Genomic DNA, 72,089 nt, shown 5'->3' on the forward strand with positions numbered 1-72,089 from the left:
GTGGTGCAGTTATATAAACATATAAGAGCAAAATAAGATAACCCAGAGAAAACCAACATGACAGGGAAAAAAAAGGGAGAGGAGCATCCTAGCCAGGAAAACATGGGAACCCAATCCTTGAGGTCAGCTAAAGACAAGGAGAAGGAGAAAGGCCCACACCTTACTGTGGCAGGAGCAACAGCTGCGGTGGTGGCAGCCTCCGCTAAACTAGAGAAACTGGTCCTAGCAGCAGAACATACCCCAAATAAAGGAGGACAACAAGCGTCGATTAAATCAGTAACAGAGAGAAAAAGTCAGGGCCATGCGGGACAGTCCGTAGGTAACCCCAGTACAAAGAGTCTATCTACAAAGGGCTCAGGAACCGTCGGTAGGGAAGTGGAGACACCAGCCGCCCCAACTCCCATAATGGAAGGAGAACCCTCCCTAAAGGATATCTTTCTGGCAATAAGCGCATGCAACCATTCCCTGGGATCATTGGGAGAGCAAATGAAGGGTATTAAAGAGGAGTTGACACTAGTACGTCAGGATCTTAAGATGATAACTGAAAGGGTGACAGAAGTGGAAAAGAGAATAAGTTTAATAGAGGATGACCTACTCCCCATGAAACAAGAAGCAAAGATCTGGAGGGAAAAAATTGAAAAACTCACAGGGAAAGTCGATGAAATGGAAAATAGACTCCGCAGGGACAATGTTAGAGTGGTGGGATTCCCTGAGGGGAGTGAAGGACTGGACCCTATTGTATTTTTGGAAAACTGGGTGTTGGGGGTATTTGGAGGTGAAACATTTACGCAGCAGTTTTCTATAGAAAGGGCACATAGAGTTCCGTTCAGGCCCCCCGCACCGGGAACCCCCCCAAGACCGTTTTTAGTTAAATTTCTGAACTACAAGGATAAAATAAAACTCCTACGTAAAGCTCGTGAAATGGGGAAAATCTTGTATAAAGATATAAGGATATCAATATTTCCCGATTTTTCGCCGGACCTTCAGAGACGCAGAGCTGAGTTTCTGGGGGTGAAGCGTAACCTCCAGAGATATAATGTCTCATACGCCCTTCTTTATCCAGCTAAATTGCGGATAAATGCACTAGGGGGTAGCCAGTTTTTTGAGTCCCCTGCGAAAGCGTTAGCATGGCTGGAGGATAAAAAAGATCAATTACCTAAGAAATAGGAGAGATACACTGCGAAAAATTAACGTTTATTAAGTAGGTATAATTAGGATTAGTTATATTAATATTTTCATATTTGGAGCGGGGATGGTTTAGGGACACGGTAAATGGAAGTAGGTTTGAGATGGAGAGTGTTTATGGTTGATGGTGGGGGGGGAGGGAGGGAGTGGGCATGGGGGAGGGAGGGGGGGGGAGGGGGGAGGTATGGAGAGGTTGGGGGGTATGGGTCGGTCATTAAAAAAGCCCGGAGGGGTAACCTAGAGTGGTGTGGGGAGGTGGGGAGGGAGGGAGGACATGGGAAGATCTCAAGGGGGGGACAAGGGAGGGATGGGTTGGAAGGGACGGGGGAGGGGGGAGGGGGTAAAGAGCACAGGAAAATTAATATGCAATATAAGGTACCAAACAACACATTAAGTATAAGGTATATTACACTATATAAAGATATAAAGGATATGGATAATGGAAATGGTATAGTTGATATTATAACTAAGCACTAAGGTAGATTTCATAGGGGAAAAGCTGTTTTTTTTTTTTTTTTTTTTTTTTTTTTTTTTTTTTTTTTTCTCTCTATAACTCACGGAATAAGGAGAATATACTCCCATACCTGGTCACTGAGGGTTTTTTTTTTTTTTTTTTTTTTTTTTTTTTTTTTTTTTTTTTTTTTTTTCTCGCAGTGATAATCTTATTTGTAAATAGCTAATGGGAATAAAGATTGGCTCATGGAACGTTAGGGGATTAGGTACTCCCCTAAAAAGAACACAGGTATTTGATCTATTAGATATACTTAGAGTAGATATTGCATGCCTACAGGAAACACATCTGACTAGAGAGACAAAAGTAACTATTAAGAACAAGAATTTTCACAACCAGTATCATGCGGTATACTCCTCTTATTCGAGGGGGGTGGGAGTGCTGATCAGGAAAGGGATTGTGTTTTCCTGTAGGCAGAGCAATATAGATGAAGGTGGCCGATATGTTTTTCTACACTGCACGATAGGGAATCAGGAATGCATAATAGCTAATATTTATAATCCACCACCTTTTAAATTAGAAATTTTATATAGCCTGTTGAAGTTTGTTATAGATAAACCGAGGACCCCTGTCATTGTAGTAGGGGATTTTAACGTAGTGATAAATAAAGAATTAGATAAATTTCCCCCAGGAAAACCGGGACAGAGCCCATGTGGGATCCGAATGGGACAGTTCCTGGAAGAGGCTGGACTGATGGACCTGTGGAGAGTGAGAAACCCTGGAATACAACAGTTTTCGTGTCACTCTAGTACCCATTCCTCCTTGTCGAGAATAGATTTAGTTTTGGGAAATGATATGGCCGCTTTACTGATCAGGGATATAACCTACCATCCAAGAGGAATCTCGGACCACACACCGGTTACAGCTATGATGGATATCGGGATAAGGAAACAGTGGGGTACCTGGAAACTGAACCCAGTGTGGCTCGAGATTCTCGAGGACCCAGAGGAAACCATGACAAAAATGAGGGAATTTATAATGTTAAATGAGGGCTCAGTGGCAAAAGGGGTGATGTGGGATGCATTGAAGGCATATATGAGGGGAATATTGATCCAGCAGATATCAAGAGTAAAGAGAGCATCAAGGGCTGTGGAAGAGAAGGCTAGGGACGAGATCCTGGTAGCAGAAAGGGAGCTAGTGGAAAATCCATCCCCGGAAAAATATCAAAGGTGGGAAAATAAGCAATCAGTATATAAGGAGATAATGTCCAGGAAAGCCGAAAACAAAAGAACATTCCAAAAACATATAATGTTTGGAGAGGGGGAAAGAATAGGGAAGATACTAGCCCATATTGCTAAAGTGGATGCCCCCCCCCCAATAATCCCTGCCATTAATAATAGGGAGGGTAAAATTATATATCAACCAGATAGAATAAATGAAGTATTTAAGAATTACTATGAAGAACTATATAAATCCCAGGGGCCAGTGGCAGGAGAGATAATGGAAAGATTTTTTAGGAAAATAGAAATGCCCTCCCTGTCTGAGCTGGAGGCTGAGGCCCTAGAGGCCCCAATCTCACTAGAAGAGGTTAAAACTGCCGTAAAACAAATGACTAACCAGAAATCTCCAGGTCCGGATGGCCTTCCGGCAGAGATATACAAAAAATATGGGGAAATACTGATACCGGAACTCCTCAAAGTGTTTGAGGGGGCGTACCAGGAAGGAAGGCTGCCCGATTCAATGACGGAGGCCACAATTGTAATGATACCAAAGGAAGGGAAGGATCCCCTGGAGCCTGGATCATATAGGCCTATTTCCCTGTTGTGCTCAGATGTAAAAATCTTGGCAAAAATTTTGGCCACTAGGCTCCAGGGGATAATTCATAGCTTGGTTCAATCGGATCAAACAGGTTTTATTCCTCAAAGGTCAACAAGCGAGAATATAAGGAGGCTATTTTTGAACTTGCAGATCCCAACAGAGAATACTGGCTCTAGAGCTATTATGATGTTGGATGTAGGGAAAGCCTTTGATAGCCTGGAATGGGGATTTATCTGGCAGGTACTGAGGGTGTACGGTTTCGGACCCTCATTTAGGAAGTGGGTGGAAATCCTATATAGCCACCCCATGGCTAGGGTTAAAACTAACAATATAGAATCTAACAAGTTCCAGCTGGAGAGAGGGACAAGGCAGGGGTGCCCCCTCTCACCCCTGATCTTTGCCCTAGCTATGGAACCAGTGGCGGCTGCTATAAGACAAAACAGGATGGTAGAGGGGTTCCAGAGAAGGACCAGGGAGGAGAAGATCGCGTTATACGCGGACGATGTCCTTATTTTCCTGGGGAACACGGAAGGGTCACTAAGACAGGTGATGAGTGTCTTTGCAGACTTCGGGGAGGTCTCGGGCCTCATTATAAATTGGGAAAAATCGGCTCTACTGCCAATAGACCCCATCAAACAGGGCACCTTCCTGGAAAAAACCCCATTAAAAATAGTGGAGAAAACCAAATATTTAGGAATCCAGGTAACAAGGGATCCAGATCATTTTTTAAATAATAACATGGCCCCATTATTGGAGAAACTTAAAAAAAAGGTGGATATATGGAAAGGCCTTTCTCTGTCGGTAGCTGGAAGATGCAATCTGGTCAAAATGCTGTGGATGCCCCAACTCCTGTACATCTTGCAGAATTCACCAGTTTGGATAGGTGGCAGATGGTTCAAAAAAATAGATATGTTGTTCAGAGGGCTTGTGTGGAGGGGGGGGCATTCAAGGATAAGCCTACAGACCCTACAGCTTGCAATAGGTGAGGGGGGCATGGCGATCCCGCATCCACGCTGCTATTTTTTGGCTGCCCAATTGCAACACCTAAAGACAGGAGGTAGATCTATGAGCAATAATAATTCTGATATAATGACTGCAGGTGCACCACATAGATGTGTGCTGGAGGTATTGGAGGCAGATTCGTTTGCATATAAGACCCCCACAATCAAATTAATGCTAAAAGTTTGGAAAAGCATTAAAAGCCTGAAAGGTATGGAGGGAATTGCAAGAGATGTGCCTCTTTGGGATAACAAACGTCTGCAAGAATTAACAAAGATAGGAAAAATTAAGTCATGGGAGGCAAGAGGGATAACCAAATTAGAACAATTATATAATGGCAATATTTTGAAATCCTTTGCCTCCTTAGAAGAGGAGTTTGTTGTCCCAAAGCAGTCATATTTTGGGTATATCCAAATTAGGCACGCGCTGAAGGCCCAGTACGGGGAACAAGGTCCGAAATGGAGCCAATCACCCATCCCCCGGATGATAGAGAGTTTTGAGGGATCAAGAGGATTAATAGCAGAACTCTACCAGTATATCTTCAGAAATAGCAGAGAAGGACCAAATAACCTTAGGAGTAGGAGGAAGTGGGAAAGAGATCTGGGGACAATATCAGATGCCCAATGGAGGGAAATGTTGAAGGGGAGTCAACAGGTCTCAAGCTCGCCAGCTCAGAAATTTTCACACCTAATGTTATTGCATAGGGCATACTATACCCCCCAAAAACTGTTTAAATGGGGGAGAAGAGCAGATCCCAAATGCCCGAGATGCCAAATGAATGGAGATTTGCTACACATGATATGGAAGTGCCCTAAACTAGCCCGTTATTGGGTAGAGGTGGTTGAGGATATAAATAGGTTTCTCAAGCTGAGTCTTAAATTAGACCCAAAGCTATGTATTCTGGGGGTGGGTGAGGACCTGGGCGATGGGAGAGATAAAATAAAAGCAGTGCGGAGATGCTTATACCAGGCAAGAAAGGGAATAACTAAAAGATGGCAAGCTGAGAAACCCCCTTCGGTTGCTGACTGGCGTAGAGAAATCTCGGAAACAATAGGGAAAGAAAGTACAGTCTTCACAAGGGCAGGAAATTTAAAAGAATTTAAAAAAATATGGAATCCCTGGCTGATGAGTGTAGTCAACCCGACAGGCTAGCAGTGTAAGAAGAAAATGGAGAGGATATTGTTTTTAAGACTGGAGTAGTAGTAATATGCCGGATGTCCTATACAAGGAAATGAGTTTGGTATAAGGAACATAAGGGAGGGGGGGGTATAAGGGTGTAAGGGAGGGGGGGGTGAAAAATAAAACTGTATTCTCTTTTTTTTTACTAATGGTGTGAATTTTTATGCTACATCGGGTATTGGAAGATTTTTACTACTATCCGATAATATGTATATTGTATATTGTGATGTATGGTATTTAATTATGAATAAAAATTATCAAATTTAAAAAAAGAGATGCATATCTGCATGTGCCCATTTTTCCTGCTCATCAGAAGTTTCTGCGCTTCGAGGTAGGAGGGCGCCATTTCCAGTTTGTGGCTCTGCCTTTCGGGATAGCCACTGCACCTCGAGTGTTCACAAAGATCTTGGCTCCTCCTCTGGCCAGATTAAGGGCTCAGGGTGTAGCTGTCATAGCATACCTAGACCACCTGCTCTTGATAGACCGGTCGATAGCCTCTTTGAATGGAAACTTGAGGACCACAGTCGGGTATCTAGAACACCTGGGTTGGATCCTCAACTTGGAAAAGTCTTTCCTAAAACCAGTAAGAAGACTGGAGTATTTAGGTCTGATTATAGATACAAGCCAGGAGAAAATATTTCTACCCCAGGCAAAGATCACTGCTTTGAGAGAGCTGATTCTGACAGTAAGGACCAAGAAGCGTCCCTCAGTCCGCCTTTGTATGAGGCTACTAGGGAAGATGGTGTCTTCATTCGAAGCAGTTCCCTATGCTCAGTTTCACTCAAGAATGCTGCAACACAGTATTCTGTCGACCTGGAACAAGAAGGTTCAGGCATTAGACTTTCCGATGCACCTGTCGCATGCGGTGCGTCAGAGCCTCAATTGGTGGCTCATCCCCGAAAACCTGCAGAAGGGGAAATCCTTTCTACCGGTTACCTGGACGGTGGTAACAACAGATGCCAGTCTGTCAGGTTGGGGAGCAGTTCTGGAACAGGCTGCGGTCCAGGGGGTATGGTCCAAGACAGAGAGGACCTTACCCATCAACATTCTGGAGATCCGGGCGATATATCTAGCTCTAAAGGCCTGGACTATCAGGCTACAGGGTTGTCCGGTCAGGATCCAGTCCGACAATGCCACAGCAGTGGCTTATGTCAATCATCAGGGAGGCACCCGGAGCCGAGCTGCTCAAAAAGAGGTGAACTAGATCTTAGTCTGGGCAGAGATGCATGTGCCATGCATATCGGCAGTTTTCATCCCGGGAATAGAAAATTGGCAGGCGGACTATCTAAGTCGCCAGCAGTTACTTCCAGGGGAATGGTCTCTGCATCCCGACGTCTTTTGGGCCATATGCCAAAGATGGGGGGTTCCAGATGTAGATCTCTTTGCATCCCGATTCAACAAAAAGATAGACAGATTTGTGGCAAGGACAAAAGATCCTCTTGCATGCGGGACGGATGCGTTGGTGATTCCGTGGCATCGGTTCTCACTGATTTACGCATTCCCGCCTATTCTGCTACTACCACGACTCCTTCGCAGGATCAGGCAGGAAAGGAAGTTGGTACTTCTGGTGGCCCCCGCTTGGCCCAGAAGGACTTGGTATGCAGAAATAGTAAGGATGACGGTGGGTTCCCCGTGGACCCTACCGGTACGCCCAGACCTGTTATCTCAAGGTCCAGTGTTCCATCCTGCCTTACAAACGCTAAATTTGACGGTTTGGCTATTGAGACCCACGTTCTGAAGAGTCGTGGGCTCTCAGGTCCTGTCATATCTACCTTGATTAATACAAGGAAGCCAGCTTCCAGGATGATTTATCATAGAGTCTGGAAGGCTTATATAACCTGGTGTGAATCCAGAGGTTGGCATCCCAGGAAATATGTCATAGGTAGAATCCTTGATTTTCTACAGATGGGATTAGAGATGAAGCTGGCCTTGAGTACCATCAAGGGCCAGGTTTCTGCTTTATCAGTATTATTTCAGCGGCCACTTGCTTCGCATTCTTTGGTCCGAAACTTTATGCAGGGGGTGATGCGTCTTAATCCTCCGGTTAAAGCGCCCCTAAACCCCTGGGACTTAAATTTGGTCCTGGCTTACAGAAACAGCCTTTTGAACCAATAAGTCAGATTCCTTTGGTCTTGTTGACAAGGAAATTAATTTTTCTGGTGGCCATCTCTTCTGCTAGAAGAGTATCAGAATTGGCAGCTCTTTCCTGTAAGGAGCCTTATTCGATTATACACAAGGATAGAGTGGTACTACGCCCTCATCCTAGTTTTTTACCGAAGGTGGTTTCTGATTTTCATTTAAACCAAGACATTGTTCTACCTTCCTTTTTTCCAGATCCCTGTTCTCCGGAAGAGAGATCTCTACATTCGTTGGATGTAGTAAGAGCAGTTAAGGCCTATCTAGGGGCAACTACTCAGATCCGCAAGACGGATGTTTTGTTTGTGCTGCCAGAGGGTCCCAATAGAGGACAGGCAGCGTCAAAAGCTACCATTTCTAAATGGATTCGACAGTTGATCATTCAAGCTTACGGTTTGAAACAGAAGATTCTTCCGTTTCAGATCAGGGCACATTCCACAAGGGCTATTGGTGCTTCTTGGGCAGTGCATCACCGGGCCTCTATGGCTCAAATCTGCAAGGCCGCAACCTGGTCTTCAGTTCATACATTCACCAGATTCTATCAGGTGGATGTGAGAAGGCATGAGGATATCGCCTTTGGGTGTAGTGTGCTGCAGGCAGCGGTACAGGGTCCTCAGGTCTGATTGCACCCTACTTGGTCGTGGTTCCCCCCCCTCAGGTAGCATTGCTCTGGGACATCCCATCAGTAATTACTGTGGCTCTGTGTCCCGTGATGTTCGAGAAAGAAAATAGGATTTTTTAAAACAGCTTACCTGTAAAATCCTTTTCTTTCGAAGGACATCACGGGACACAGAGGTCCCGCCCCTCTTCTAATACACTATATTGCTTGGCTACAAAACTGAGGTATCCCTGCAAGGGGGAGGGATTATATAGGGGGTTGAACTTCCTGATAGGGTGTGCCAGTGTCCAATCACCAGTGATACCTATATAACCCATCAGTAATTACTGTGGCTCTGTGTCCCGTGATGTCCTTCGAAAGAAAAGGATTTTACAGGTAAGCTGTTTTAAAAAATCCTATTTTTTTGAAGCCTAATCAGGTGCTTCAAAAAAACACCCCCCCCCCGCTGGAATTCAGGCTACCGGAGTCCAAAAAGGGGCCGGATGCCTGTGAATGGCTGTGAATTGAATGGGAAGTGACATCACTCATAGACTTACTATGGGGCTTCCGTTGTCGGCTGTGTCCTCTGCACCCGCTTCCATAGCGAAGCTGCGGCTGACAGCTCAGCGTGGGATTGGGTCAGATCAGCTTCAAAAAAGGTATGTATACTGATTTCTAACTAGATAGGGCTAGACAGGTTAGTGTTAGATCGTGGATGTCTGTAGATGTAGAGATTTTAGTGTTAAGGTGGACTTATCCTTTAAGTAGCAATTGATAAGGAGCTTCCCACAGTAGCTAGGTCTTCCGAAGAATCTACATGCCATTAGGCTCTGGACCGGGATCTCCCATGAGTCAATGCTGCCAACCATCAAATCCCTTGAGCTCCTTGCAGCACAGTGTCCTAAATTGCTTTCTGTTTCTAGCCAAGAACCTGACTACACATCAGTGTTAATTTTGACGTCAAACTTCGATTTTGTTTTAGTCATACTCTTCTGACTAAAATGCCATTTTAGTTTTAGTCGTATGTTAGTCAACTGAATTGTTTTAGTTTTAGTTGACTAACATCGAATGGGTTTAGTTAAATTGTAATGCATTGTTTAAAGTGCTTGTAAAGGCACAAGGTATTTTCATTCTATGCATGAAGGTAAAGAACCTTCTGTGTGCAGCAGCCTCCCGGCTCCCGAATCCCCCCCCCCCAATACTTACCTGAGCCCCCTCTTGATCCAGTGATGTCTACGAGAGCCTTGCCTCTTCGGGGGCTTGCACTCCTGATTGGCTTATGGCAGCAGTGGGAGCCACTGGCCAATCAGCCAACGAGCCAATCAGGAGACAGAGGGGTCGGGGCCGAGCTGCGGTTCCGTGTGTAAATGGACACACAGAGCTGCGGCTCGGGAGCTGCTTGCTGTGGGGGTTAGGAGGGAGGGGCCAGGAGCCCCAGTGTGGGACCCGAGAAGAGGAGGATCTGGGCTGCTCTGTGCAAAACCACTACACAGAGCAGGTAAGTATAACATGTTTGTTATTTAAAAAAAAAACTTTTATATCGCTTGAGCATTTCTCTAGAATTGCCAAACTCATTATATACTCTAAAACTCTAATAACATGTTATTATTTATGGTATTAAGGTTTGAACAAGTGTTAATTTTGTCAATGAAAATATTTTCAATGATAAAATAAACACTATTTTAATAGACTAAAATACGACTAAAACTAAAACAATTCAGATGACTAAAATATGACTAAAATACGACTAAAACTAAAATGGCATTTTAGTTAAAAGTCTATGACTAAAACTAAATAGAAATTTGAGGTCCAATAGAGTTTACAGTTTTTTATTTTTTTTATTTTTAAGTTGTACTTTTGTTTGTCAAAAAGCAATATATTTGTTTATTTATGAAACTTGGTTTTATTTATAAATACGTTATATAGCACAACGACTAATTTAATCTCTGTCTGTAGTGCATGTTCAAACATGTATGTGTGTGTGTGTTACTCCTGACCCCTTGCACTCTCTATATTACATAATCCTGACCCTTGCATTCTCTATATTATATACTCCTGACCCCCACACTCTCTATATTACATACTCCTGACCCCTTGCATTCTCTATATTACATACTCCTGACCCTTGCACTCTCTATATTACATACTCCTGACCCTTGCACTCTCTATATTACATACACCCCTGCACTCTGTATATTACATACTCCGGACCTCTGCACTTTCTCTATTACCTACTCCCGACCCCTGCACATTCTATATTACATGCTCCTAACCCTGGTTCTCTCTATAGTACCTTCTCCTGACCCCTGCACTCTCTATATTACATACTCCTGACACTCTCTATATTACATACTTCTGACACTCACTATATTACATACTCCTGACCCTGACACTCTCTATATTACATACTCCTGACCCTGACACTCTCTATATTACCTACTCCTGACTCTGACACTCTCTATATTACCTACTCCTGACTCTGACACTCTCTATATTACCTACTCCTGACCCTGCACTCTCTATATTACCTACTCCTGACCCCTGCACTTTCTATATTACATACTCCTAACCCTGGTTCTCTCTATAGTACCTACCCCTGACCCTGGTAGTCTCTATATTACCCACTCCTGACCCCTGCACTTTCTATATTACATACTCCTGACCCTCACACTCTCTATATTACATACTCCTGACCCTGACACTCTCTATATTAACTACTCCTGACCCTGCACTCTCTATATTACCTACTCCTGACCCCTGCACTTTCTATATTACATACTCCTAACCCTGGTTCTCTCTATAGTACCTACCCCTGACCCTGGTAGTCTTTATATTACCCACTCCTGACCCCTGCACTTTCTATATTACTGACACTCTCTATAGTACCTACCCCTGACCCTGGTTCTCTCTATAGTACCTACCCCTGACCCTGTTAGTCTCTATATTACCTACTCCTGACCCTCTCTATATTACATACTCCTGACCCCTGCACTTTGTAATTTATCCAGCCCTGACCTTTTCACTTCATACATAGGTATGATGATCAGTTATCGGATGTGGGTAAGATGATTGGTTGTGTGTAACACAAAGGGGAGGGGGGAGCAGTATTGTATGTTTGCCCTGGGCATTGGGTGACTTTGTCCCAGCACCGCTTATATTACAGACTTGCAGTATGGAGGTAACACTGCTGAGAAACATATCATCATGAAAGAAAGGGAGAGCCAATCTCCCCAGGAGGTCACACCGGCCCCCACAGAATTGTTCTGCTATCCATGAGAGGACGGACTCAGTGCAATCTCAAAAAGCTGCTAAGAAGAAAAGTGCCAAAACCCAATCAAGGTCTAACCAGCTAAAAAGAACGCATGTGAGAGGGAAAATTCACAGCACACAAAACCAATTTCCCTAACATTCAGTTATATTAGGGAAAGGAGGGAAAGGGACCCGATATAAAACCTGCTTCTAAAAAGACACAATCCCCATTCACAGGGGTCCCATGCTCTGCCTGGAGAGTGAAATATATCTACATACATCTGCCTAGCAACTGAGCCAGCACTCATTTGCAACTGTGCTTCTCAACATCCCAGCTGTTCAGGGGGCTTTTATTCAGTGTGCACACATTTCTGCTGGTGTGCCATTCACAATGCCGGCAGCAGTATGAAAAATATGCATTCTTCCTCTATGGGCAATTGGACAAGAATCCAGCTGTCACGTCCCAAGGGGATAATATATATTTTTTTGGGGGGCAGCTACGTGGGGATGGGGTCTAACATTTGTCTAAGTGGTTTCTTTACTTGAATCTTTTCCCTGTGCCCACTTTTTAGCAAAATGCCCTTTCTCAAAGCTGTGCCGAAAAGGCCAGTAAATCCAATTTACACTTTAAAATACACAAAATAATTATAAATCCTAATAGAATTCCATTCCTTTTGCTAAAGCACAATAATAAACAAGTAACATTTTTTCTGGTACAATAATTTATGGTATTAGTCTGCTAGTGGGTTACAAGGTGCCATAACTGGCTATGTGAAGTGTGGGAAAAGCGTAAGAAAGCCAAGTTTCCCATATTTTTTAGGAATTTAGTCACGTAAAAGGCTGGACATCTTTTCAATGATTATAATAGTGGTCAAACAGTCCTTCACAGCTGCAAAGAAGACCATGGATTTCTTCCAGGCCCCTAAAACATCTACCACTATAATGAAGGATTTCCATGTGCTATATGGGCTGGAACACAGTACCATCTTAGTAAAACTTTATATGCTGCCTCCAGGGTCATAGTATATAATGCGCATTTTGCAATAGTAGACCAGGCTTTGCTCCATTCCTTGGGGTCAATAGGGGTTGCCTAATCATGCTCCCAAAGAGACGTGCGGGAGGGGGATAATCGAGGGCTCTCAAGGAAGAATAAATTGCTGAGATAGTACCTGAGGCCACCAGATAGTGCAAACCAATGTGCTGAGGACTGTTTTTTGGAATGGGAAGGTAGAGGTGCTCCTTAGAGGGGTCAGCCAGTGGCAGAGCTTAAGGTAGTGAAATAATTCTGAGGCCGGTGCTTAGTAGGTTTCTTAAATGGAGAGCCAAGAAGGAAAGGAAAAATATGTCTGGAAGTGGTGTACCTGTGTAAAACCATGCAAAGTCCACCAGGAATACGCCTCCAGTCGTTAAAGGCCTGGGGGAAGGAGGGGATTGTTCAGAAGTGGAAGTAAACGTAGGAAAGGGGGACATGAGATTGCCTGAGCAGCACAGAGTCCCAGAGTTGCAGGCTATGTGACACTAGTGGGCTCAAGGGGGATGGGCAGGATGTATGTGGGAGCAATAACAAGGCTGATACTGGATTAGGTGTACAGTTAGGAAGTTCGTGCAGCACCCAAAGTGGGATTTCATGTGTTGCATGGAGCAGGTATGTCGCCTATCCAGGACAGTGTAGGGAACAACTATGATTGCATAAGGGCTGTTACGGTGCTAAGCAAGGGATGATAATTGGCCTTATAAAGAGAAGCATAGAAGGAGGTCAGCTTAACGCCCAAGTAGTCTGAGGATGTTGTCCAGTGGTATGGGAAATAAGATTGAAGTTGTGATGCAGCAGATGGGGAAAGTGTGATGTTCATGAAGGTCATCTTGTGGGGATTGATCTGAAGATCAGATATATTGGAGAATTGTGTAAGGAGATGTTGCAAGTTAGGCAATGTGATGAGGGTTTGTCAGGGTCAGGAGTGCGTCATCCGCAAACAGAGATAGTTTGTGGTCCATACCGGTGTATTGGACCCCCTGAGATGTTGGCATTGTCCCTAAGTGCTATAGCTAGGGGTTCTAGGGTGAGGATGAAGAGAGCCGGCGATAGAGGGCACCCCTGCCTGACAAGTAACATTTTGTAACCCCTTCCTGCTATATAGTACAGCTGTGTCTTCTTTCTTTATTGTATGTTTAGATAACCCATAGTGCTCTAGGAATCTTTTGTTATGTTTTAATCTAGCCATACATGGATCGAAATTTTGCTGGTTCATTGCCTGCATTAAGATATAAAATGTCCCAGCATCTGTATTGCGCTCCCCCTGCCCCCCATACTTACCTGAGTGCTCACTCGATCAGCACTCTGCCTGTCTGTAGCGGCTTTCTCCTTTCTCCCTGCATTCGCAGGACACAGAGACAGCATTTGGAGTCATTGGCTCCTGTTGCTGACAATCAGATCCTGTAAAGGAGGGAGCGTGTGATGATTTTGAGTCATGCTGCGTTTGCCTATAAATGCACACAGCCTGGTTTGAGAGCGAGCCCACACATGCACCCATAGCAAGCGGAATGCTATGGTGGCACACACAAAGTCACCATCAGGGGACCCCAGAAGAGGAGGTTCGGGCCGCTCTGTGCAATACCATTTCACAGAGCCAGTAATATAATGTTTATTTAATATACAGTGCCTTGAAAAAGTATTTATACCCCTTGCAATTTTCCACATTTTGTCATGTTACAACCAAAATCGTAAATGTATTTTATTGGGATTTTATGTGATAGACCAACACAAAGTGGCACATAATTGTGAAGTGGAAGGAAAATGATAAATGGTTTTCAAATTTTTTTTACAAATAAATATGTGAAAAGTGTGGCATACATTTGTATCGAGCCCCCCTACTTTGTAGAACCCCCTTTCACTGCAATTACAGCTGCAAGTCTTTTTGAGGATGTCTCTACCAGCTTTGCATATCTAGAGAGTGAAATGTTTGCCCATTCTTCTTTGCAAAATATCTCAAGCTCTGTCAGATTGGATGGAGAGCGTCTGTGAACAGCAATTTTCAAGTCCTGCCACAGATTCTCAATTGGATTTAGGTCTGGAGTTTGACTGGGCCATTCTAACACATGAATATGCTTTGATCTAAACCATTCCATTGTAGCTCTGGCTGTATGTTTAGGGCCATTGTCCTGCTGGAAGGTGAACCTCCACCTCAGTCTCAAGTTTTTTCAGACTCTTATGCCACGTACACACGACCAGTTTTGCCATCGGAATAAACTCTGAAGGTTTCTCCGACGGAACTCCAACGGAATTCCGCTCAAGCGGTCTTGCATACACACGGTCACACCAAATCCGACCGTCCAGAACGCGGCGACGTACAACACGTACGATGGGACTAGAAAACGGAAGTTCAGTAGCCAATAGCTTCCGTCTCGTACTTGCTTCAGAGCATGCTTCGTTTTTGGTCCATTGGAATAGCATACAGACGAGCGGTTTTCCCGAAAGAAATTGGTTCCGTCAGAAATATTTAGAACATGTTCCATTTCTAGGTCCGTCAGAATTTTCAAAAACAAAAGTCTGATGAGGCCTACACATGATTGGAATAGATGATGAAAAGCATCCGTCTGACTTTTTCTTTTGGACATTTCGCTCGTGTGTACAGGGCATAACAGGTTTTCTTCTAAGATTTCCCTGTATTTGGCTCCATCCATCTTCCCATTAACTCTGACCAGCTTCCCTTTCCCTGTTGAAGAAAAGCATCCCCACAACATGATGCTGCCACCAGGTTTAACGGTGTGAATGGTGTGTCCAGGGTGATTGGCAGTGTTAGTTTTCTGCCACCCATAGCTTTTTACTTTTAGGGCCAAAAAGTTAAATTTTGGTCTTATCTGACCAGAGCACCTTCTTCCACGTTTGCTGTGTCCCCAACATGGCTTCTCGCAAACTGCAAACGGGACTTCTTATGGCTTTCTTTCAACAATGGCTTTCTTCTTGCCACTCTTCCATGAAGGCCAGATTTGGGAGTGCATGATAATAGTTGTCCTGTGGACAGATTCTCCCACCTGAGCTGTGGATCTCTGCAGCTCCTCCAGTTACCATGGGCCTCTTGTCTGCTTTTCTGATTAATGCTCTCCTTGCCCGGCCTGTCAGTTTAGGTGGACGGCCATGTCTTTGTAGGTTTGCAGTTGTGCCATACTCTTTCCATTTTTGGATGATGGATTGAACAGAGCTCCGTGAGATGTTCAAAGCTTGGGATATTTTTTATAACCTAACCCTGCTTTAAACTTCTCTACAACTTTATCCCTGACCTGTCTGGTGTGTTCCTTGGCCTTCATGATGCATTTACGTTTTTGGTTGTAACATGACAAATTGTGGAAAATTTCAAGGGGTATGAATACTTTTTCAAGGCCCTGTAATAAATATATATATATATTTTAGCTTTTACAACAGTTTTAGGAAACAGAGCTAGGTCAACACCCCACCCCTAACTGATGAGCTCTGCCCTCCTGTCAGTGGGGTTGATTTTCTAAAGGCAAATTGGCTGCTTACTTTTCAAGGGAATTTTCCCCAGAGCATTTCACTTTCCAAACAATACTGAGGATGGGACGGGGGACAAAATTTCATTCACTTTTAACTTTTCCTTGCAACGTGAATATTCTATTTGTCTTTGGTAGATCAGCCTCAGTATATACTTTGTCAACAAATGTGGAAATGCAGGACACCTTTTGGTCCCATGTACTTCCACTTCCTCTCTGTTTGGTGTGGCTGCACAGGGTATTAGAATAAGTCAAGCCCAAGTACTTAAACTAGTTTATTTTACAATACATTTAGGAAGGACTCACTGGAAATAAATGTGCTCATAACATTTTTTACTGACATTTACCCTGTGTGATGTGAGCTGGGCCAGAATCCAAGGGATCCCCAAAATCCAAAGGAATTCTAGTGAGAGTAAAGTGACTCCAAAGATCAATTCAGCAGGGAGGGAACAACCACCTCATCAGGGGTGTCAGAGCCCAGTGCCTAATCTTTCCTCATAGCTGAGCTCCTCCATGCCCCTCATCAGTTTGGTTGCCCTTCTCTGCACTTTCCCCAGTTCCTCGATATCCTTTGTGAGAACTGGTGCCCAAAACTGAACTGCATATTCCAGATGAGGTCTTACTAATGATTTGTACAGCGGCATAAGGATACCTCTCTTAATACAAGAAAGGACTTTACTCGCTTTGGAAGCGCAGCTTGGCATTGCATGCTATTATTAAGCTTATGATCTACCAAAACACCCAGATCCTTCATATCCTTTTCCACTACGGATTCCCCCAATTGTACTCGGGTATGTATGATGCATGCATATTCCTTGCCCCCAAGTGTATAACTTTACATTTATCAACATTAAACCTCATTTGCCACATAGATGCTCAATTAGACAGTGCATTGAAGTCGGCCGTTATTCCACTGCATAGCTTGGTGTCATCTGCAAAGACTGAAACAGTACTTTTAATCCCAGACCCTATATCATTTAAGGATATTAAAAAGTAAGGGTCCCAGCACTGAACCTTGGGGTACACCACTGATAACCTTAGACCATTCAGAGTAAGAATCATTAACCACTACTCTCTGAATTCTGTCTTTTAGCCAGTTTTCTATCCATTTACAAACTGATCTTTCCCAGCCTGTAGACGGCCTTACCTCCTGCCCTAGGGTGAGATTGCTCACTCAGCGTAACCGTAATTATGAAAGAGAAGTGATGTCACCTTCTCAGACAGTCTCTAGCATTCATAAAGACCGGCACAGGCAGAGTTTGTAAATGTGTCTCCCGTGTGTTCAAAAAGTGCACCCATCTAGAACTTGTACTTGAATTTGGTACATGCTGAGCAACTTTTAAAATGCATGCAAGACGCTCACTAAATCTGTCTCTGTACACCAAAAGAAATTGGGTCTTAAGTAGCTCCACTTTCGGAAGATACCAACGGTCTGCATTTTAATTTGGCACAGGTGTTGCGCCACAATGCGTAAATGGAGCATATTAGAACTACCTGAAATTGGAGAACAAGCTGCTGTCAAAACCAAAATTGTTGCAGATATATATATATATTTTTTTTTAATTAGTCACATCACATTAACATGGGCAATTAATGCCAGAAAAGTGTTCAGCAGCTTTATTAAAATTCCCCCTGGTATCTTTTCCCACATATCAGACAAATAACAGAACACTTTCAATGGTGTATTGAACAGACCAAAAAGGAAGCTTATAGGCTCACCATTCGTTTTTTTTTTTTTTTTATTCATAGCAGCATTTGATTAAAGGCACAAAACATGCTCCTACCGCCTCTCTCCCTGCAGCCGTTGCTCTTCCTTTCTTCACTTGAGTGTTGGCTACAATACAATGGGTTCTGCACTGACAGGGAGGTGTCCTTGTTGTTAGGTAGCTACCTGCTCCTCATCCTTCCCCTCCGACTGGCTGCAGCGCTCTACTTGACAATCACAAGCTCAAGGCTCTGGACTTGTGATAGTGTTCCAACTCCCTGGCTCTGGTACCTGTGCCTTGCTCTGTAATACTACTGATACTTGTGCCCTTGGCATGATTCAGATTAGTCCTCTGCTGCCTGACATGACCTTACCTAGAAGCAGATTACTCTTTTGAACTGCATCTGCCTTGACCCTTGCCTGGATAATGGATATTCTACTGTCTGCCATCCACACTGACCCTTGCCTGGATAATGGATGCGATACTGCTTGCCACCTGCTCTGACCCATGTCTGGATAATGGATGAGCTGCTGCTTGCCAACTGCCATGACCCTTGCATAAAAGGTTTCACTTCTAATCGACACCTGCCCAGACCCGCTGCTTGGATAGGCTGACAGTCTCTTTCCTGCTGCAAGCCAGCCTTGACCACTGCACTCTTGGCATCTAGACAGCATCTAATCCTGGTCACTCCCGGATACTGCACCTGCCTTGAACCACCTCTGCATCTGAAGCCATCAGACTTGGTATATGAACCCTCTTTCCGGGTTGCTGGCAAGCACCCCAGTTCTGAAAATATAGTGCCACACCTTAAGTCTAGGGGACAAGTAGGGGAAGAGATGCTAGCCTTATTTAGCCTGTGTCTACTGCCCTTATTAGCTGGTTCAATAGAAATCAGCAGATATTCAGCCCGTGTGTACGGCAGACGGGCTGGCTTCTGTTGAAGGAGCATGACCGAAAAAGGTCTGCCGATCGGCACCCAACGGCTAAGAGCACTGACCAGTGTGCTCTGGTGGGAGGGCCGTGTCCCCCTGTCAGAACACAATAGCACAGCGGGGTAGATCGCTGTACTATCAGCGGCTACTCCTTCTGAGCTCTTTCATTTTTTTTTCGTTCAGGCTGCTGGGTTGAAAGAAAAGAAAACTACTAGTGTGTACGAGTCTTTAGGGGGAAAAGTGGCTACTATAGATTAAGGTGCGCATAAGCCTCACCACTTCACAGAACAGTATATAAGGTCTGGTCATTTACACATTAAAGCAAAAACAAAAAGAAGGCAAGAGAAGGGCTTTTAAAACGCAATTTATTTCTAGATTTTAATTCGCATTATATTTTCCATACGACTCATAGTTGGAGAGTAATGTGTTACATGCAGGTCTGGCGGTGACAATGTGCGTTTCAGACCAGCCATCATGGACAAGAAAAAAAAAAAAAAAAAAAATGCACAAAGATGAATGACATTTGAGAACTGTAGACAAAAAAAAAAAAAAAAAAACCCATGACATTACTCTTATTACATGAATCGACTTTAGGCTTTGGCCTTTTTAGGAGTTACAACGTTTAACAATGTTTTTTGTGCTTCCCAATTAACCACACAACAGAACTGGGAGCCACCAAAAGTTATCACATTTTGGTCCAGGAAAAGAACTGGTATGGATGACATGGACAGAAGAGTTTGAGGTAAACAGTGAAAAATATTAGAAAGAAACAGAAGTTCCTGGATTTTGGACAAGATGCGTCAAGTACTCTTGGACCCAGACAGTAAAAAGTTTGAAGTGAATCCATAAAATCTATGGATTTTTTTTTTTCCCCCCCGTTTATTTTACTACTCACAAAATTTGGATTTGGTTTAGCAGCGTGCAGAATCCAGCTAATCCATTCTTCTGAATAAACAGCATTAGCCAGTTTTGCTATGTATTCTATCTATGCCATTTAAAAAAAAAACAAAAAATACTTTGAGTGCAGTTTTAGCACCAAGCACCTCCCGGTTTTGCAGCAAAAGGTATTCTGCTTTGCAGCCTCTCCGAAACTGGGAGCTAATAAGTAACGTGCCAATTTCCAAACAACGAACCTCAGCCAAAAGGTCCTATCAAGTGGTGTAGCCTTTTGTTTTTCAAAATAAAAAAAAAAAATAAAAAAAGAAGTACATTTAACATTCTATGAACAAACTAACATTTTATTTTTTTCCCAACAGAGGTGGCTATGAAGGCCATTCCAGCAGATTTCGAATTCCATCATTGACATCAAACGTTTGTTAGCCCAGATAGTAGATAAACATTTTAAACTTCACATGCCCGTTGAGTTTATTGGCTGCTCTTGGGCTATTCAATCCAACCAATCACAGAACGTCCCTCAGAATCAAAAGGTTCTTTGAAAACATAAAAATTCTACCCAATTTGCCAGACACATTCAGAAAAGTCAACTTCTCCAAATCGGCAAGGCACAGTTACTAATGTTGTTCTTTTATACCTGAACAGGCCGAGGTCTTGAGGCAGCAGATTCGATTTGTTGCTCTAGAAAAGGTCATCTTTGAAAAAAAAAAAAAAAAAAAAAAAAAAAAAAAAAACACCACAACACGTACCTCTAGGCAGTGGGCAAGAAGCAACATTTTTACACCTTTTGTGGAGACCAATGGACCCTTCAAAAAGGCCTGTACATGCATAAAACAGGACAGAAGCAAAAAGTTTCCATTTATAAAGTTTGTGATCTTACCACCCTCTCGTACGATACTAACTGTCTGAATGGAGAAGTTATGGATTTATGCTAAGGTTTTTTTTAAGACTGAGAACCATGTAAAAGGGTTAAAGCACAAGCCCGTCACACTTCTCCCAACAAATAATTAACATCAAAAAGCAGTAAAACCAACTTTGCATACACATTCCAATGCAAATTAGATCTAATCATTCGAAAAGGTCTACAATTTGTTTTTTCCTTCCAATATATACTTAAGAAAAAAAAAAAAAAAAAACCCTAACTTCTGGGCACCCAACACAACTTGCAGGTCTAAGAACGACTGGGACACTTTAGACCTGGCCTGAATGCAACAATGTGACATGAGGTATTGTGAAATAGGAACCTTTTTTGTTTTTGGAATAGAGCAGTAATCACATTTAAGTAAAAATTGACCACATACAAAAATCTAAAAAAAGAAAAAAAAAAAAAAAAAAACAAAAAAACATGGAAGTCAACATTATAATTTTCTATGAGAAAATTAAATTCTAGAAAATGGCAGTATATATCATAACAAAAAACAAAAAAGACTACAACATTATAGCAGCAAAATAAAACAATGACAAAGATACAGAAAAGCACTGTATGTTTTTTTTTTTTTCAGGCTCCGTTCACATATGCTGCGGCCGCGGCTCACAGCATGGGGTCCATTTGCGTCCCTGTACACCGAATCAGGTCCGAATCGGACCAAAAGACGCACAGGACCTTTTCCAAATGCGGACTGTGAGCACCACAGAGCTGTGTGAACCGGGCCTTACTTTTTTTTTTTTTTTTTTTAAACCTTGCTGGGAACTTAAATCCATAGCAGCTTTAATAAATGATGAGACTAGTCTCCATTTACATTTTTTTTTTCCTTTTTTGTTTTTTTTTTTTTAAATCAAAACCATAAGGGCACCTTACATACTCAGTACATTTCCCCTCTGTGAAGTCTGTCCTTTCCCTTCAATCTAAAATTTTATTATATATAATAATAGAAAAAGTTTTGAGAGGTTCAATGTGCAAATTTCATATTTTTCTATTTTTTTTTTTTTTTTTTGTGTGTTTTAGCCAAGAACAAAATAAAAGTGGGTGGAAACAAGTCAAGACAACCAATTTCAAGTACGCCGTGTCCACAATGAATTTACAGTGCTTTGCGCAACGACAACGTAAAGCCATTGTCAAGGGAACCCCTAATTCATTTGTTTATTTTTTTTCCCCCCTCTCTCCCGCAATAGAATGGGACCCACAAAAAAGAAACATTTAAAGTGGAAATTGCATTTTTTCATGTTAAAAGGTGATACTGGCCTTGTGAGGATCTCTTGCAATAAATATTTATTTAGCCTTAGCCATAAATTATATAGTTTAGTGTTAAAAAAAAAAAAAAAAAAAATTCCATTTAACATTAACTTTAGATAAAGCCTTAAAACTAAACCTGCCCTTATGTGACGTTATAAAGTTGCACACAGCAGGACTCCCGGAACATTGGTAGGCTTCCTTATATTTTACAAGAAGCGCGCAAAAAAGGGAATCCATGTACTGTGCCAAACCAAAATAGGTCTAACCACACTTCTAATACCTGGCTAGGTAGCCTGCGGCTTTCTGGCTAAAAAAGAAGTGCCCTTGTCAACTATGCAATGGGTAAGGGAACCATTTTTTCGCAAGTTGGTCCCCGCAAACGTCGCCATTTCCTAGTGAATCGATAGGCTGCATCTTCGCAAGACAAACAGCCTGTAGCGTGACTGCTTCAGAGGCGCCTATTAACTCCTAGAATATTTAAAGCCACAGATTGCCTAAGCCAAGTTGAGCTTAATAGTAGTTATAACTTGCCATGCCATTCAAGACGCGAATACCAAAAGAAAAGAAAAAAAAAATCTATCAACGTAGTTCCAAACCATTCCATTTTTTTTCTTTTCGTTGATTCCCCACATACAAAATCCTATCACTAAAACTTAAAGGACCCAAAGTGCTTTGAAATGGAATGGTTTTAGAATCTAAAAAACACAAAAAACTAGAACTGTGGATTGAACCCAATAGTTTCAGGCTTGTATCCTTTAGGGTAATAACCAGTTTTTTTTTTTTTTTGGTTTTTTTTTGTAAGAAAAACAGAGGCAGCTACAAAAATACAAAGATTATAAAAATATAATATATTATGTTCACTATGTCCGTATCTCTTTAGAGTAAAATATGGGCAGTAAACTTGAGCCTTGAGACAATGCAAGGGGAATAAAAAAAGAAAGAAAAAAAAAAAAAAAACTGGGAGCACCCAACAAGCCTCAGGTACAGACAATCCACATTGATACATAAAATGATTAACATAGTAATGCACTATACTAAGATATACTATTGTATGGATTACAATAACCATTTATAAAGTGAAGAGGAAACAAAACTAAGGAGAAAAAAAAAAAAAAAAAAAATTGTAAAGAGGGAATATAAAGTGACTACATGCAATAGCAAGCAGAATACAGAAACGCATAGACTGCGCAAAAGCGATAGGCATTAAGAAAATATAGAAATGTTTGTTATTCATCTACCTAGAAGCCTCTTCTACATTAAAAATGGCCGTATACACGTAAAGGACACCAAAATTTTAGTACCTCCCCTGGAGACATTTGTCTTGTGTTAATGCCTATTTTTACAACATACAGACATAAAACACCTTTAATATAAAACTAGCTCATTAATGTCTTATAAAAATCCTTTTTTTCTAGCACAACACCGCTGAAGGCTTATGCAAATACTATTTTCTCTTTTTGTGTTTTTTTGTACGAGTTTTCTGGGGTATTATTTTAGGTCACAGGTATATAGGAGAAACAGTGAGTTTTTACCCTCGCTTGGTATGAGCGTCCATAGGTTTGGCTTTTTTTTTTTCTCATAATGGGGGGGGGGGGGGGGGGGGGGGGGGTTCGTGGGAGATATTCACACTGCAGAACTTTTTCCACACCCCAGGCTCCATAGAAAAAAGGAAAAGCCATCTAGTGAGTGTCTCTATTGGATCAACTTAATCCACCATCAGATGTTCACATCTCGGACGTCGGTTGGGGTGCAGGAAAGATCTGTTTCTTCCACCCCGGACTTTGTGTCTGAGGCGATATTGATCTGTTGGGATGCTTGACGCAAACTTGACTCGAGGAGTAGCTCGATCTGTTCCTGGCAGGCCCGCAAACAGTCCTAGGATGAGAAAAAGAGAAAAGAAAAGAAAAAAAGAAACCCGTTAGTAGAGTTTTAATATTGGTTGCAAAGTTATGTCACCTGCCTAGTTCAACCCCTAACTCTGGATACAACATCTGTCCAATGTTCTACCATACCCAAGAAGCCACAGTAAAGCCCTGCCATAGACAGTTCAGATCGCAGCCGGTTCAGCAGGGACCAGCCAAGATTCAAACCATTGGGCAGGCTGAATATACCCAAACTGAACAGTTAACCAGCCTGTTGGATTTTACATGCAATTATTGCTAGCAGCTATTATGGCTGGCTTAACTGAGGGCATCTTGCAACATCAACAAGATGTTATCTCTCCAGCTGTCTCTTGAAGCAGCCTTAATACAGTAGATAACCTTTTCTCTAGTACAGGTGACCATAATCCTCGGTCAGTTCTATGACGGACCATCTCAGCAGTCAATGGTCTATTTATTGTGTCATCTATTTTTTAGTGGTTTGATCTTTTGTATATATGTATAATTATTTAATAAAATTAGTATTTTTGTATTTCTGCATATTTGTTGCCGTTAAAGTCCCAGTCCCTTGGGGGGGTGGTATTCCTTTTCTATACTGATCTCAGCAGTCAAAAACAAAATTGTCCATAAACTGCACAATTCAAACTGTGATCCAGTTTTCCCACCTACACTATATTGTCAAAAGTATTGGGACGTCTGCCTTTACACACATGAACTTTAATGGCATCCCCAGTCTAATATCCGTCCAATATTGAGTTGGCCCACCCTTTGCAGCTATAACAGCTTCAACTCTTCTGGAAAGGGTGTCCACAAGGTTTAAGAGGGAGAAAGCCTCCGATCTTGTGCGCAACACTGGATCAAGGTCGACCCCAGGTAAGTAAAAGGGGGGCTTGAGGGGTTGCACTCAGAAGTTTTTTTTACCTTAATGCAGAGAATGCATCAAGGTCAAAAAACAAAAAAACAAAAAAAAAAAAAAAAAAACACCCTTCAGCCTTTAGAACCACTTTAATTTTAACAAAAAACTACTTATAGCAAGTACTCTATAAATGGCTCTAAATGATATTTACCAAAGAGAGTTAATGAGAAGGAATGGATACGTGCCTAATGTGGAAAAACTATGGGAGTTCTCAGAAAGAACTTACCGATCAGAAATTGTCCATAGGTGTTAATGAAAAATTTGTTTTTTTTCTGTTTGGCTGACTCACCGGTCAAGAAACATCTGCTAGTTTATTTTGCTGAGTAGGAGTAATGTAGGATTAATAATTCCTTTGAAATAACTAGCACTCCTGAGAATTTGGAAGAATGCTTGCGAGATGAGATTTTTAGCTTGTTGGGGGGGGGGGGGGGGGGGGTGGATGTGAACTGACTAGATTGCACCCCCTCAAAAGGCATCATTAGCAGTCATGTGGGTTCTACATACAACAATGGTGGGATGGATCATAGTTTGCCGTGTTACAATAGGCAGCTCCTTTCAGTGAAAGATCTGGGCAAATTTACACAACCTTAAAGTATATAGGACTGTACTACAACAATGTAGGATGCCACGTGATTATTGATGCAATAAAGGTTTCTGTAGTTCTTTAATGTACGCCAATCACAAATGATGCATTAAGCGGATATAACATCTACATACCGGGTCACATGTGATGATTTGTGATAAGAAGACTGTAAGGCACTGAGAGGAGAAGTTGCTATCTGTGTTCCCCAAATTGAGACCCTGTATGGCGGCTGCTACGCTTCCAGCTGCGATCATAGAAGGGGGGTGCGATATGAACTTTACATCTGCAAAAAAAAAAAAAAAAATGCAAAAGTTTAGAATACTGCAGACGACACCGACAGTCCAATCCCAGCTCAACTTTTGGGCAAAGGTGGAACAATGGATACAAGGATAGTTACTTCTCCAACTAAAGCTAATGATCTAACCAAACACCCACTGATTGGGTCAATGATTATATTTAGGCAAGTCTGGTCTGGATCATCAGCACCCAGTAAACAATGCGTTTATTGAAACCTGAACTGAAAATATGTAGGCCGCCAAGGCCTCTTCTTCCATGAACACTATCTGATTGATCATAATGGTGGGTCAGTGGTACTTGAATCACTGACCCAGAACAAGGCAACTATACAGATCAAGAGTTTGGTCTTCACCTAGCAATGGCAGCCCCCATATCTTGCACCATAGAAGCTCTTAAAAATATTAATAAAAAAAAAATTTTTTAAAAGTGTACCGATGGGCTTTGCCTGATTGGTTGAGACTCATGTCAAGCATTGAGCGCTCTGACCAATTTTTGTAGAAGGAATTACAAGGACCGTCCAGGTTTATTTATTTATTAAAGGATTGTCCAGGTTAACCATTTTTTTCAGTTGTTCACCATTTTCACAAGAGAAAGTCAGGGTCACAAAATAATGAGAAAAAAAACAAAAAACAAACACACACAAAAATGGGGTGCCCATATCGCCTTCAACAATCTGCCCTTTAGGCTGGGTTCACACTTATGCGATCACAGATATCGCATGTGTTTTTCACCACATTACTGTGCAGATCACATGCGATGTGAATTTAGCGATACAAACTGTATGGCTGAAATCGCATTCGCACCAAAATGGTGCGGGACCCTTTTTTTTTTGGGGGGGGGGGGGGGTCCGCACTGGAATTGGATTGCATGGGTGTTTATACCTATGCGATCCGATTCCTGCACCATTTGACAGTTTACACTGCGATCTGCAAATCGATCTGGGGGTGTCATTAACTTTACATTGACACCTCCAGTGGTTCGCAGATGTCAGTGTGCGATTCAGGTGCGATGCTGGAACCAGCACTGAAAAAGGAAGCGATGGCGCAAGGAGCAACCAAGTAAGGCCTCTGATAAAAAAGTCCAATGGATAAAGAACTATATATCTCAGAAAGGGGAAAGTGGAATATAGTCAATATAGTTATATAGTCAATATGGGTATACACTGTTGGCAGCAACCTTGAGTGTGGAAGCAAAACTCTGAAATACAAGAAAAGAACAAAAAACAAGGTGCGCCAGACTCACTGTAGTACTTAGGAATTCAATTTATTGAGACAAAACAAGACAGCCAAAAGGCTACTCACAAAAAGATGGTGATATCAGGCATATGGGTAATATAGGGTCCGGAGTCCCTGTGCAGTCTGTGATGTAAGGAGCTGTCTCCACATGATGGAAATAACAAGCCGCTATGCGATGGAACAGCGGTGCAGCTTCTACGGAGGTCCAGAGACTAGCTGGCCTGCACGGCGTTGTTCTCCTGGGAATCCAATCAGATTGGTCGCCACGTCACTTCCAGAGCTTGCGTTCCACGCTGCAACGCACTTCTGGTTCCCGTTTTCCGGACACCGGATTCCCAGGAGAACAACAGCGTGCAGGCCAGCTAGTCTCTGGACCTCCGTAGAAGCTGCACCGCTGTTCCATCGCATAGCGGCTTGTTATTTCCATCATGTGGACACAGCTCCTTACATCACGGACTGCACAGGGACTCCGGACCCTCAATTACCCATATGCCCGATATCACCATGCTTTTGTGAGTAGCCATTTGGCTGTCTTGTTTTGACTCAATAAATTGAATTCCTAAAAACTACACTGAGTGTGGCGCACCTTGTTTTTGTTCTTTTCTTGGAACCAGCACTGAATTGCAGGGTTTCCCCTTATCGCACTAGTGTGAACCGGGAATTAAAGTTGATTGGGAATAATTGGATCTTGAGGATATCAAAAGTCTGATATTGCCTGAAGGATAATAAAAAGTTGCCGAAAAAAAAAAAAAAATACAACCCACAATTGCAACTGCAGCATAAGTCAATATGACCGCATTCTAATGTGATGAAGCAATTCTGACAGCAGAAAGACCTAGCTGCAACCTAGTTTACATGGCAATGGTTTGGTCGTTAGAACAGTATGCCATTTACTTATTTAGAGGGAGTAGTCCTTATATTTGATTATTAAAACAGTAGTAAAAATAAAAAATAAAATAAAAAAAACCCACCCACCTGTAAGGCAACTGCATAATGTGCCAGTATGCATCGCATACTAGCATATTATGAAATACTCACCTTGGAACGAAGCCTTTCAGCGGAGCCCGGTCACCGCTGAGAGGGCCGACATCTTCCTCCGGTCTTTCTACTGGGTTCTCGCGCTCCGGCTAGGAGTTGGCCAGAGCTGCGATGGTTTCAGCACGAAGCTCTGAAGGTAGGGCAAGGTATGCCAGACCTTTAGGCTCCATTCACATTTAGGTGTATGTGGGGTGGGAGACAAATCGTAGAAAAACCGCGGGATGCCAGTCGCCCAAAAGAAGCTCATGTACTTTTGGGCGACAGGCGACCCGCAATTCTGTTCATGCGATTGTCGCCCGACTAATCGCAGAAAAATCACACCGCGTTGCTATTGAAAGCGACGGGCAACGCACCTTTGTACCGCAATTTGCAGCTATTGCAAATCGCAGCGATTCGGAATGTAGACATGTGAACGCAGCCTCCAAAACGCAATTGCTCCTGTGATGTCACCAGCTGCATACAGGGTGAATATCCCCTAAACAGTGCACGTTTAAAAGATATTCATTTTACCTACAGGTAAGCCTTATTATAGGCTTGCCTGTAGATATAAATATACAAATAAAATAAAATTAAATCACCAAGCGGGCTTTACTAACGCTTTAATTTGCTGGCTGAAAGAGGCTATTCCTTTATTTAAAAACAAAATGTGCAGCTTACACTGGTATCTTCAGGTCATACTTGTGGGGTTTGCATGTTCTCCCTGTGCTTGTTTAATTTTCATTTGGGTTCTCTGCGCACACTCTACAGACCTGCTGGTAAATTATTTGGCCCCTGTCCAACATTGACCCTAGTATGATATTCTACTGAGCCAGCCCAAGATGGCTGCCATCTGCCCCAACACCAGTCAAAAAATGCTTTGAGACCCCAGGAAGAAAAGTGCTCTAGAAATATAAATTCAATGGATTTAAAATTGCATTAAAAAAAAAAATAAAAAACACGCAAGTGTCCGATTTAAAACAATTTTACAAAACAAAATTTGTATTTTTATTGCTAGCAAAAATTGGAGTTTGTTGCATGTATGCTGGACAGCATTCATAGCTGTTCAATCTACAATTTCAAGGCTACTGAAAAATCCCTCATTTCTTCTTTAGGAAACAGGGATGTGGCACCAATTTACCATATTGATGTCGCAGGAATGCAGCTAGATAAAGCACCATATGCAGAAGTCACGAGGATCTATAGTCTGGTAGCATCCAGACAACTGGAAAGCACCCACCCTTCCCTTTGCCCCCCTGCACTGGGCACAGTAAAAGTCAGAACACTTTCATGTAACACAATCAAGTCACTTTGGCTTCTTTGCACAAAAGAATTTGCTCTGTTCAGCTTTTCAAAGTGACCTGCCAATGCTCTTTCGCCGCTCCCAGGCATATTACAGCCGCGGCTTCCAGGATTAAGGGGCTCGATTGTCTCCGGGGGGGGGGGGGTTCCCGAAGTGACAGCAAGCAGTTCGTAATAAATATCCTTAGGCTTTCACAATCCGGCGCTCGCCTATTCTAACCGAGATCACACCTACGAGATCCTTTGTAAAGTGTCGAGCTGCCAGTCACTGGCGCCCATCCATCACGACAACAGAGGCTCAATGAAATGCGCCAGAGTCAGGCGGCACTCGGCTACATTCTGATGTGACACAATGGTGCCAGGACACCGGGACCCCGTCCAAGATGCATTGCTGTAGGTCTATACAAAACCGGTCTCGTGTTTCTTGGAGAGGATGGACTGCCCATTCAACAGCCGCGTCATTCTCTCAAGAATAATCCACTTTTTTTTTGTTTTTTAAATCCCTTTTTCCCCCCTCTTTCCTCTTCAGACACACAAAAATACCTTCCCACTTGGTTTTAGGAACTGCAGCTCGCTAGTGAAAAAAATAAATAAATAAAAACCACACCAACACCACCCCTGACATTCTGTTAGGCTGATCTGAAACGATGCAGAAAACCAGGTCAGAACTACACATCTGCACACTTGTTCCTCGTCAGCGACTCAAAGTTCACCATAAGACCCCTTTCACACAGATGGACCCCGTCTGCCAGCCATTCATTGACGGATGAAATTAAAAAAATGGACCGCAATGCATGTCAATGGACAAATGGATCATCATCAGTTTACATTCTAACACCCACGCATTTTTGGGAGACACCAGTAATGGCAGCCTACATATTTCTCTCACCCCAGGTTTCCCAACTACAATCCCAGCATGCCTTGGAGAACTTGGAAGTTGGCCACAGCCGCTGTCAATTAAATACATCCTCTATTCACAGCCATCATGTAAATCACAAGCGAGCAGAACATCACCTACCCTCCACTTATCTCACCACCCCTAGGTCCTACCACCATCTTTGTCCTTTTTCTTGACCGTCAATGCTGCACATAAGGTAAGGAGGTCCACTCAGTTTTCTAGAATCCCTCAGCAATTTTCCAAAATTTTCAAGAGTCTTCTTGCCATTTAAATCCTACAAAACCTAAATCAAATCTACTCAAACCTGTCATACGGTTTGAAGCCATCATCAATCTGCTCATACTTGCCGAGCCAGCTGCTTCATTTGGATGGATAAAATACATTCTTTTTTTCTTCAATGACACCAATTTCCCACGTGAGCCCATCCTTGCACCCCTATACAAAGATTACGGCCATTAATGCTGTTCAAAACAATCTGCTTATTACAAAACAGATGGCTCAGATTAAACATATCGATCAGAGGTATGCCATCGCCTACAGCAACCAATCAGAAATCACGTCCTTTGAGGAGTGGAACCTAGCTGCCGACTGGTTGCTATGGCTTAAGCCGGCCATCGACTGTTTGAATCTCATCCAGTTCCAGGAACCAACCGAGATTTGAACCATGTATGAGCAGACTGAATGTACTCAACTTGATTGATCAAGCAACCCGTCGCTAGCAATAATTACTGTGTTCTCCCGGTGGGGACGCCTATCGCCGTCGGGAGAACACAATGGCTCCGCGGAAGGGATCCCCCCCATCAACACTGACTATTTTGGGTTGCAGGAAAGAAAATTGCTCAATCTATGGCCGGCCTTCGCATTACTGCATATTAAATGAAGTTGGCACCGGTTTATTCCGTAAATTAGTGCCAAAGGATGCAGATGATGAAGTGCTTAAATCTATAGCAACCAGTCAGAAAAACACTTCCGACTTTACACCGGTCACTTAGCCTGGCTAAAGTGGTAGGGGCTGCCTTGGTAGACATTTCTTCCCACTGCTGATACTTACTTTCACCAAGCTTCCCTGCCATCTCATTCTCCTGCTAGAGTCCTTGGACATACTCCGTATGGAGGATAGCATGTGACCTTCTCACCATATTGCAGTGCTCCGCACCTATGCAGCCGGTCACCAGGCTCAAGCACTGCCACATAGATGTGGAAGGAAGGACATTAGCCCAATGTAAGCTCTGACATATCTAGAAAAAAAAGGAGCTTACACAGCCCTGGGCTCCTACAGAACGGGAGCAATGGAATCCATACTTTTGCCCTCAATGGCAACAAATTCAATTTAACTCAAATAAATCACTGTTAACTGAAAACACATTTGGAAACCATTGGCTACAGCACATCACCTTTGCTTTCTAGAAAACGCTTGGCAGTGTTCAATTCATGGACCTCTTGCCAGGTCTGAAAAAGTAGGTAAACAACCCCCCTCCACCCATATATTCAACACATTTTGCAAATTACACAGCACAAGGGCACTCTGAGCTCCTTTTACTGGGACAGGATGGGACAATGCAGCTTAAAGAGCCGTCCTGTGCAGCACTGTTTGCAGAGTCATTTCCTAAGTTTGCTTTAGGAACCTGCTCTGAAGAATAGACTGTTGACACAAAGCTCTGGCAGTTTCTTCCGTGTTAGGTGCTGTCTGCCTATTTGCTGTTCCTTTAAGTTCTTTGATGCATCAAAACGAGGGATTGCTGGCCTCCATTATCATGGGTTCTTTTAAAATTATAATGTGGACATGGATAGCATCTCTCCAGCTGCTAAATCATAGCCCAGTACACGGCTGTGTGTTCAATTCCATCTAGCTACTGTATTTAATATTAAAATGCTCCAAAACAGCGATGGGCTTCCTCTAGGCAGGTTTGATTTTATGCTTTTTAGTGACAAAACTAGATGCTGTATATATTACAGAAACACAATTTGAAATCAGAACTACCGTGTTTCCCCGAAAATAAGCCTGGGTCTTATATTAATTTTGGCAACAAAAGACACAGTAGGGCTTATTTTCAGGGTAGGTCTTACCATGCAATGTGCTGTCTATCCCCCTCTCTCTCCCTGACAGGAATCCGCAGTGTAAACTAAAATAAAATGCTTGTAAAATCCTATAATCCACTCTATTACAGGAGTATATAATGTGTCAATTTCTGTAATATAATTGTGCCAAATACCTTTGCTATAGCGGCGCTCTGCGTTTCTGTGACCCACCGGCGCTCTCTTCCCCACATTTACATTACAGAAACATACATTGTACATTATACACTACTGTAATAGAGCAGATTATAGGATTTTACAGGCATTTTAAACTAGGGCTTATATTCGGGATAGGACTTATATTGCAGCCCTCCTGGAAAATAAAGCTAGGTCTTATTTACAGGGGAAAAACACGGTATAATAATACAGGTCAAAAAGTAGTGCTGACACCACCCCTTGGGGATTGTAAACAGCCTTCACTCTTCTGGACAATTGTCCATGAGAGCTTGGAGTGTGGAAACATATGCTCATTAGCCAAAAAGCAGGTCAGGTACGAATGTTGGATGAGAAGACCTAGTTTTTAAATTGCGTTTCCAATTCATCCCAAGGATGTTCCGTTGGGTTACGTTCAACCAGGCAACTGGGGTTGCTCCACAGAAAACTCCTTAAGACCCTTTCACACGAGCGGACCAATCAGGTCTGCCTACAGTTTTTTTTTTTTTTTTTTTTTTTAGGCGGACCATCCATTGCCCTCTATGGAGTGGTGGGTGTCAACAGGCACCGCCGACGTCCGATTCTACCCGCTAAAAACTAAAACGGATGGGGATTTGTTCCCCATCTAGTGGATTGGATGGGATGGCTGCAAAAACAGACAGGCGGCCTGTCTGCATCCGACCGCCCATAGAGGACAGCGGACTGTGTCTGCTCTCCATGAGTGGAGAGGACACAGACAAGCCATAAGCCTGCTCAGCGGGTATCAAGTGGAGAGATTCCTCGCTGAGCTGGCAGACTTCTCCCTATGTGAAAGTGGATCTTCACTGCATCCGAGCACCAAAAACCAAAAACACAAATTCATTTTTAATCATTCAAAGCAAACCCCCCATCCATCCATGTCTCCCTGCTTTATTTTGTTGAGAAATCACTTTGAAAAACACCCCCTCTAGCATTTCTGGTCATCCTGGATTGTAAGCTCTAATGAGCAGGGCTCTCCGATTCCTCCTGTATCGAATTGTATTGTAATTGTACTGTCTGCCCTAATGTTGTAAAGCGCTACGTAAAGTGTCGGCGCTATATAAATCCTGTATAATAATAATAATAATAATAATCTTGAGTAAGGACAGAGGATTCATGTAGCATTTACTTCCTGGAATCGATCTGCTCTTAGCTTAAAGAGGAACTGCAGTCTGCTCACATAATTTGTAATAAAAACCATCTTCGCCATTCTGAAGCTTTCCTCCAACCACTTTGCATATTATTTTATATATACTGGGATTCTGTACTTGCCAAATATGCTGCAAAAATCCCCCTCCACTGAGTCTGGCTGCATCCATTTTAACTGTGGGCAGCTGAAGCCTGTTCACTTCCTGGATTTACACAGAGGCACACGTCCAGTTCTGCAGCTCTCATTGGCCCTCTTATGACTCATCCCCACCCCCTCCCTGCCAAACTCTCACAAGAGTGAGAGAGCTGCGCATGATGTCATAAGCCTAGGCTAATGACCAGACAAGAAACAGGAAGTGGGCTGTATAAAAGGTATTTACTGGCAGGAAAAGAAAAAATATGTTTTACTATTCAAAGTTAAAAAAAAGGGCAGAATATTTAAAAGATGGAAAAAAAAAAAAAAAAAAAATATGACCGAAGGTCCGCTTTAAGCATGCATGCAGGAGGGTGTGCTTAGCTGAGAAAACCCCACCTCCTCTCCTGAAAACCCCTGAGATGTATGACATTTGCCTAGGCAAGAAACTGGGAACAAAAGAAAAAAAAAACAAAAAGGTAGAACAAGAAAATATGATATACATTGGGAGAGTGAAGTTCCACTTTAAACCACATCTTTATAGTTGCCTTTGTGTACAGGCATGCTGGACCAGAAAATAGCCTTCCCCAAAATGTTGCTAGAAGGCTGGATGTGCACAATGGTATAAAAGGTCATATGTCCTTTAAAAGTCTAATCCATGCAAACAATGCCATTATTGGATATAAATAAAAAAAAAAAAAAAATTAAAATAAAAGAGATTTATTAAAAAGTGAACGTGAAAAGACCATGCACAATCTTCAAAAACAGAAAACATTGGCTGTTTTCATATTAACTTCTACTGAGATTAGGTCAAAAACAAGACACTTTTTTTTTTTTTGAAAGAAGGGAGGGTGCAGTATTATTAATAGGGTCTCTCCGAGCCGTCTCCAGCCCATAACTGCCCCAGACAAGGAGCACGTCCAAGCTGTTTTGTTACATTCAGCAAGGAATAATCTGTGGCAGAGGCCACTAATTTCAGCATATTAATCAAGGGGGGCCTCTGGCTCTGCAGTTGGAGTGTGTCAGTATTGTCAGACTCCATTGCTTCATCTTGCGCTATTGAACGCTCTGGAACAAGAGAGAAGCTCTGAGATGAATTGAACCTGACACGGGCACAAAGGAGAAGGGGCCTACACACATCCCCGGCAGCCTATCTGAGACTTCATCCAAAAAGAATAAACAAGCTCGGCGTTAATAAAGAATAGAGTGCCAGCCACCATGAAGGGACACAAAGCAGCACCCAGGCTGTGCAACGCCAAGGTGGAGAAGAGGGGAGGGGAGGCTTCCAATTTTTGTGAACACTCCCCCCCCCACCTCCTGTAAAAAGGAGTCGCTCAGTCCAGCTGAGTGCAGAGGCAATGAATGAGAATCTTTTCATGCAGCCAAAATCAAACTTGAAGACATCAATCACTGCAAGGAGACACAACAGGCAGCGACTAGCCACCTAACTCATGGCAATTGTACACGCTGCCCGCTGTTCAATGGTGCTTCCCGCGTTTATGTTTGGACAGCATGAACAGCACAATGGACCAGCCCTTATTACATGCTTGCAGGCATTAAGGAAAGGTTATAGGTTCTGTATTTTAGTGACACATACCTGAAGGGGAAAAAAAAACAAAAAAAAACAAAAAACAAAAAACGGATAGCCTCATATTCTACAGGGTGGACATGCTCCAGATCCCTAGAAAGTGTCACAAGATTCCATCTCTAAAACAGATAATTCCCAGACACCAGTTTCATTGTAAACTCAACTCATCCACACTGCAAAGTGAAGCTAGCTTTCCTAGTAGCAAGCGCGCCCAAGAAGATAACTGGTGGCCAACCTTTGTCTACGGAGGACAATGGAAGCACATGTCCTAGGGATTTTTGAAATGCCCCATGGCTTCCAATTGTATAGAGGACCTACTATAAAAATCTTGAGAAATTCTCTACCATATGCAGAATACTGCCAAACACATAAAACACGTGCCCTGTAAAAAAAATAAAAAAAAAATAAAAAAACAAACGTATCCCCCCACCCAATAGAATTGTCTAATCAAGCATTGATAGAATGCCAATTCATAACTGGAACAAGCACCTACTAAAAGTATTATTTTCTTTTCATTAAATGAGTTTTCCCCTAGAGAAGTAAACTGTAATCTTCCCAAACCGAAAGTGGGCCATTGCCTTAAGATAACCCCCCTTTTTTTTTTCCCCTTTAACTGATATGGAATTATGGTGTATGCAGGTCCAATGTTCTCACCCACACAGCAGACCAGATCTGACCTGCTGATATAAAACTTGTTTGAAGTCTGGCTTCTTCCAGCAAAAAAAAAAAAAAAATGTATGTGATTTTCTGTGTCACAACACAATAGGGGGTTGATTTACTAAAGGGTTATAGACTGCAATTTCTCCCAGAGCTTAGTAAATGAGGGGGAGCTCTGCTGACTTCCATTATCCAATCATGTGCAAGCACAAAAAAGTTTTTTATTTTTTTTAATTTTCCTAGTATGTGATTGGGTTTTCTTTGCAAAGTGAGGCTTCATCTCATCTGGAGCAACTGCACTTGCAAAGTGCATAGTCTATTTGCCTTTAGTAAATCAACCCTTAAGTGTTTGCAGCCCAGTAAAAAGTAAAAAAATAAATACCCAAAACGAAACACTAATTTTCCAACAGAAACATCCAGTGTACTATATGCCCACACAAAGCAATCAAATATGGCAACATCTCCTTCCACAAGGAATAGACTTATGGCATAGATTATTATGTGAAGTAAACGTGGTCTAGAAGTACAATGAGGGGGTTGTCCAATATCCATGGAACTTATTCGAACACTATTTAGGACAACCAATAAAGTTTCAGGATACTTCCTCAGGAAAGGCATAGATAGGCACTTGAGCTACTGAAGAAGTTACCGGATCGGTTAAAAAGACAAAATATCCTAAAAATGCTATCCATAACTCATCCAGTTTTCCACAAGTACAATAAGGGGTTGCCCAATATGTGGCACAGACAAAGAGCACCTTTGAACACCATCTAGGTCAGCCTCTCGCAACCTTTTCAGCATAGAGGAACCTTTGAAATAACTTCCCGGTCTCAAGGAACCCCTGCTAATAAGGACTATAATCATCAACTCATGATACAAGTCAGTGGGAAGAATCCTCCTTACACTGGTGGTCATTGGGAAGGATTATCCCCCTACAGATAGCGGAAGAGATCAGAAAACTGCTAATTGCTCCAGGACCTGACAACCTCTGGAGGAACCATGGTTGAGAAAACCCTGATCTGGAACAACCAATTGGACGTAATTTTGTCTGTATACTTTCCCATAGGAGTGACACAGATGAACACCTGGACTATCTGAAAAGTTAAAAACACATGGCATGTCTGGTGAAGTGCTGGACCATACTGCCAGGCTTGTAGCCCCAAGACCTGAAGCTCAACAGTGGCAACTGATCTTATGAAACCAAGCCAAGTTTAGGAATATTTCTACTGCAAAAGGTTGGAATTTAGGCGACCCCTTTTCTGCTTTGATTGATGACCAACACTACTACTACAGAGTTTATGAGGAATCACAAGTTCCAGAAAGACTTACAACTTTTTGGCAGATGCAGCCCAAAAGCATACCCAACCTGTATATTAAAGAGCTACAGAAGAACCAATATTCTATAAAAATTGGACTTTTTTTTTTTCCCTTCTTTTTAGGATCACCATAGGATTGGCAGAATACAAGGGACAGGTTTCTCAAGAAAAAAAAAAAAAAAAAAGTGTTCTAATACAACAAGACTTTAAATACCAGCACAACTTACAACGAACGGTGAAGTTGTTCAAATTACAGTCACCCATAGCAATCAGATGAAACCGGGGACCAGTGCAGAAAAGCTGGCTGGTTTGTGTGTTCATATATATTGCTCTTACTACATAGAATATCCAAGGTCTATTGTACAGCACACGTTGCTGGGAACGGCAGGGAAGTATGGGGAAAAGTGAAGACAGGTTTGCACCTTAGCTTTAAAAACAACAGCGACACAGATCAAAGCACCGCGAATCTCAACAAGCTGGCAACCTTTGAACTGCTCCATATTCAGCAGGTTCACCGGTCAGAACACCACAAAAAACAGGTCACACGACTGGCCGGGGCGAGGCAGTGTAACCGCACATCCCACAGAGCTCCAGGGCATGCAGTGCAATATAAGCCTGCAGCACTCGCAGAGTTAACAGATGCGTCCGGGAAAAAAATCTCATCTCAATTGCACATCATTGGATACATCAAGTCCCATTAGACTGATTGGAACCGACCTGCAATTTGGCACCCGGTGTCTCACAGCGCCAAAACATGTTTTGTTACATTCCAAGGCGGATAATTTGTGACCCGTTTGTCACTGTAATAATGGACGGGAACTGTATTCTGTGCTGCACGGCGTATAAATCATTAACAGAGTCAATTAACAGGGGGATAAATAATTTTATAATCTAGGAGGGGGCACCTACTTGTGGCACTGCTCAGTAGGGACAGAGTACATGAGATATATGGATTATATATTATCAGTAAGACTAGGTGCAAGTGAGATAGGTCATACAGAGAATAGCTTCCAGTGTCTGTCAAGACTGATGGCAAAATTATTTTATTGCTGGAGTTTAAAATTGCTTAAAAAGGAGAACTATGGTCAAAGCTCCTTTGGCCATAGAGATTCTGTAGGTCGCAGTAGCGCACGCCCGAGACCCAAATTCAGCCTATAGTGGGCTAAAGTCTGCTTACGGCTGACGTCACAGAGCCAGTCCAGGCTCCGCAGGAATCCTGACAGTAATGCCAGGATTCACCCACATGCCTGATCGGCAGCTTGTTCAGCCTTACAGCGCACCACTGAGAGCTTGAGCCATCCGCTCCCCATCACGGCGCTCCTGTCAGCACTGGAGGGGCAGAGCAAAGAGCAGCGACTGACAGTCACCTCTCTGTGCTCAGAGCGGACCCAAAAACTGAGTGATCAGCGGTCTTTGATCGCTCAGTTCTCGGTGTAGAGCTGGTGGCGAGCTGATGGTGCCTCTTTACTTATCAGTTTAGCCACATAGGCAGGTATGAACGTTTACTTTTTTTTGGAATCCAGCACTTCTCCTTTAATGTTGCACTTATGTAGTGAACTCCAGCAGCCACAAGCTTCAGCATCCCGCAACAGCCGATACTAACATTTCCCCAGAAGCTGGAGATCCCAGGTATCTATTCTGAAACCTGCAACTCACACGGGCGAGGTATCATCCCAAAGTCCCAAGCATATGATCTGTAAAGTTACGCAATAAAATGTACCTGGAAGTAACTTGTGATTAGCACAGTGCCCCTCATGCAAGTCCTCCTTTTTAATCCTTGCATCAAAGGCTCTACCTAGTAGATTAATGTGTGGTTTCCCCAGCCACAACCTTCCCCCTAACCGTGCCTCCAGCATAAGGCACAAAGCGTTAGCTGTGCAGCTTGCAGAGATGTCAGCGGAAGACGTCAGCAGTGGGTGTCGGTTTCACCACCGGCGCTGGGAAAGTGTGACCGCACAGAGGCACAGGCGCTGACCATTAGTACACAATGACATGCTTGGCTGAGCTGACAACTCTGTGACTGGTGGGGGGGGGGGGAGCATTACAACATGGCTTGTTTATCCAGCACACAATGTGTGGCATCCCTGCTGGTAAACAAAAGCGCCATGATGCCATCCTGATGCCAATTACAGCCAATTAAATAAAGCAGCGTGGACCACCTAAATGAAAGAGCCGCTTACGTACTTACAGAATGAATGAAGATCTGGTTATATACATTTTTTTGTGCTCAATTCTTACACTCAGGAATATCTGGTCTGTACTTTTATTATGTGCCAAGTGTTGATGCAATTACATTTTTTTGTTTAAGGATTCTGCAGACAGAGAGCCTGGTTCCCTATGACATAGCAGACGCGTCAATGTGACTTGTGCAAGACCTGGTTCAAATTTCAGTTGACCACTAACCACAGTTTTGCCCCCTGCAGTGCCAGCTTGCTTGCTTTTGGACAAATGGGTGTTGAATTACCACAACTGGAGCACAAGGATGAGCTCCGGCGTGTTCGCACACTCCACGTGCCGAGCCCACCAGGAAGCCGGCACGGCTCTGCGCTAATCACAGGCAGTGAGACATTTTCCCCGATGTGCGACTGCAGAGATCGGGAAAGGTCTCACTGCCTGTGATTAGCAGAGCGCCGTGCCGACTTCCTGGCGGGCTCGGCATGGGGATTGTGCGAACGCGCCGGAGCTCATCCTTACTGGAGAGTGCAAAATCTGGTGCAGCTGTGCATGGTAGCCAATCAGCTTCTAACTTCAGTTTGTTCAATTAACCTTTGGCAATAAAGCTGAACCAGACTATGCACTCTTTAGCAAAAAAAAAAAAAGGTCTATGGGGTGGATTTACTAAAACTGGAGTGCAAAATCTGTTGCAGCTCTACATAGAAACCAATCAGCTTCCAGTTTTTTTTGTCAAATCATAATCGAACACGCTGAAGTTAGAAGCCAATTGGCTACAGTGCACAGCTGCTCCAGAATTTGCACTCTCCAGTTTTAGTAAATCTACACCATAATGTTCTATGGAAGACTGGAGCATCTTGGTGACTAGTTGTTAGGGCAGCAGGCTTGTCGCTCACCCACCTGACAACACCGTATTATCAACAGGCAATGCACCCCAATAACTTAAGTAAAAAAGATGCCCTCTTAGGGTACAACCCAGCTTTGTCAGAAAAAAAAAAAAAAAATAAGCAACCTCCAGAAACCATTGTATTCTGCATGGTCTCCATTTCTCCTTTACTAGAACCTTTGTACCGCAAAGAGCATGCTGGGGATGGAAAAAAAAAAAAAAAAAAAAAAAAAAAAAAAAAAAAAAAGGAAGAAGATTGTAAAGCTTAAAATCTGCACCATGGCATACATAAACTTACCTTTTCCAGGACATTTTTTTTAACCCCCAAAAAAAGCCAGTAATCCACATTGCAACATGAGGGGGGGGTTAAATGTACCATTGGGCGCTTTACAGTAAGGAGTGGTTATAGAAGGGTGGGCACCAGCGACAGGGGGGCATTTTCCAGAACAAGCCTTATAACACCCGTACCTGTAGCGCAGAGAGCCACAAAAGTCTGGGCGTGTTTGCGGATGATTTGCTTGGTGTCCTCAGTCAGTGACATTTTGTCAAGAAAATGTTCAATAAAGTCGTGAGGGGTGACAGAAGCCATGTCCCATTTCAGCTTATTCAGGATTACCAGCTCCATTAACTGTGGGGGGGAAGAGAAAGAAAGAAAAAAAAAGAAAAAAAAAAAAAGGGGGAAACAAAATAGTCAGAATTGGATACAGTCACTGGTCAGCAAGATGTTAAAAGTCTACAAAAGCAGAAAGGCATTAAAAAAAAATAAATAAAAATAAATAAAAAATAAAAAAAAGGGGGAGGGTATACACATGGGCAATATAAGCATGCTGATAACAAAAATCAGGATAACTAACAAAGATGTCCAAAGGACCTATTCAGCTTAAAATTCTTATCCTCAAACGAAGTAAAGAAGCACCATCAGCCCCCACCTCTGGCAGCGAATTAGTATAGGGCTGACTATACAAATAAGGAAATGGGTAGGTACCCGTTAAAACCCGATACATTAGGGCTGGCCATACATTATACAATTTCTTGTACAGTTTTCCTTTAGAAGAAAAAAAAAACATATAATACGAGGTAAAACCTAAACACTTTCAATTTGCATGCAATCAGGCAGGCCCTTCCATTACATAGTTGAAGGTAAAATCTAAAAGGAAATTGAATAAAAATATTGTATAATGTATGGCCAGCTTAATGGATAGGATAAATTCAGCTCCCTGTGTGTCAGTTATTTGTTCACACATTAGCTGGAATCCCAAAACTTAAGAGGTAAATTAGCATTTCACATGCAGCAGCTTTCCAAGAAAATCTATTAAATATTATTTGCATTGCTCCTCATTAGTTGTGGGTCATGCATTTTAGAACATACAACCCAGTTTACATAAAGCTCAACATGATCAATTCCTAACAATGTCTATGTGGCTCAACCCTCAAGTCCCATAGAACTAGGATGAGCTCCATTAAGTAGCTTTTGCAGCTGTTATTCAACTACAAGTCCCAGCCATTCCTGAAAATCAATGGCCAGCATTGGATCTGCAGTTCTACAACATCTGGAAACTTGCTGACTCCCAGTAGTACCGGTCAGTTCCTGTGCAGTGTGTTCCCCGGTCTCACCACTAGGGGGAGCCAGATACAAAGTGAACACCACTGCATGTGTTAGCAGCATGCTGTATAAATGTTACATTGTTCAGGATTTCATAGGAAACGGCATGTAGCTTACCCCCCCCAAAAAAAACGTGTGTGCAAGAAACATGGTGACACGCTGCAAATACCTGCAGCACAAGAATTTACAGGAGGTCACATGACACTTTTTTTTTTTTTTTTTAAACCTATCGCCGACTCAAGACAGCCACTCTGATCATAAAACAGACACCAAATGCATCAATCTGCAGAAGGGGGGGGGGGCTGATAAACAGATGTGCAGGCCTACGATTGAATCCATTATGTACAGTAAACAGGAAATTACCAGTAATTCCTCTGGTCTGATGGAATTATCTGTGTAAATACAAAGTTTCTCTGCAGTTAAGGGGATGGTCTCCTTCATTTTGGATGCCAAAAACATGCATGTCGCCCCGAGGAGTTGCAGCCTGCTCTTCTTCAGCGGCTCCACGGACAGAAATCGATCCAGATAGTTCATGGCAAGGGGGAAAACTTCCTCTTCACACTTCTGTTCCTCGCAGACCTTGGGAGAAGAAAAAAAAAACAAAAACAAAAAAAACAAAAAAACAAAATGCAAGTTACCAAACGGGTTCCAGAGAAACAGGAAGGGATTGTCACAGCAAAAAAGAAGAATATGTGAGCAATGAGAAACATTCTACATATGGCTGTGTGATCCAGGGCTGGCCTGGGACCGGAGATCACAACCAGGCTGAGCACAGGGGGTCATGCTGGGGCTTGTAGTGCCACAGCAGCTGGAAAGGCTTGCTGCAGAACAATGGGGTGCTTTCCATGCACAGAGCATGTAAATCTTGGCTACACTGAATGAGACAGTATAGGCATACAGAATGGGGTGAAAGGGAGCCAAAGGGTCAGAAACCCTTTATAATTTTAATATAAATATATATGGTTTCTGACCCTTTTGGCTCCCTTTCACCCCATTCTGTATGCCTATACTGTCTCATTCAGTGGAGCCAAGATTTACATGCTCTGTGCATGGAAAGCACCCCATTGTTCTGCAGCAAGCTTTTTTATATATATATTTTTTTTTTTTTTTGCATGATATGCATGAGGCCCAGGCTTTACTTTTTTTTATTCATTTATACAAAAAAAAAAAAAATTATATACATTTATTTTTTTGTGTAAATGAATTAAAAAAAAAAAAAAAAGCCTGGGCTTCATCCATATGATGCAAAAAAAAAAAAAAAAAAAAAAAAAAAAAAAAACACATTATCTAGGGTCTTGTGCATAGGATACAATTAATATATACAATAGCATAAATGTAGAAACATCTCTAAGAACTGGGCAAGTCTAACATGGTGCACAGGGATAGAATCCCCATTTTTTGGCATATTGTGCACATTTGAGAACCTGTTGAGCCACGTTTACCGTGTGCAAGCATAAACTGTCCCCAAATCCTGGAACTCCCCTAATTACTGAGATCCCCAAAACACCGTCCTTGGTGTGTACAAGCACAGGCTGCCCCCGAATCCTGGGACCCCCCCAACAGTGAGATCCTCAAATACTTAAGAGTAGGTGTGCACAAGTGTAGGCTGACCCCAAATGCAGAGATCCCCAAATATTGAAATACTGCCCTCCCTCAATACATCTTATGCAAGCAAGCATAAGTTGTCCCCAAGTACTGGGGATCCCCTCCCCGCCTAAAGCTGAGATCCCCAAACACAGTGTGTGCACAAGTGTATTCTGTCTCCAAATACTCAAATCTCCAAATATTGAAATACTGCCCCCCCCCCAAATACCATCTTATGTGTGCAAGCATAGGCTGTCCCTAAATCCTGAGAGAGCCTGGGCCCCCCCCAGATCCCATCCTTCTGTATGCAGGTGTAGTGTGTCCCCAAACCAGCACACAGGCCTACCTGGCATAGGAAGAAAATGGGGAATTCTTATCAGGAGGATCCACAGAGAATAGACAACTCCTTTATCCAGAAGGATCTTCTGCACAATATATACTTTTCCCCTCTTTCTGCAATAGCATGTATTATATCTATCACTCTTTTTATAATATATGAGATGACAAGAACAGCACACTCACTATTAGAGATCGATCATAAAGATGTTGGCCATGTGAGCCCTGTATGTGATCGATCGTACATTGTATATACAGGATAGAATAGTGCGTGCCATTGCAGAAGTGTGATCTCTATATTCCTCTATGGGGGGGGGCAGACAATCCAGAGTGCGGATCTCATTCTCCCCCATGCCAGGTGGTCCGCTGTAGTGATCTGGGGGGTCTCGGTGTTGGAGAACGCTCTATTAAGGAACCAGTACTTGAGTTTGCTCTGTTTTTTTGGGGGGGGTGCAATATTTCATAATAGGGTCTTGGTATTTAGGGGTACAGTAGGGGGGCAGGAATTGGTTTTTAACAATGTATTTTGGGTTCTTGGTATTTGGGGGATGGTGCAGTTTTTGGGGTATCAGTATGTAAGGAGGTGCAGTTATCTACAGGGGGAGGTGCCAGTATTTTGGGGTCTCAGTATTTCAGGGGATGGGTGCAGTATTCTGGGGGGTTCATTATTTGGGGGTTCAGTCCATATTTGCATACACAGTGTCCGTTTATCTCCCAAATGTGGCTATACTAAGGCGTCCATGTAGTGGGGGGGCCCCCTTGGGGGGTGCAGGCTGTGGGGATCCCCCCTGGGGGGGTGCAGGCTGTGGGGGGGTGCAGGCTGTGAGGGGGGTCCCCCTGGGGGGGTGCAGGCTGTGAGGGGGGTCCCCCTTGGAGGGGGGGTGCAGGCTGTGGGGGGGTCCCCCTTGGAGGGGGGGGTGCAGGCTGTGGGGGGGTCCCCCTTGGAGGGGGGGGGCAGGCTGTGGGGTTGGGTCCCCCTTGGAGGGGTGCAGGCTGTGAGGGGGGTCCCCCTTGGAGGGGTGCAGGCTGTGAGGGGGGTCCCCCTTGGGGGGGTGCAGGCTGTGAGGGGGGTCCCCCTTGGGGGGGTGCAGGCTGTGAGGGGGGTCCCCCTTGGGGGGGTGCAGGCTGTGAGGGGGGTCCCCCTTGGAGGGGGGGTGCAGGCTGTGGGGGGGTCCCCCTTGGAGGGGGGGGGTGCAGGCTGTGGGGGGGTCCCCCTTGGAGGGGGGGGGCAGGCTGTGGGGTTGGGTCCCCCTTGGAGGGGTGCAGGCTGTGAGGGGGGTCCCCCTTGGAGGGGGGGTGCAGGCTGTGAGGGGGGTCCCCCTTGGAGGGGGGGTGCAGGCTGTGAGGGGGGTCCCCCTTGGAGGGGTGCAGGCTGTGGGGTTGGGTCCCCCTTGGAGGGGGGGGTGCAGGCTGTGAGGGGGGTCCCCCTTGGAGGGGTGCAGGCTGTGGGGGGTCCCCCTTGGAGGGGTGCAGGCTGTGAGGGGGGTCCCCCTTGGAGGGGTGCAGGCTGTGGGGGGGTCCCCCTTGGAGGGGTGCAGGCTGTGAGGGGGGTCCCCCTTGGAGGGGTGCAGGCTGTGGGGGGGGTCCCCCTTGGAGGGGTGCAGGCTGTGAGGGGGGTCCCCCTTGGAGGGGGGGTGCAGGCTGTGGGGTTGGGTCCCCCTTGGAGGGGGGGGTGCAGGCTGTGGGGGGGTCCCCCTTGGAGGGGGGGGTGCAGGCTGTGGGGGGGTCCCCCTTGGAGGGGGGGGTGCAGGCTGTGGGGTTGGGTCCCCCTCGGTCCGTCCATTGTCACGCACCTCCAACATCCATGTGGACACGATCTTCCTCATGTAGGGGACGATCTCTCTCTGCACACACTTGAAGTAGTTGGCGGACGGACAGGCGGTCTCCTCGGCTTTCAGCATGGTCCGGAGGACTCGGTCGGTGAGGAGGTTCCGGTCCAGGTGAGCCCTCCGGATGGTGTCCACCTCACAGCACAGCAGCTCCATGTCCGTGTGATCTCCGCGGAGGAGCCCGGCGTGTCCCCGGAGCCGGGAGAGGAGAGGAGGAAGAGGAGGAGAGGAGGATGTTCTGAGCGGAGATGAAAGAAGAATGAGAGAGAAAGAGCAGCCGGGCCCGGGAGAGGCTTAAACACAACCCGAGCCCGCCCAACACCCTCCTCCTCATCCTCCTCCTCATCCTCCTCCTCCTTCTCCCTACTCCATGATACTGCCTGCTAGGGGGAGGAGAGACACAGACACACAATACATGAGGGGGACATCCTGGGGAGACATATGGGGGGCAACAATATGAGAGGACATACATTGTTCCCTTACATTGTCACCCCCCCCTTGTCTATGGACCCTTATATTGTTGTCCCCCAATGTCTCCACATTGTCCCCTCAGATTGTTTCTCTCCCTTGTCTTATCTGTGTCCCCTCACATATGTCCCCTCACATTGCCCCACCCCCCATATGTCCCCTTAAATTGCCCCCCCCCATATGTTCCCTCAAATTATTCCCCACCATGTCCCCTCACATTGTCCTCCCCCCATATGTCCCCTCACATTGTCCCCCACCATGTGCCCTCACATTGTCCCCCACCATGTGCCCTCACATTGTCACCCCCCCCACCATGTCCCCTCACATTGTCCTCCCCCCACATGTCCCCTCACATTGCCCCCCCCCCACCATGTCCCCTCACAATGCCCCCCCCCCATGTCCCCTCACATTGTCCCCCACCATGGTCTCCTCACATTTTCCCTCCCCCTCAATGTCCCCCCAGGTTGTCCCCTTACATTGTCATGTCCCCTCACATTGCCACCCCCCCATGTCCCCTCACATTGTACCCCACGTTGTCCCCCACCATGTCCTCACCTTGTCCCTCCCCTCAGGTTGTCCCCCCCTTGTCCCCTCACATTGTCACCCCCTGTTGTCCCCTCACATTGTCCCCAACAATTATTAAAAAAAGGAATAAATGATTTGGCAGTGTGCTCGGTTACTAGGGGACTCCGTACAGTGTGAGGGGTCATGTATCTCGGGGGTGCAGTGTGAGGGGTCATATATCTCAGGGTGCAGTGTGAGGGGTCATGTATCTTGGGGGTGCAGTACTATGCAGTGTGAGGGGTCATGTATCTCGGGGTGCAGTGTGAGGGGTCATGTATCTTGGGGGTGCAGTGTGAGGGGTCATGTATCTCGGGGTGCAGTGTGAGGGATCATGTATCTTGGGGGTGCAGTACTATGCAGTGTGAGGGGTCATGTATCTCGGGGTGCAGTGTGAGGGGTCATGTATCTCGGGGGTGCAGTACTATGCAGTGTGAGGGGTCATGTATCTCGGGGTGCAGTGTGAGGGGTCATGTATCTCGGGGGTGCAGTACTATGCAGTGTGAGGGGTCATGTATCTCGGGGTGCAGTGTGAGGGGTCATGTATCTCGGGGGTGCAGTACTATGCAGTGTGAGGGGTCATGTATCTCGGGGTGCAGTGTGAGGGGTCATGTATCTCTGGGGTGCAGTACTATGCAGTGTGAGGGGTCATGTATCTCGGGGGTGCAGTACTATGCAGTGTGAGGGTTCATGTATCTCGGGGTGCAGTGTGAGGGTTCATATATCTCAGGGTGCAGTGTGAGGGGTCATGTATCTCGGGTTGCAGTGTGAGGGGTCATGTATCTCGGGGGTGCAGTACTATGCAGTGTGAGGGTTCATGTATCTCGGGGTGCAGTGTGAGGGGTCATGTATCTCGGGGGTGCAGTACTATGCAGTGTGAGGGGTCATGTATCTCGGGGTGCAGTGTGAGGGGTCATGTATCTCGGGGGTGCAGTACTATGCAGTGTGAGGGGTCATGTATCTCGGGGTGCAGTGTGAGGGGTCATGTATCTCGGGGGTGCAGTACTATGCAGTGTGAGGGGTCATGTATCTCGGGGTGCAGTGTGAGGGGTCATGTATCTCGGGGGTGCAGTACTATGCAGTGTGAGGGGTCATGTATCTCGGGGTGCAGTGTGAGGGGTCATGTATCTCGGGGGTGCAGTACTATGCAGTGTGAGGGGTCATGTATCTCGGGGGTGCAGTGTGAGGGGTCATGTATCTCGGGGGTGCAGTACTATGCAGTGTGAGGGGTCATGTATCTCGGGGGTGCAGTACTATGCAGTGTGAGGGTTCATGTATCTCGGGGTGCAGTGTGAGGGTTCATATATCTCAGGGTGCAGTGTGAGGGGTCATGTATCTCGGGTTGCAGTGTGAGGGGTCATGTATCTCGGGGGTGCAGTACTATGCAGTGTGAGGGTTCATGTATCTCGGGGTGCAGTGTGAGGGGTCATGTATCTCGGGGGTGCAGTACTATGCAGTGTGAGGGTTCATGTATCTCGGGGTGCAGTGTGAGGGGTCATGTATCTCGGGGGTGCAGTACTATGCAGTGTGAGGGGTCATGTATCTCGGGGTGCAGTGTGAGGGGTCATGTATCTCGGGGTACAGTGTGAGGGGTCATGTATCTCGGGGGTGCAGTACTATGCAGTGTGAGGGTTCATGTATCTCGGGGGTGCAGTACTATGCAGTGTGAGGGGTCATGTATCTCGGGGGTGCAGTGTGAGGGGTCATGTATCTCGGGGGTGCAGTGTGAGGGGTCATGTATCTCGGGGGTGCAGTGTGAGGGGTCATGTATCTCGGGGGTGCAGTGTGAGGGGTCATGTATCTCGGGCGTGCAGTGTGAGGGGTCATGTATCTCGGGGGTGCAGTGTGAGGGGTCATGTATCTCGGGGTGCAGTGTGAGGGGTCATGTATCTCGGGGGTGCAGTGTGAGGGGTCATGTATCTCGGGGGTGCAGTACTATGCAGTGTGAGGGGTCATGTATCTCGGGGTGCAGTGTGAGGGGTCATGTATCTCGGGGGTGCAGTACTATGCAGTGTGAGGGGTCATGTATCTCGGGGTGCAGTGTGAGGGGTCATGTATCTCGGGGGTGCAGTACTATGCAGTATGAGGGGTCATGTATCTCGGGGTGCAGTGTGAGGGGTCATGTATCTCGGGGGTGCAGTGTGAGGGGTCATGTATCTCGGGGGTGCAGTGTGAGGGGTCATGTATCTCGGGGGTGCAGTACTATGCAGTGTGAGGGGTCATGTATCTCGGGGTGCAGTGTGAGGGGTCATGTATCTCGGGGTGCAGTGTGAGGGGTCATGTATCTCGGGGTGCAGTGTGAGGGGTCATGTATCTCGGGGGTGCAGTACTATGCAGTATGAGGGGTCATGTATCTCGGGGTGCAGTGTGAGGGGTCATGTATCTCGGGGGTGCAGTACTATGCAGTATGAGGGGTCATGTATCTCGGGGTGCAGTGTGAGGGGTCATGTATCTCGGGGGGTGCAGTACTATGCAGTATAGGGGGTCATGTATCTCGGGGTACAGTGCGTTCTGGATTCAGGGACTCTAGCGCGGGTCTTGTACCCGGGTCTGTCTCAAGCTTCACCAATTTTAATAACTTCTCAGATATGAAGTGAAGTGAAAAAAATATTGCACTTTGAGAGCAGCCCCTCACATATACCTGCTGGAGGAAACCAGCGTACCCCACGTACAAGCATTGATTGCGGGGTCACTGCAGTTCGTACATTCCAGTAGTGTGCACATACAATACGCTTCACAAGGCAAAATAAAACATGGGGGCACACGGTGTGCAAGTGCTGTAAATTCTCAACGTGCGATGAACTCATGCCCTGTGATTTTCAGGCGTCATTAATAAATTTTACTTTGTTTTGTCATTTATTTTCTAATGTTTTATTATTATTTTCTAGTCCTAACATTTTAGTTTTTTTAAAGGGAAGTGTTATCACCATTCCAAAGGACCATGATACGGCCGCAGCTTTAGGATACTCATTTTTCCCTACTCATGTCTGCAGATCACAATGAATAGGCTGTTCCACCTAAAACTGATATCTCAGCGTTCAGCAGAGACTGCGGGACTAACTGCTTGGTTATTGGTTTTGTTTATTCCTTCAGGCTTTCTGTGGACGCATCGCCGCGGTTGGGTTCTCAGGTCTGTTTGCTTGCATGAGAGGGTCCTACAGTATGGATCATCGAGAGGAAGAGTGCAAGCACCCCAAAGTAGGAGGGAGCGCCACAAGTTCCAAAGCAGGTGGAAACAGTCAGGAAAAATGGCACAGAGATCCCGCTGCTGGAGTCCCCAGGAGATAAAAAGGCCAGGTAGCGACCAGGTGAATTAAATATTACTGTTGGGTGCACTAGTCCTTTAGGGCTGACTTACATTTACACATTGGGTCTCGCGCATTAATACAAGCTTTAGCACAACTTCACAGGTTAGATGCATGGACGCATGTGGTGCCATTAATTTTGTATGGCAGCCCAACGCACTAAGGCTACCAACACCGCAATGCATGGCAATACACCATGTTTTTTAATGGAATAGCGACAACGCACTTTTTTATTCATTCTTAGGGAGTTTTGGTGCTTTGACAGCCTATCATTTTCAGTAGGCTTCCTTAAAAAGAGACGTTCAGAATGCTAAAAAAAACCAAAAAAAACAAAACATTTATACTCACCTAAGTGGATGATCTGTACCCCGCCAGCTCTGTAGTGAGAAACGAGTGATCAAACACCACTGATCGCTCAGTTCTCCCCTCCACAGTCCACTGTCAGTCACTGGCTCTCTGCTCTCCCCTCCAGTGCTCACTGGAGCTGTGAGCTGTGGAGGGGATGGGAGGGGCTGGCTGAGGCTCTTGGTGGATCGCTGAGAGGATGAGACAGCTGCCGGGCCAAGCTTCTGGGCAGATACCATATGGTCGCAACCTTTCCCCAGCCTGGACCGGGCTCTGTGATCTCAGCTGACAGTGGACTTTAGCCCGCTGTCGGCTGAAAACAGGTCACAGGAGTGCAGAGTGAACTGTAATCCATAGGAAAAGTATGGCCAAAAAAAAAAAAAACTTTGGCCATACTTTTCCTTTAGGCTGAGTTCACACCTTTGCGAATTGGATGTGGAATCTCAGCATCCAATTCGCAATAGCAGGAGATTTTGACCGGCTTTAAATATCTCTGCAGCAGGTCCGGTGTGTTTTGCAGAAAAACGCTGTGCATCTTTTGGTCTGTTTCAGGTCCAAATGCAGCCCAAAATTCGGCTGAAATCAGACCTGAAACAGTGAACCAGTACGCACCGGACCCCTGCTGTGAGCCACATTCGGCTCATATGTGAACCCAGCCTTAAGGCTCGTTTCATACTGATGCAGTGTGATTTTTTTTTTTGTTTACATTTCTTTAGTTGCTTCCTGGTTTCTGGCCTAGGCCAAAATGATGTCATACATCCCAGGAGCATTAATGGCCATTTTGTTTTTCTTTTGTCTGGAGGAGGGGCTTTCTCAGCTAAGCACGCCCTCCTGCCTGCATAGATAAGGGGGGGGATTGTTTTCCGGAAGTAAATGCTATTTCCTAGATTGTAAGCTCTAGCGAGCAGGGCCCTCTGATTCCTGTAATGTCTGCCTTCATTTTGTTCAGCGCTGCGCAAACTGTTGGCGCTATATAAATCCTGTATTATAGTAATAATACATGAATCATCTGCCCTTATTCCGATGGCCGCAGTTTGCTTTGAACATTAAAAATTAAATAGCGCTTTCAGTTTGTTGTGCTCAGGATAGTTTGGCACCGCACATGCGTTAAACACACTGCACAAATGTAAATGGACACAACTGATAAAAGACATTTTGCATGAAAGATTTGGTATTAGGTAAGATCACTGTAATTTTTTTTTTTTATCTTGACTGGCTGCAGTCGGACTCTAAATAGCTGCGTATGGTGGCTGTTTTTTGCGTGCGATCTTTGTGAAGTGAGAGTGCGGTTGCAGAGGAGGGGGGGGGGGGGGGGGGCCCCTCTTACTTCCCCGTTTCCTTTTTTTTTTTTGTGAATGACAATCTGAGTCATTTGACGAACCCTGGGAGAACTGCACCTTTCCAGCAATAAATGCAAACTGACACACTGTTCCCCAGTATTGTGCTGCAATCGCCCACGGGGTTGGAAAGCTGACAGATTTTGTGCAGCTCGCCCGAGACGACAACTCGTCGCCGAACAGATCTCCATACCTGCCCTCTTCAGCACACACCCTTCAGAAATATTTGTCATTTACACAAGGCATTATATAGCTTGGAGATACGGCCCATACTGCCAGCTCAGCTGCACCTTTGACTGGCTCTTATGTTCGCACGTTGTCAACGTGCTTTGCAGTTCCTGCTATGCAAGTCATCCACTTAAAGTAGATGGAAACCCAGTTGGTGAGGGGGGTCACACCAACGGCATTGGGCAGCGTTAGACAATGCAAAGGCTTTGCTTTGTAGGACTTTTTAATACCAACATGCTGCATTGGTGGGCATTGCAATAAAAGTATGCAGGCATCATTTTATCACATCACATTGCAGTGCAGCACATTACAACATGCTGCAGGGCATAAAAGTAATATAATAGTAAAAAAAAAAAAAAAAAAAAAAGGATCAAGCATTACAATGCCTTAATTACTCTTCATTACCGCACACAGCAGCATGTGTTCACATGTTATGTGCTATGCATTGTTGTAGTGTGAATCAGCCCTATACGAATGACATTGGGGGTTATTTACGAAAGGCAATTAATCCACTTTGCACTACAAGTGCAAACTGCACTTGGAAGTGCAGTCGCTGTAAATCTTTTATTTTCCTTGCATGTCCCCCTCGGCTCTACAGCGACTGCACTTCCAAGTGCAAAGTGGATTTGCCTTTTGTAAATAATCCCCATAAGACAATAAACATTTTTTTTTTTATAAAAAATTTGTTGTCACCTTGTTTTTGCATCTGTTGTTGCATTTCAGTGCCGCTGATCCTCTGCAGCCATCCCTTGTCTACCTGCACTCCTACAATGGTTGCATGAAATCTCTCAGGGCGGGTCTGCTGGTGGTAATAACAGTGGACCACACCTGCTCAATGTGGCAACTTGTGGTCTCCATTGGAAGCTCATGTGGAAGGATGACAACACAAGAGAAAATGTGGGAGACGGGGACAGAGCGTTGTTACCCTATAAGGCCGGGTTCACACTGTAACCCGCTGCGGATCGCTGTGCATCCCTGTTCCCCGTTTCAGGGACGAATCAGGGCCGATTCTATGCCTGAATTCGGCCCTGAAACGGAGCCTAAGACGCACAGCGTTTCTGTGCAGTGCGCTCCGCCGCCGCAACAGAGATATGTGAACCGGCTCAATAGGGAGCCAGTCACATTCTCCTGCCATGCGAATTAGATGTGGTGAAAACCCGCATTCTAATTCGCATAGGTGTAAACCCGACCTAACAGGAAGTGCCTCCCAGCGACCTGCATGGCAGGATCACCAGGTGTTATTTTGAAATGCTACTTTGAAATCGTGCAGTTTCAGAAGAAGTCGCACATATTCAAAGCCGTGTTCAATGTGAACGAGGGGCTAAGTTGTGTGAATCTTGGATAAAAACATTTACTCAAGGCACCCACCTCTTTGGCACATCCCTCAGCCCAGCTCTGCCTTATTGCATACGTGTTAACAGGCGTTATGTCGGGTGGTAACGTGCCTTACGTTAAGGCCCCCGTTCACATCTCGCGATGCGCGATAGCTATGATTCTGCCTGCAATCCCAAATTGCAAGGGCAGCACTGCACGGCCATTATCCTGTAATGGCACCCCAAGCGTGATGCAATTCTGCCGCGATTGTTGGCAATCGTGGCGGACCGCCCCCTTCGTAGATTACGTGAAGCTTGTCAACCCGAAAAGGAGCAGGAGCTTCTTTTCAGGAACAAAGTGAATGGGCTGGCCTATACGACGCAATGAATCACAATGTCAAAAATCGCATAGAAAACACGCTTGTTTTCGCTATGCGATGATGTGAATGGGCCCTTAGGAAACATGTTGAAATCAGTGGCCCTCTGATGCACCAAACCTTCCCCAAAAATCTGACATTTCATAACATTTTTGCTACACTACAACACTCTATGGTGCAAGCGTGTTGCCTTCGTGTGTCGGGGTGCTATTCAAAATGAATGGCACGGGAATGTGCCAGCGTATATAATGTAAAGCCTCATACACACTATCAGATTTTCTGCTGATTTTTTTTCCTTCAGGTTTACCAAAGCCATATAATATGAGGTCAAACCTTAGGAGTTTCAATTTGCAATCAGGCAGGCCCTTGCACTACATGGTTTTGGTAAATCTGAAGACAGAAATCAGCAGAAAATCTGATAGTGTGTATAGGGCTTAAGTCGATCACCTAGAACAAGCATGCAGATAAGGACGTTCCCAATCCACATGTTTTTGTTGACTCAGAAGGTATTGAAGACAGAGGGTCAGCATAAAAGCCAGGGAAATAAGCATTTTCAGAAAAGCAGGAATGGCAACCCTCGTGTTTCTTTCAGTCCCTGCCCCCAAACGGAACTTAAAGTCTATAGTCCTTGCATGGCCAAACACAGAAATGTACACTATGACTAATCAGTGTGGAAGGCAATTATCTTACCAGTACATTTCTGGCTTGTGGGAGGAAACTTGCATGAACATAGAAGGAACATGCAGACTCCATGCAGGCAGAAGACTGCAAACCCAGGATCCAAGAATGTTAAAACTGTAATAAACAACTTAAATTTGTTTATTTATTTTTTTTTTAAAGTAAAGCAAGCGAACAGGCAGTATGTCCTAAGGAGAATTTACAGTATTCTGTAAGGCTTAATGTACATGGGACGTTTTATAACCTCTCCTGAACGATCTAACTTTACAGATAGCAACCGACGTTTAAAAACTTCAGTTTTGCCGCGTTTACATTTAGAATTTTTTTTTTTTTTCAGATAGTCAAAAAATATACGTCCATTAACCACTTCCCGCCCGCCCACGTCATATGACGTCCTGGGCTTTGGGCGGGTATATCTGAATGATGCCTGTAGTTAAAGACATCATTCAGATATTGCCGGTTTCAGCCGGCGAATCTCTACACCATATGAATGATCATAGCGGCCGTTCCGCCGCTTGATCGTTCCTATGGGAGGCGAGAGGGGACGTCCACCCCCTGCCGCCGCCCTCTGGTGCCTGCTCCGACTCACCGTTACGATCGGTGAGGTGGAGAGCGGATCCGCCAGTGCCTGATGTAGATCGTAGAGATTTCCGGCGGACCAGATGGTCGCCGCAGTCTCTATAAACATCGGAGGAAGCGAACCGAACGCATACGTAAGTCCTGCCCACATATGAAAACGGTGTTCAAACCATACATGTGAGGTATCGCCGCGAACGTTGGAGCGAGAGCAATCATTTTGTCACTAGACCTCTGTAACTCAAAACATGTAACCAGTAAAAAAATTTTAAGCGTCGCCTATGGGGATTTTTAAGTACCGAACATTGGCGCCATTCTACGAGCGTGTGCAATTTTGAAGTGTGACATGTTAGGTATCTGTTTACTCGGCATAACTTCATCTTTCACAATATGTAAAAACATTGGGCTAACTTTACTGTTTTGTTTTTTTTTTAAAACACAAAACTGTATTATTCCCAAAAAAACCGAAAAATTCCTGCGCAAATACCGTGTGAGATAAAAAGTTGCAACAACCGCTATTGTATTCTCCAGGGTCTTTGCTATAAAAACATATATAATGTTTGGGGGTTCTATGTAATTTTCTAGCAAAAAAATGATGATTTTTACATGTAGGAGAGAAATGTCAGAATTGGCCTGGTAAGGAAGTGGTTAAAAACGCCTGTAAACGAAACACAGCCAAACGCGAGTTATCGCGTTTACAAGCTGTTACAGGCGTCTGGCTTTTCAAATGCCTCTAAACATCCGTCCTGAACGCTTTTTTTTTTGCTTTCCAAAAAATGCGTCGTCTAAACTCAACTGTCTAGAAACGACTATAAACGGCCCTGTGTACATGTACTGATAAGATAACATGGAGGAGAGTTCAGGGGCAGCTGAAAAAAAAAAAACGCCCCAACCGCTCCTAAGGCTCTGTTCACATCTAAGCGCTTTTACAGGCATTTTTTTTGAGGATTTTGCAGCGTTTTTGTACAGGCGTTTTCAAGGTTAAATGGTCACCAATGTAAAAGCAGTAAATGCCTGTAATCTGCCAAAAAAGAAGCTGCTGTACTTTTTTGAGCGACAGCGCTTTGCTTTGGGCGACAGAACGCTCAGATGTGAACAGGGGCCATTAAAATGAATGGGTTTTGTCTTGTTGGGCGTTTTTAGAGCTGAGGCTTACAGCAGAAAAACGCCTAGGTGTGAACATAGCCTAAAGCCTCAAACACACGATCTGATTGTTGGCCAACCAAGTGTCTGATTTTTGTCCAAAGGGCGTTCGCCAGGAACCTGTCTTGCATACTTAAGCCTCGTACACACGATCGGATTGTCGGCCAACAGAGAGTCAGACTTTTGTCAAAAGGGCGTGCGCCTGCATCTTGTCTTGCATACTAACTGCACACAATTGTCGGCCAACAAACACAAACGTAGTCACATACTACGAGGAATTTCAGCTCTCGTGCGCCACCCTTTGGGCCCCTTCTGCTAATTTCGTGTTTGGTGAGCATTGATTCCGAGCATGCGTGTTTGTATTTTCAACTTGTGTACTGATGACACGAAAATCAGACAACAGACCGCTGTCCGCTGAAAATTTACTTGCCTGTCTTCCAACATTTGTTGGCCAAAAGTTGGACAATTGTCAGAAGGAGCGTACTAACAGTCAGGTTTTAGGACAACGGTCTGCCAACAGACAATCCCCTGCCAACAATCTGATTGTGCGTACGAGGCTTAAAGTGGTTGTAAACCCTTACAACACACTTTTTTGCTACAGGTAAGCCTATAATAATGCCCCGTACACACGATCGGAATTTCCATCGGAAAAACCTTGGATGGTTTTTCCGACGGAATTCCGCTCAAGCTCGCCTTGCATACACACGGTCACATAAAAGTTCTCTGAACTTCCGACCGTCATGACCGCTGACATCCATCCCTCCATAGACCTGTATGGAGCGTCCGTTCAGGTCCGCCTAAAAAAAACTGACAGGCGGACCTGAACGGCCCGCCCGCGTGAAAGGGGCCTGACTGATTTTTTTTTTTGCATGTTAAAGTGGAAGCAAAGCCCAAAGCTGGCCATAGAGAGATGTCCCTTTTTTTTATCTTATTTTTTTTTTGATCAGCCAGCGGGAAACCGCAATGGATTACCCCCATCCACACATAGGAGGTGGAAGGAAGAATCCTCCTCGCTGCGCTCTTGTATTCTGACAGAGGGGACTCCTCTGCTGTTAAAGTACACTGATCAGGGCTGCAGGCCGCAAAATTTCCAACATTCCAATTTGAGAGAAACCGATCACTAGATCAACTTCTCGCTAGGCGGGCGATGGCCATGGATGGGTTGAAATCCAGCCTCAATCAGCTGAATTTCCGATTCGTCTATGGGCAGCTTTACTGTAAATATTCAGAAAAACACATTTTTTTTAAAAAAAAAAAAAAGCAAAGGATTGCCGCAACAAAATTTCCAGTGCGACCTTTGCAGGGTGCGTGCGGGAAATGTTTGCTAGTTGCAGTCATGCTACTGAGATCGACTGCAATTATTTGCTAGCGGTCTCTACATATACAGTAGCGATTTGACCGCACAAAATTTGCAGCAATGTGCCTACATTGGTGAGTTATCGCAACAACATGCTACACTCCATTGGCGCGTTCAGTGGCGCGGTAATTGCTTCAACAAAAACCTGCTGTGTGTCTTTTTTTTTTTTTTTAAGACTACATAGGAAACGTACAGAATTCTGAGAATGTGGTAAAGCGTTGCATCATGCAGGCTAGGAAAAACTTTTTTTTTTTTTTGTTTTTTTTTTTTGTCACTGTAATGTCCGCTCTAAAGAAAACAATGCCTTTTAGGTTTTCAGAGAAGGCAGGCTAGTGATAAAGCCGGTTATCAAGGTATAATCTGGTTATCAGGGTGTGAGCACAGCAGCCTCCCCCTGTGTGTGGTCAGCCCTCTGTGTGATCACATACTACAATAACGAAGGGAACTCCCTATAATGAACAACACTATTCTTGGAAGACTCATCACTCCAGCGACCAATGGCAAGGCAGATCTGTTACCAGGCAGATCTCAGAAGTTAGGGCAGTGACAAGTTTGCAGCAAACAGGCTTAGCCAAAAGGTTACACAGAGACTGAATAGTTTGGATGGTAATTTTGTTTTCTGTTTACACAGTGAGATACAAATGACCAGGGTTAAGGTGTGTGTGTGTGAGTAGGTGTTTGTGTTGAAAAGAATTTATGCAAAGCCTTATTCGGACCAGGAACCTATTTATCTGATTGCCCGACTGACATGAAAGTTCTATTCACCCTTATTTAAAACGCTATACCATTGTCCCATACCCCGCAGTGCAGAAATCGTTTATGTTTTCCAAGATTCCCTGATAGCATGCCAGAAAATGCCTTAAAAAGTGATAAAATATATTAGCGGCAGTAGGGCAAAAGGTTTGGATATATTTTATAAGGGTCTCTTTAGTGATTTATTGCAGCATATAAAGACATTGGGGGGTTATTTACGAAAGGCAAATCCACATTGCACTACAAGTGCAAACTGTACTTGGAAGTGCAGTCGCTGTAGATCCGAGGGGGACATGCAAGGATAATATAAAACAGCATTTTAGCTTGCACATGATTGGATGATAAAATCAGCAGAGCTTCCCCTCATTTCAGATCTACCCCTCAGATTTACAGCGACTGCACTTCCAAGTGCGATTTCAGTGCAATTTCAAGTGCAGTTTGCACTTGTAGTGCAAAGTGGATTTGCCTTTAGCAAATCAACCCCCATTGTGCAATAAAGCGCACTGGGCACTCAAACCCCCTTCCTAACCACACCAATTGTCAGCTTTCCGTGCTCTCACACTTTGAATGACAATTACTCAGTCATGCAACACTGTACCCATATGAAATGTTTGTCCTTTTTTCACACAAATAGAGCTTTGTTTTGGTGGTATTTAATCACCGCTGGGTTTTTAATTTTTTGCGCTATAAATCAAAAAAGACTAAAAATTCAGTAAAAAAAAAAAAAAAAATTCTTTGTTTCTGTTAAAATTTATTGCAGAGTATTGTCGAGTATTGGCAATTATTGGCAGAGTATTGCAGATTATTGGCAGAGTATTGCAGAGTATTGGCAGAGTATTGCAGAGTATTGGCAGAGTATTGCAGAGTATGGGCACTGAGCAGTGCTGTGGGCACTACAGATCCAGCCCACAGCGCTGCTGCAAACGTTCTCTCCCCCTCTCCCCTCGCACTGTACAGATTGGTACAGAGAGGGGAGGGAGGAACCGGCGTCATGACATGACGATGGTTTGTTTACAAGTAATCGCTCCGTCATTTGACAGAGCAATCATGTGGTAAACGGGCGCTATCAGCGGCTGTTTACCGTGATCCGTGATGCGTCGGGTCTTCTGGACCCGGCGGTCACGGATGTTCCCGGGTGCGTGCCCCAGGGGGCGCATGGGAGCAAGATTCTGGGAGGACTTCCATGGACGCCCACCCAGAATATGCCGACCGCGTTGTAGCCGTCTTTCGGCTGTGGCCCGGTCGGCATGTGGCTAATGCACAGTAAAGTGTTTTGCAGGGAAATTTGCCGTTTTATATTGTAGGACTATAATTCTTAGGAATAACTCACTTAAAGCTGTCCGAACAAGAGTCTAGTAGACATCCCCGGCATGATAAAGTTTGAAACACAAAATAATAAATTATAATATAATAAATAATTAGCAAAAATAATAATAATAAAATGTATTCAATAATGTAATCAACTCAAAAACTCAGAAATTTGCTCAGTTTCACTTTCAGTGTTTGATGACGAATTTCCCCACAAAATCACTATTGCTCAATTCTGCAAGTGATTCTTATTCACTATCGCTGTTTTCTAGCTGGTCTAAAATCGCTTTTGACGTAAAGGGACACTTTTTGTTTGCTATGGACAATCTCCAGTTTCCAGGCAGAAAGAACAGTATATATAATACAAAACTGCAGGCAGGGCACTGGACAAAGCACTGGGGACAAAAGGGATAAAAGGGAGGTGAAATATTTTGATACAGTATTGTAATCTGTAAGATTACGGTGTACTGTAATGCCCTGTACACACAGTCGGATTTTCCGATGGAAAATGTGTGATAGGACCTTGTTGTCGGAAATTCCGACCGTGTGTAGGCTCCATCACACATTTTCCATCGGATTTTCCGACACAAAGTTTGAGAGCAGGATATAAAATTTTCCGACAACAAAATCCGTTGTCGTAAATTCCGATCGTGTGTACACAAATCCGACGGACAAAGTGCCAGGCATGCTCAGAATAAATAAAGAGATGAAAGCTATTGGCCACTGCCCCGTTTATAGTCCCGACGTACGTGTTTTACGTCACCGCGTTCAGAACGATCGGATTTTCCGACAACTTTGTGTGACCGTGTGTATGCAAGACAAGTTTGAGCCAACATCCGTCGGAAAAAATCCTAGGATTTTGTTGTCGGAATTTCCGATCAATGTCCGACCGTGTGTACGGGGCATTAGTGTTCTGTTTTTTGCACTTTTTGAATTTCCCGCCAGGCTCCGCCCCCATGCATCACGACGCTTGCAGGGAAAGGAGCTCGGCATACAGTACATCGGGCTGAAGACACAGCCGCCGCACACAGCGGGGAGACATCGCTGGATCCTGGGGACAAGGTAAGTAACTTTACCTGGATACTGCGATGCAGCCCCGAGTGTGGCTCAGGGTTACCGCTTTTGGTATGGAAAATTCACCTTGAGCCAAGAAGGTTAAAAAGCCATTTGTAAACAAAGAAATGCCCCCCCCCAAAAAAAAAAAAAACAATACTTAAACTATTTAGAAGTGGTTCGAATCTCAGCCAGTTCAGCAGGGACCAGCCAAGATTTGAACCATGTAATGGGCAGGCTGATTGTACCCAAGTTGATTGATAGACCAGCATGTCATATTTCTCATGCAATTATTGTCAGCGGCTATCGCCACTAGCAATGATCACTGTTATTGATGGGGTAATCAAGCGATTTGAAAGAAATTCACTCCGTCTATGGCCGAATTTACGCTGACTCAGGTCTCTGATGCCTCCGGGTGAAATAAGTGATGTCACCGTGTAGACATGTGCATGATGAAAAAATGTGTTTTGTTTCATTTCTATCCGTTAATATAGGTATTTAGTTTAGTTCAATTCGTATTCGGAACTTGTATTCGGAATTTGTTTTTTATTTTTTTCGATTTTTCTTCGAATTTAATGATTTTTTTCAATTCGAAACGTTCAAATCGATAAATTTCAAATCGATCGAAACGAAAATGTTATATTTTTTTTTCGATTCGAATGCGGCAAAGGGAACAAACAAAAGAAAAATCTTCATCAAATGATTACACTGACCCTTTCAATCGCCTTTGGGTTAACTAAAACAGCATTATTTCAAAATGGTACTCTAATAACACACACAGTCTTTGATTGCAGAAATATGTTTACAGTTCGAATTCGAATGGAATTCGATGTAAAATTTCATTCGGACGAATTGCGCTTCGTTATTCAGAGCATTCGGTAAACTTTGCTTATACTGTAATTTGAGTATTCTTAAATATGCGAATCTCCAAACAATGAAAAATTTGTCCGAATATTAATTCGGAACAAAACGAACCGCACATGTCTGTCACTGTGCCTCCCGCTAGAGCTGGAAGCTCAAATACCGCCAATAGTGTACTCTGGCAATGGGCTGGAGTGCATTCTTGTTTGTATGATTTAAATTTTTCAGGTACACTGATAAAAATTGTTCTGTTGGCTTGAAATTTAAACATAAAAATTTTATCATTTTAAACATATAAATGTTAATTAATTTACTTTGATATTTTAAGTACCTTACTTAATTTTCATTAGTTCTTAAAACATTTTACATTTACAAAAATAATGTATAATATTAAGTAATCTAGACAAAACTTTTAAGGCATGTGGATTTCCATATTCTAACTGAGTTACATTTACTTAAAAAAATATTTCAAAAAAATTGAGGCAACTATCAGCTTTTCAAGTACTGTCAACTAAACGTATTTTTGTCTGACTCATTATGCCGCGTACAGATGATCAGAATTTCCGACAACCAAACCGTGGATTTATTTCCGACGGGTGTTGGCTGAATCTTATCTTGTATACACACGGTCGCACAAATGTTATTGGAAATTCCGAAATGTCAAGAACGCGGTGACGTTTAACACGTACGATGGGACTAGAAAAAGGAAGTTCAATAACCAGTGTGGCTCTTCTGCTTGATTGCGAGCATGCGTGGAATTTTGTGCGTCGGAATTGTGTACACACGATCAGAATTTAGGACAACGGATTTTGTTGTCGGAAAATTTGGGAACCAGCTCTCAAATTTTGTTGGTCGGAAATTCCGACAAAAAATTTCCGATGGAGCCTACACATGGTCGGAATTTCCGACAACAAGCTCCCATCGAACATTTGTTGTCGGAAATTCCGATCGTGTGTACGCGACATTAGACTTTTCATGTTTTCAACTTAAGCCAACTTAATTTTTTTCAGTTTATAGACCCTAGTGTTTTAAGTTAGGAATACATACCTTAACTTGTCTGGAACTATAGTATATATTGGTAAAGCCAAATACATTTTTCCAGTTTATAGACCATAGGTCAATTACATTTTTCCCGTTTTATAGACCATAGGTTTAGGTAAAGCCAATTCAATTTTTCCAGTTTCTAGAAAAGTTTAAGATAGGAACACATACATTAACTCATTTATTTCAAGTACTTATATAGCACTGTCAATTTACGCAGTGCTTTACATATACATTGTACATTCACATCAGTCCCTGCACTCAAGGAGCTTATAATCTAAGATCCCTAACTCACATTCATACACACACATATTAGGGCCAATTTATACAGGAGCCAATTACCCTACCAGCATGTCTTTGAAGTGTGGGAGGAAACCTGTGCAGGCACAGGGTAGAGCATGCAAACTTTTTTAAGCCTTTTAGGAAAGTAATTTGCACTTTAACCACTTAAGCCCTGGAAGGATTTGCCCCCTTAATGACCAGGCCATTTTTTGTGATACGGCACTGCGACGCTTTAACTGACAATTGCGCGTTCGTGCGACACTGTACCCAAACAAAATGTGATATTTCTTGCTCTGATTGTTCACGGTTCCAGCTTAGGGTTGCCACCTCATCCCTTTAAACCCAAACACATATGAATTACACAGGTTCTGTGGCTGATTGAGGTGGTAATTAAACTCACTTGGTGCCTTATCTGCATTAAATTAGCCTCGGAACCTGTGTAATTCATATGTGTTCGGGTTTAAAGGGATGAGGTGGCAACCCTATTCCAGCCGGCGGTCGCTTGAGCACCCACTTATACATACAGCCACTTTTACAGGAGCGCTGGGAATAGTGCGTCAGATATCCTTTAAAACTCATATTCTACCATATATACATTGTGGTGAGAAAAATTCCCACCTACAACACAAAAATTAGAAGACAAGGATCAGTTCACTTTAACCTAATTGTGCAAACAAGCTTCAAAACGGGTGTGCATTCCTCTAATCCACCAGTCCATCCCCCTACGTTTCAACTCTGAAAGGAAGTTTGGAGCCATGTCGTTCAATAAACACAAGCAGTAAGTGAACTGTGTTCCGTCTGCTAGCTCTGACACTTCGGCACTCAATCATTTTGCTCGCTGCCCTTGTCAGCAATGTTTGAGAAGTTGGTTGCGGCCTAGAAGCACTGGGTGTTGTATCTGGCGGAAGTGCCCAACACCGTGCTTGTTTTGGTATCGGCATGCAACAGGGTTGATTTACTATAACTGGAGAGTGCAAAATCTTCTGCAGTTCTGCATAGAAACCAATCAGCTTCCAGTTTTTATTTTTTGTCAAAACTTAATTGAAGAACCTGAAGTTAGAAGCTGATTGGCTACCATGCACAGCTGCACCAGTTTTTGCACACTACAGTTTTAGTAAATCAACCTCAGTGTGTGTGCTGTATGTGTATATCCGTTCAGTCGTATTGGACCTCTCTGTAATTTTATGGGTCAGCTCTCTGGGCACCATGTCTCCTACGGCCTTTTCCATTGGATTTTCATGGCATTTTTATTTGTGAGGTAGGTCGCCAGGTCGTTCCTCAACCCTCCCCAATTGATCAGCTTGGGACTGGCCGCCAGAATGTGATGACACGTGCATAGTCAACTTGTACACACATACTAGGGCCAGTTTACCCCTGGTTCACACCTGTGAGGGTTTGTGGCCCAGGTTGGCACTTGAATGGGCTGCCATGCCTGCATTTTCCGCAAAAGAAAGGTGCTTGCACCTTTTTAAAAACCCGGCCGCAGGGAAATTGCATTGTGCTTTTGCACCTTGCAATTTCTCTTCGGTTCCCGCGCCTGAAAATGTGCTATGGGATGAGATGCCTTCCATTAAGAATGAATGGCAGTCCCGTGCGTCTCTACGAAGCAGTGTGATTCGGTGGCGGGGTGAGAGAACATCTGCGATTCCTGCACCCGCAACCACCCGCTCAAGTGTGAACCTAGACAGCATGTCTTTGGAGTGTGGGAGGACATCGGATTACCCAGAGGGACCCCACACATACACAGGGAGAACATGCAAACTCCATGTAGTTTAAAAATATGACCTGAATATACCAATATATGCTATCATTTTTTTTTTTTTTTAATCATAGACTCAAGCCTGCAAATGTGAGAAAACGAATAATCACATATAACAACTAATAAATAATAATTAAAGCAGTTGTTTTTTTTCTAATAATAAACATGTTATACTTACCTGCTCTATACAATGGTATTGCGCAGAGTGGCCCCGAACCTCCTCTTCTGGGGTCCCCCGCAGGCACAGCTCCTCCTCTCCTTTGTGTGAACCTTATAGGAAGGGGGCACATGTACAGGCTCTCTCTGAAGCCGGGCTGTGTGCGTCCATAAACACACACAGCTCGTCCCCCCCCCCCATCACTCACTGTTTAGAGGATTTGATTGATAGCAGCAGGAGCCAATGGCTGCCTCTGTGTCCTGTGAGAAGTGAAATGCAGACAGGCACAGGGCTGGATCGAGATAGGACTCAGGTGAGTATATGGGGGGGGGGTGAGAGGGCGATACACAGGGGCAGACTGACCATTGAGCCACTCGGGCACTGCCCGAGGGCCCTGGGCCACTAGGGGGCCCCATCAGGGTTGCCAGCCTCAGTAAAACCAGGGACAGTATGTATAAATCTGTGTTTTTTTTACATCTGTCTGTGTATACTGTGTGTACATGTATGTGTATACTGTGTGATTGTATACTGTATGTGTGTATACTGTGTGGCCCCATAATCTCTGATTGCCTGGGGGCCCCATAATCTCCTATTTCCCGGGGGCCCCATGAGTTATCAGTCTGCCCCTGGCGATACAATTACTGGGACATTTTTTGACCTTAATACAGGGAATGCATTAAGGTAAAAAATGTCCTGTCTTTAGAATCACTTTATATAACTACGGTATATCATACCTCCCAACATTTTGAGATGGGAATGAGGGACACCTACTAGCAAACATATGTAGGTATAGGACACACCCCCTGCCACACCCCCTTAAAGGAGAATTAACCAAAAACAAAAGGTTAATGAAATCCACAAGGACTTTTTTTTTTACCACTACTATTCCTTTTTTATTGGCTTTTAAAATTTACAAATGCAGCAATTTAGAATTTAGATGAAAGGTTTAGCACTGGGTAACACTTTTTGAAAGGAAAAAAAGTGCTTTTTATATACAACTATATGGATCAGACCAAAATGAGGGACAAATGAGGGGGGAAGAGGGACAGAGGGACATTGCTCCAAATCAGGGACAGTCCCTCGAAATCAGGGACAGTTGGGGGCTATGGACTATGCAAACTATGTGCAGATAGTGGCCTGGCCAAGATCAGCATACAAAACTATTTATTAACACAACAAACATAAAGGTCAAGCGCCTCAAGTTTTCTACAGGTCTGGCCACTTTTACATTCTTATTGGTGACTGTAATATACGCTACCCTATATTTTAGGCTTTCTTGCCTCTTCAAAAGGTCAGCTCTAGAAAAGAGGAGTTCCCATTACGTTTCCTCGATTACCATTTTTATGGTACCACCATTGTGTGATGATAAAGTGAACTATTTAGTGCAGGTGTATATATATAGCAGCCTCTTCAGTGTGTCAGTCGAGTCTTCTTCTCGCTGTGCTTCCTGCTTTGTGGCAGGATTCTTACCGAGGGTTTGGCCATTGCTATGTGCTGCAGGCACTGACCTTGGATTCTCACCATTCTTGCTACAACTTGCTGCCCTTAGGTTGTCCTGTCGTCTCGCTGCTTTTTTCTGCAGCATGCCGACCTTGATCATAACGTTTTTATTGCTGCGTGTGGCATGCTTATGGCCTCTGGTTTTGCCTGTTTAGTGTTCAACTGCTGTACTACAAAAAAAAAAAAAAAAAAAAAAAAAGCAGCTGCTGACAATCCTGTGGCCCTTCATTCCAACATCCTGTGGCCCTTCAGCTATGGCTTTTGATACCCTCGGTGTTGCTGAGTGTAGGGTTTCAGCTTGCCTGGCGTACATTTTCATACCTCCCAACTTTTTGAGATGGGAACGAGGGACACCTATTAGCAAAAGTATGTAGGCATAGGACACACCCCCTTAAAGGAGAATTATACAAAAAAAAAATGATTAGTTAAACTCACAAGTGCTTTTTTTTTTTTTTTTTACCACTACTAGTCCTTTATATCAGCTTTTGAAATTTACAGATGCAGCAATTTAGAAATGGGATGAAAGGTTTAGGTTTTGATAGATAAAAAGTGCATTTTATATACAACTTTATAGATCAGACCAAAATGAGGGACAAATGAGTAGGAAAGAGGGACAGAGGGACTTTGTTCCAAATCAGGGACAGTCCCTTGAAATCAGGGACAGTTGGGAGCTATGCATTCTTCAATATGGGATGGGGCTGGAATTCTTGGGTCATCTGCTCGAAACTTTAGTCTGGGTTCACACTTATGCGATGCGAATGGGTGCGATTCTCATGCAGATTTTTGCTGGAGTTCAGTGCAATTTTTTGCATGCAATTTGTGCTAAAGACAGCGCCAATTTAATGAGTTTTCGGCCTATAGACAGGAAATAGGAAGTGAGGAGGGGAGGAGCAGGAGGGGGTGGGGGGTGTAAAATCCTACACAGAAGAGGCACTATCTGCACATATCAGAACACAAGATGCGATTTCAGTGCGGTTTCCATTGACGTCTATGGAGAGGAAAAATCGCATCGCAGTAAACTCGCACAGGACCCTTTTTGTTGCTGCATCGCATTAGCATAGCAATCGCAGCGCATAGATGTGAACAACCGTCATTGAACACAATGGCGTTTATTTACTAAAGCTGGAGAGTGCAAAATCAGTCTCACTTCTGAAGAGAAACCGATCAGCTTCTAACTTCAGTTTGTTCAATTAGACCCCTTTCACACTGGGGCGGTTTGCAGGCGGTATTGCGCTAAAAATACCGCCTGCAAACCGCCCCTAAACGGCCTCCGCTGTTTGTTCAGTGTGAAAGCCCGAGGGCTTTCACACTGAAGCGGTGCGCAGGCAGGACGGTGAAAAAAGTCCTGCAAACCGCTTTTTTGGAGCGGTGAAGGAGCGGTGTATTCACCGCTCCTTCACCGCTCCTGCCCATTGAAATCAATGAGACAGCGCGGCTATACCGCGGCAATACCGCGGCTATAGCCGCGCTGTACGAGGGATTTTAACCCTTTTTCGGCCGCCAGCGGGGGTTAAAACCGCACCGCTAGCGGCCGAATACCGCTGCAAGAACGACGGTACAGCAGCGCTATAAATAGCGCTGTTGTACCGCCGACGCCCCCACCGCCCCAGTGTGAAAGGGGCCTTAGGCTTTGGCAATAAAACCTGGAAGCTGACTGGTTTCTATGCGGACGTGAGGCTGATTTTGCTCTCCATCTTTAGTAAGTAATCCTCTATGTGTTTTTGGATGACGTGAATCTAGGCTTTTTGCAACGCGTCAAATTCGCATCCGTGTGAACGGGCACAAAAGCTCACTTCCAGGCAAATAGCTAAATGTGCAAATGAAACGCATATAAAGATAGCTGTTTGATCTGCTAAAAGATTTGCATACCTGTATATCCAGTCCTGTGATTTACACAGCCCCGCCAGACTAGGCGCATAACTTCACTTTCTCTTTTACAGTTACCGACTGTAAAAGTTATACAGGGATGTCGCCTCTGCAAGGACTGCTTATTGGACAGTGATGGAGCAGCAGGAGACTGATGAAGTCACCATTTTACTCCTTCCTCAGGATGTTCCTTGTCAGCACATTTGCATGCAGAAACCCCTAACTGACTCCCAGACCTGCCCCAGAGTGTTGCTATGTAGGAGGTCGCAAGCCGCCATTGCCGGTAAGGGAACCCTACTGCGCATGCGCGAAGCGCACTGCGCTCTTTCTGGCCCAGCAGCAGGGGAGGGAGGAGGAGGGGGACCGGACTTATGATGTACCTCGCCGCAGCGAGGTCAGACGGAAGTGGGGGCAGGGTACCTGTCAAAAGCAGGCATCCACTCCCCCCAAGGTGCCAAATGTGGCATCGGAGGGGGGGGGGGGTCAGATAAGCGGAAGTTCCACTTTTGGGTGGAACGCCGCTTTAAGCTTTAATGATTTACTAATTTCATACGTAGCTGCATTCATTCTTGTCTTATATATCTGCCTGCTTTAAAATAGGTATAAACCCTAACTGGAAGGCAATTGGTTTACTAAAGCATTATCTTTCATTAAACTCTGTGTTCACCTTTTATGTATCAGTTTTTGCATCTCAGTGCTGCTGATCTTTTGCAGCCTATTTTCAGCCATGTCCTTGTCTACATTCATGTGCTCCAGTGGTAGCTGCACGTCATTGCTCAGGGTGTGCTCTCTATAGGTGACAATAGCAGAGCGCTCCTGCCTTGGCATGGCGGCCTAAGGGCTCCATTGGAGAGGACATATGACAGAGTGACAACGCAGGAGAGCAATTATTAGACAGAGAAGAACGTTGTCACCCTATAACAGGAAGTGCCTGAACAACCTCACAGGGTCACTGGGAATGTCCTTTGTGAAGCGTGTGTGTTTTTTAACTTCTATCATATTCTGAGTTCTTCAAATGAATATTTATTTCTTAACAGCATTTCAAATGTACCTGAGTTACAATAAATCCAGTAAACTAACATTTAGGCTCCATTCACTCTTCGTGGTTTGAAATCGCCCGCGTTTCCGAATCACTTGGCAATCACTGCACAATGCAGAGCATGCATTTGGGTGCCGTTATCCCTTAGTGGCACCCAAAATGTGACGCGCATTAGGCCCTATAGCTATGTTTGGCGCTCTGGCTTTCTACTGTACATAGCACACTCAGATAACCTGGCTTACAGGAAGTGGTTTAAAGGGAGATCATAATGTATTTTCGGTGACTTTACATTTGCTATTGTACTTGCTGTGTTTCTTTAAAGCGGTAGTCATTTTTTTTTAACTTTTACCTACAGGTAAGCCTATAATAAGGACCTTGCTGGAAAGAAGTCTCCCGCGCGCATGCGCAGGAGTGACGACATCGCGGCTCCAGCCAATCACAGCGCCGGAGCCGCGATACCCGGAAGACATGCCGAGAGAAACTGTCAGCTCCCTCAGCCTGGATCGGGTGAGATACCGGTGCCTCGTTCTAAGGTAAGTGTTTCATAATGAGCTAGTATGCACCGCGGTGCATACTAGCTCATTATGCCTTTTCCCTTACAGGTGTAGAAAAAAAAAAAAAAAAGTCAGCGGGTATACAACCGCTTTAAAGTGATTGTAAACCCTCACCTTGTAAAACAAACCATTCAGTTTAAAGTAGAGATGAAAGGCAAAACATTTGTGTATACATATAAAAAAAAAAAAAAAAAAACACATTATAAATACCTTTTTTTTTCCTTTTTTATAAGTGATCACATTCCATCTGTTCTCAGCAGCATAAGAGCTGGGGGAGGAGAAACAGCAGCACATTGAGCTTCCCAGTTAATGGCAATGTGGGGGGGGGGGGGCGGTGTCAGGACAAGTCTGATCATTGGGGGTGAGCAGGCCGAGTCTCCTAAATAAAAAAGGTACGTATAGGAGGCATTCTAATTGGCCAGCGCCAACCAATCAGAACCCGCCTAGCCCGTCCTGTCAGCACTGGAGAAGAGGAGAGAAAGCCGCAGGGGTTTCAAATCCCCGGACCCGGTAAATCGGCGTCTCGATCTCTCACAGCGGGTGACTCTGGTATTGTGGGGTGGGCGGGGGGGGATGGGGAGGGGGTCCAGTGTAAGTTCATCTTACAGATTTTCTGTAAAGGTAAACTTACCCTTTAAATATAGTTTAAATGAATAAATCCATAAAACCTAAACAGGTAATAAGAACTAAGTGCAGCTGTTTAGAAGTGTATCTGAAGCCAATATTATATATATATTTAACCACTGCAGTTTGGTTGTGGGGGGGGGGGGGGGGGGTTGTTTTTCTTTAATGTGGAGTTGGGCTTTAAATATGTAGAATGCAAATAAACACCCTTTAAATAAGAACTGCAGAAATAACAATTTGCAGGAACAAGCTCAGGACTAACTGGGATCTGTGCAACTCATGGCATCCTCACATAAGTGTAATAAGTTTGAGAAGGGTTTGGTGTTACTAAGTATGCACAGGCGGTGTCCAGTAATTGCAGGTCCTGAGCAGTGTGGTCACCATTGCCTCTGCCATGGAGGTTTCACTATCCAGTCATTACAGGAGTGCTGAACATTCCGCACATTCTTCCCTTGTGTCTCCACTGCTGTAATAAGTTCACATGGTCCCCCTCGCTTCACTTCCTCTGTCCTCCAACAGGTGGCAGCAGCCTGTACAGTAATCCCCATCCATGGGAAGATCAGACTGAGGAATGTGCACAATGAAAGTGAGCATACCTGCCTGTTCAAGGAGCTGTGCCACTTACAGATGACTGCTCAGAGTTAAAAGGAAGAAAATATCTCTTGCCATTCAGACAGCTTGTTCAAATAAATAGAGGGCTGTGAACAGGAAAGGTTTTTCGTCACTATGCTCTATTTACTCTCATTGTTTATCAGCAAAGTCTCATAACCAAATGTGTACGTACCAGATAAAAGATCTGGGGTGGGAAACAAGTGGAAGGCGTAGCTGTGCAATTATATGCCAAGCAACATTGACTTTTCTGAAGAAAAAAGAAATAAAAAAAAAACTAAACAAAAGCAACTTTTTTTTTTTTAGATATGATATTTTAGAGGAAAGGGCAGTCAATCCGGTAATTTGATGTAATTTATTTTTGCATATATTATTGTTGTTAGCATAATAATGTTCGCATCAGGTCACTGCGAGAACAATTCTTTTTCACCACACTTAGTTACATAGTTAGTAAGTCCTTCTAGCTCAACCAATAAAAAATAAACAGAAAATAAGTAGAAAATCTCCATATACAGAACCCTTTACCCCTTTATACAATAATGTTGGTGCAAAAAAATATTGCATTACAATGCACAGCAGCATGTCAAAGAACACTGTTGAGCATAAAGTTGAATACATGTTTTTGTTAACTTTAAATAAAGTTAAAAAAAAAAAAGTAAAGACCCTGATGTGTTACATGAACACATTGCAGCACGTGTGCACAAGGCAAACCAGCGCATGCATGGTGTGGGTTCTTATGCAGCTGCAAACGGTGGAAGATGCACGGGGAGCCTTATTTTCTAGCATTACTAGATAGATACTGAGGAAGCTCTATAGCCTTGATCTAATTCCAATTGTAAGATACTAATCCTCCATCCAGATTCTCCTTCATCGGGGCCCAGGAACTCAGCAGGAGAGATCCCAGCATCGCACATCGTTTGTGTGGATCTGTCAGTTTTGTTCGTTCAACCCACTGGCTGAATGAAAAAAAAAAGTGAACATGTATACTCTGCTTTATACTCTGTCCATGATACCATAGCCATAAAAATGCTAGTTGGCTGGCAGTGTTTATTTATTTTTTTTTTTTAGTTTTGCATAGGTTGGGGTAGGATTGATTAGTCAGGTTTTTCTGCCGTCGGAGGCTCTGTTGGAAAGATTCCTTCATTTCCTGTCTGGTAAAAATGTTGTCCCCAGGACAGGAAGTCAGGGTAAATCTCTCTAACAGCAACACAGACAGAAGTAAAACGTATTTTGTTAAAGTAAAGCCTAGCACAAACCAATATTTATTTATTTTTGTTCAACCCAGCAGATTGAATGAAAAACGACCTGACAGCTCCGGTCGGCGCCACTGTACTAACAATACAATGTTAGTACAGCACCACCCCCCCCCACCCGCTGTTCTATTGTATTATAACAGGGGGACGGCCCCCGCGCCAGAGCACTCCAGCCAGCCCTTGGCTGAGAGCACTGATCGAGAGCCAGCATGCTCGTCCAACAGGACCCGGCCAGCTTCTGTCGGACCGGCTGCCATACACACGGGCCGAATGTCGGGCGTTTTTTATTGA

General features: G+C 44.2%; 1 protein-coding gene across 1 annotated transcript; it reads right to left on the reverse strand.

Annotated features, from left to right (window-relative positions):
• Window positions 1-19,107: 19,107 nt before the first annotated feature.
• On the reverse strand, window positions 19,108-45,753 carry CCND1 (cyclin D1). The gene is made up of 5 exons (XM_073604249.1): window positions 45,416-45,753; window positions 42,066-42,281; window positions 40,568-40,727; window positions 25,340-25,488; window positions 19,108-23,701 (listed from the first exon to the last, which is right to left on the reverse strand). Exons 1-5 carry the CDS (start codon window positions 45,605-45,607, stop codon window positions 23,543-23,545), a joined length of 876 nt encoding a protein of 291 aa, XP_073460350.1. The 5' UTR covers window positions 45,608-45,753; the 3' UTR covers window positions 19,108-23,542.
• Window positions 45,754-72,089: the final 26,336 nt, after the last annotated feature.

The sequence above is a fragment of the Aquarana catesbeiana genome, linkage group LG11, assembly GCF_042186555.1.
Source record: "Aquarana catesbeiana isolate 2022-GZ linkage group LG11, ASM4218655v1, whole genome shotgun sequence".
NCBI lineage: Eukaryota > Metazoa > Chordata > Amphibia > Anura > Ranidae > Aquarana > Aquarana catesbeiana.

Coding starts and splice junctions, on each gene's coding strand:
- CCND1 (XM_073604249.1), bottom strand. CDS start 45,607: ATGGAGCTGCTGTGCTGTGAGGTGGACACCATCCGGAGGGCTCACCTG. Junction 42,282..45,415: donor TGTCCACATGGATGTTGGAG/GTGCGTGACAAT, acceptor TCTTCTCCCAAG/GTCTGCGAGGAACAGAAGTG. Junction 40,728..42,065: donor TCAGACCAGAGGAATTACTG/GTAATTTCCTGT, acceptor TCCCCCCCACAG/TTAATGGAGCTGGTAATCCT.